This window comes from Rattus norvegicus, chromosome 17, assembly GCF_021556685.1.
Source record: "Rattus norvegicus strain SHRSP/BbbUtx chromosome 17, alternate assembly SHRSP_T2T, whole genome shotgun sequence".
Classification (NCBI taxonomy): domain Eukaryota; kingdom Metazoa; phylum Chordata; class Mammalia; order Rodentia; family Muridae; genus Rattus; species Rattus norvegicus.
In genome coordinates, this window is record NC_141550.1 from 50,640,922 (window position 1) to 50,713,010 (window position 72,089).

The 72,089-nt window shown below is 39.4% G+C and overlaps 2 pseudogenes; one reads left to right on the forward strand and one right to left on the reverse strand.

The window, feature by feature from the left end:
• Window positions 1-9,539: 9,539 nt before the first annotated feature.
• Maip1-ps1 (matrix AAA peptidase interacting protein 1, pseudogene 1) lies at window positions 9,540-11,105 on the reverse strand (annotated as a pseudogene).
• Window positions 11,106-23,534: 12,429 nt separating this feature from the next.
• On the forward strand, window positions 23,535-46,945 carry LOC148000165 (large ribosomal subunit protein uL6 pseudogene; annotated as a pseudogene).
• The last annotated feature ends 25,144 nt before the right edge of the window (window positions 46,946-72,089 follow it).

Consider the following 72,089-nt stretch of genomic DNA (forward strand, 5'->3'; position numbering starts at 1 on the left):
CCGGAAGGGGCGGCACAGGTCTTCCTGGTTGCTGCCGCTGCAGAGAGCCCGTGGGCAGCACCCCACGAGCAAACTTGAGCCTCGGGACTACAGGTAAGACCAAATTTTCTGCTGCAAGAAAGCTGCCTGGTGAACTCAAGACACAGGCCCACAGGAACAGCTGAAAACCTGTAGAGAGGAAAAACTACACGCCCGAAATCAGAACACTCTGTCCCCATAACAGACTGAAAGAGAGGAAAACAGGTCTACAGCACTCCTGACACACAGGCTTATAGGACAGTCTAGCCACTGTCAGAAATAGCAGAACAAAGTAACACTAGAGATAATCTGATGGCGAGAGGCAAGCGCAGGAACCCAAGCAACAGAAACCAAGACTACATGGCACCATCGGAGCCCAATTCTCCCATCAAAACAAACATGGAATATCCAAACACACCAGAAAAGCAAGATCTAGTTTCAAAATCATTTTTGATCATGATGCTGGAGGACTTCAAGAAAGACATGAAGAACTCCCTTAGAGAACAAGTAGAAGCCTACAGAGAGGAATCGCAAAAATGCCTGAAAGAATTCCAGGAAAACATAAATAAACAAGTAGAAGCCCATAGAGAGGAGTCACAAAAATCCCTGAAAGAATTCCAGGAAAACACAATCAAACAGTTGAAGGAATTAAAAATGGAAATAGAAGCAATCAAGAAAGAACACATGGAAACAACCCTGGATATAGAAAACCAAAAGAAGAGACAAGGAGCTGTAGATACAAGCTTCACCAACAGAATACAAGAGATGGAAGAGAGAATCTCAGGAGCAGAAGATTCCATAGAAATCATTGACTCAACTGTCAAAGATAATGTAAAGCGGAAAAAGCTACTGGTCCAAAACATACAGGAAATCCAGGACTCAATGAGAGGATCAAACCTAAGGATAATAGGTATAGAAGAGAGTGAAGACTCCCAGCTCAGAGGACCAGTAAATATCTTCAACAAAATCATAGAAGAAAACTTCCCTAACCTAAAAAAAGAGATACCCATATACATACAAGAAGCCTACAGAACTCCAAATAGATTGGACCAGAAAAGAAACACCTCCCGTCACATAATTGTCAAAATACCAAACGCACAAAATAAAGAAAGAATATTAAAAGCAGTAAGGGAAAAAGGTCAAGTAACATATAAAGGCAGACCTAACAGAATCACACCAGACTTCTCGCCAGAAACTATGAAGGCCAGAAGATCCTGGACTGATGTCATACAGACCCTAAGAGAACACAAATGCCAGCCCAGGTTACTGTATCCAGCAAAACTTTCAATTAACATTGATGGAAAAAACCAAGATATTTCATGACAAAACCAAATTTACACAATATCTTTCTACAAATCCAGCACTACAAAGGATAATAAATGGTAAAGCCCAACATAAGGAGGCAAGGTATACCCTAGAAGAAGCAAGAAACTAATCGTCTTGGCAACAAAACAAAGAGAATGAAAGCACACAAACATAACCTCACATCCAAATATGAATATAACGGGAAGCAATAATCACTATTCCTTAATATCTCTCAATATCAATGGCCTCAACTCCCCAATAAAAAGACATAGATTAACAAACTGGATACGCAACGAGGACCCTGCATTCTGCTGCCTACAGGAAACACACCTCAGAGACAAAGACAGACACTACCTCAGAGTGAAAGGCTGGAAAACAACTTTCCAAGCAAATGGTCAGAAGAAGCAAGCTGGAGTAGCCATTCTAATATCAAATAAAATCAATTTCCAACTAAAAGTCATCAAAAAAGATAAGGAAGGACACTTCATATTCATCAAAGGAAAAATCCACCAAGATGAACTCTCAATCCTAAATATCTATGCCCCAAATACAAGGGCACCTACATATGTAAAACAAACCTTACTAAAGCTCAAAACACACATTGCACCTCACACAATAATAGTGGGAGATTTCAACACCCCACTCTCATCAATGGACAGATCATGGAAACAGAAATTAAACAGTGATGTCGACAGACTAAGAGAAGTCATGAGCCAAATGGACTTAACGGATATTTATAGAACATCCTATCCTAAAGCAAAAGGATATACCTTCTTCTCAGCTCCTCATGGTACTTTCTCCAAAATTGACCATATAATTGGTCAAAAAACGGGCCTCAACAGGTACAGAAAGATAGAAATAATCCCATGCGTGCTATCGGACCACCATGGCCTAAAACTGGTCTTCAATAACAATAAGGGAAGAATGCCCACATATACGTGGAAATTGAACAATGCTCTACTCAATGATAACCTGGTCAAGGAAGAAATATAGAAAGAAATTAAAAACTTTTTAGAATTTAATGAAAATGAAGGTACAACATACCCAAACTTATGGGACACAATGAAAGCTGTGCTAAGAGGAAAACTCATAGCGCTGAGTGCCTGCAGAAAGAAACAGGAAAGAGCATATGTCAGCAGCTTGAAAGCACACCTAAAAGCTCTAGAACAAAAAGAAGCAAATACACCCAGGAGGAGTAGAAGGCAGGAAATAATCAAACTCAGAGCTGAAATCAACCAAGTAGAAACAAAAAGGACCATAGAAAGAATCAACAGAACCAAAAGTTGGTTCTTTGAGAAAATCAACAAGATAGATAAACCCTTAGCCAGACTAACGAGAGGACACAGAGAGTGCGTCCAAATTAACAAAATCAGAGATGAAACGGGAGACATAACTACAGATTCGGAGGAAATTCAAAAAATCATCAGATCTTACTATAAAAACCTATATTCAACAAAATTTGAAAATCTTCAGGAAATGGACAATTTCCTAGACAGATACCAGGTATCGAAGTTAAATCAGGAACAGATAAACCAGTTAAACAACCCCATAACTCCTAAGGAAATAGAAGCAGTCATTAAAGGTCTCCCAACCAAAAAGAGCCCAGGTCCAGACGGGTTTAGTACAGAATTCTATCAAACCTTCATAGAAGACCTCATGCCAATATTATCCAAACTATTCCACAAAATTGAAACAGATGGAGTACTACCGAATTCCTTCTACGAAGCCACAATTACTCTTATACCTAAACCACACAAAGACACAACAAAGAAAGAGAACTTCAGACCAATTTCCCTTATGAATATCGACGCAAAAATACTCAATAAAATTCTGGCAAACCGAATTCAAGAGCACATCAAAACAATCATCCACCATGATCAAGTAGGCTTCATCCCAGGCATGCAGGGATGGTTTAATATACGGAAAACCATCAACGTGATCCATTATATAAACAAACTGAAAGAACAGAACCACATGATCATTTCATTAGTTGCTGAGAAAACATTTGACAAAATTCAACACCCCTTCATGATAAAAGTTCTGGAAAGTATAGGAATTCAAGGTCCTTACCTCAACATAATAAAAGCCATATACAGCAAACCAGTAGCTAATATTAAACTAAATGGAGAGAAACTTGAAGCAATCTCACTAAAGTCAAGGACTAAACAAGGCTGCCCACTCTCTCCCTACTTATTCAATATAGTTCTTGAAGTTCTAGCCAGAGCAATCAGACAACAAAAGGAGATCAAGGGGATACAGATCGGAAAAGAAGAGGTAAAAATATTACTATTTGCAGATGACATGATAGTATATTTAAGTGATCCCAAAAGTTCCACCAGAGAACTACTAAAGCTGATAAACAACTTCAGCAAAGTGGCTGGGTATAAAATTAACTCAAATAAATCAGTTGCCTTCCTCTATACAAAAGAGAAACAAGCCGAGAAAGAAATTAGGGAAACGACACCCTTCATAGTAGACCCAAATAATATAAAGTACCTCGGTGTGACTTTAACCAAGCAAGTAAAAGATCTGTACAATAAGAACTTCAAGACACTGAGGAAAGAAATTGAAGAAGACCTCAGAAGATGGAAAGATCTCCCATGCTCATGGATTGGCAGGATTAATATAGTAAAAATGGCCATTTTACCAAAAGCAATCTACAGATTCAATGCAATCCCCATCAAAATACCAATCCAATTCTTCAAAGAGTTAGACAGAACAATTTGCAAATTCATCTGGAATAACAAAAAACCCAGGATAGCTAAAGCTATCCTCAACAATAAAAGGACTTCAGGGGGAATCACTATCCCTGAACTCAAGCAGTATTACAGAGCAATAGTGATAAAAACTGCATGGTATTAGTACAGAGACAGACAGATAGACCAATGGAATAGAATTGAAGACCCAGAAATGAACCCACACACCTATGGTCACTTGATTTTTGACAAAGGAGCCAAAACCATCAAATGGAAAAAAGATAGCATTTTCAGCAAATGGTGCTGGTTCAACTGGAGGTCAACATGTAGAAGAATGCAGATCGATCCATCCTTATCACCCTGTACAAAGCTTAAGTCCAAGTGGATCAAGGACCTCCACATCAAACCAGACACACTCAAACTAATAGAAGAAAAACTAGGGAAGCATCTGGAACACATGGGCACTGGAAAAAATTTCCTGAACAAAACACCAATGGCTTATGCTCTAAGATCAAGAATCGACAAATGGGATCTCATAAAACTGCAAAGCTTCTGTAAGGCAAAGGACACTGTGGTTAGGACAAAAAGGCAACCAACAGATTGGGAAAAGATCTTTACCAATCCTACAACAGATAGAGGCCTTATATCCAAAATATACAAAGAACTCAAGAAGTTAGACCGCAGGGAAACAAATAACCCTATTAAAAATGGGGTTCAGAGCTAAACAAAGAATTCACAGCTGAGGAATGCCGAATGGCTGAGAAACACCTAAAGAAATGTTCAACATCTTTAGTCATAAGGGAAATGCAAATCAAAACAACCCTGAGATTTCACCTCACACCAGTGAGAATGGCTAAGATCAAAAACTCAGGTGACAGCAGATGCTGGCGAGGATGTGGAGAAAGAGGAACACTCCTCCATTGTTGGTGGGATTGCAGACTGGTAAAACCATTCTGGAAATCAGTCTGGAGTTTCCTCAGAAAATTGGACATTGAACTGCCTGAGGATCCAGCTATACCTCTCTTGGGCATATACCCAAAAGATGCCTCAAGATATAAAAGAGACACGTGCTCCACTATGTTCATCGCAGCCTTATTTATAATAGCCAGAAAATGGAAAGAACCCAGATGCCTTTCAACAGAGGAATGGATACAGAAAATGTGGTACATCTACACAATGGAATATTACTCAGCTATCAAAAACAACGAGTTTATGAAATTCGTAGGCAAATGGTTGGAACTGGAAAATATCATCCTGAGTGAGCTAACCCAATCACAGAAAGACATACATGGTATGCACTCATTGATAAGTGGCTATTAGCCCAAATGCTTGAATTACCCTAGATCCCTAGAACAAACGAAACTCAAGACGGATGATCAAAATGTGAATGCTTCACTCCTTCTTTAAATGAGGAAAAAGAATACCCTTGGCAGGGAAGGGAGAGGCAAAGATTAAAACAGAGACTGAAGGAACACCCATTCAGAGCCTGCCCCACATGTGGCCCATACATATACAGCCACCCAATTAGACAAGATGGATGAAGCAAAGAAGTGCAGACCGACAGGAGCCGGATGTAGATCGCTCCTGAGAGACACAGCCAGAATACAGCAAATACAGAGGCGAATGCCAGCAGCAAACCACTGAACTGAGAATAGGTCCCCCGTTGAAGGAATCAGAGAAAGAACTGGAAGAGCTTGAAGGGGCTCGAGACCCCAAAAGTACAACAATGCCAAGCAACCAGAGCTTCCAGGGACTAAGCCACTACCTAAAGACTATACATGGACTGACCCTGGACTCTGACCCCATAGGTAGCAATGAATATCCTAGTAAGAGCACCAGTGGAAGGGGAAGCCCTGGGTCCTGCTAAGACTGAACCCCCAGTGAACTAGACTATGGGGGGAGGGCGGCAATGGGGGGAGGGTTGGGAGGGGAACACCCATAAGGAAGGGGAGGGGGGAGGGGGATGTTTGCCCGGAAACCGGGAAAGGGAATAACACTTGAAATGTATATAAGAAATACTCAAGTTAATAAAAAAAAAAAAAAAGAAAAAAAAAGAAAAGAAAAAAGAAAATCTCAGAAGATGGAAAATTTTTCCATAGAGTTAGAAAGAGCAATTTGCAAATTCATTTGGAATAACCAAAAACCCAGGATGGTGAAAACTATTCTCAACCATAAAAGAACTTCCAATGGTAATCACCATTCCAGACCTCAAGCTGTATGACAGAGCAATAGTGATAAAAAAAATACATGGTATTAGTACAGAGACAGGCAGGTAGATCAATGGAATAGAATTGAAGACCCAGAAATTAACGCACACACCTATGATCACTTGATCTTTGACAAAGGAGCTAAAACTATACAGTGGATAAAAGACAGCATTTTCAACAAATGGTGCTTGTTCAACTGGCAGTCAGCATGTAGAAGAATGAGCATCGATCCATTCTTATCTCCCTGTATACGGCTCAAGTCCAAATGGATCAAAGACCTCCACATCAAACCAAATACACTGAAACTAATAGACGAGGAAGTGAGGAATAGCCTTGAACATATAAGCGTAGGGCAAACTTTCCTAAACAGAACACCAATGGCTTATGCTCTAAGATCAAGAATTGCCAAATGGGACCTCATAAAATTGCAAAGCTTCTATAAGGCAAAGGACAATGTTAATAGGAGTTAGACCTTTCTAAAACCATTGAAAAGTGAGGCAGAAAGCCATTCCTTACAAGGATGTGGCTTATGGGACTTACGGTTTGGATTACATGGACAAAGATGCTACTCAAAGCTCAGTCTCCTGTGGATGAGTCCCATAGATCTCACATCTCTGTAATAGTGTCCAGGAGAGAAAATAGATGCAGGAACGACTGGCACATCCTTTGTCACTGATTGGGCTTTTACTTCTGATTTCTACATCCTGGATAAAACTGGGAACACATTCAAACTGTTGTCAGGATTATCTGTATAAGAGTATACTCCCCAGGCAAATACAAGACAGAAGCTGAAGGGAATATACAAATTTTGAGTGTTAGTAGCTAATTTGTGCCAAAGTGATTGCATTCAATTCTGATAAAATCCGGCAGAGAACATAGCATGCTTTCCATCTGGCAACTCAACCCTGTGCTAGTGTTCATTCTTGGGAAAAATTTCATTGGTCACAACAAATCTGTCAGTAGCAGAGATTCGGTTTGAGACTTAATTTTTCACGTGCTCTAGATTGAAAAGAAGTAATAGATTAAGTCAGTGGAAGTTGATGTTCAGTGTAGACAACCCCAGTAATCATGTAAGGATGGTTTCTTACAACTAAGGCTGTGTGCAGGACCTGTGTCTGATGCCTCATGGTCTTCCTGTCTAAGATTCTGGTATAGGAAACTCCTAATGCATCAGGCCCTGTAATTGAAAATAGTTTTTGTAAACCATTGGGAGACATCTGAACTCACTCTGTATTGGGATAATGGGAGTACTTCTGATAAATATTATTTGTAAAATATGTTAAATATTAAAATGTATCAAGAGTGTATAATGAAATATGCTTATTGTCAAATTTCCATGAAGAAAATATAATGAAGAGATCTTTTGTACTGCTAGTAAAAGTAGTATTTTACTTTTCTAACTAATTTCTTCCAAATGTTGTCTCCCCTCCTTGTCCCCCTTCCCAGAGTTCTTTGCCCCATCCCCTGTCCACTTTGCCTCTGAGAGGGTGTCTCCTTCCCAGGGCATCCTGCTACCGTGGGTCATCAAGTCTCTACAGGATTAGGCACATCCTCTCCTACTGAGGTCAGACAAGGCAGTCCTCTGCTACATAATTTCCACAGGCCTCGGACCAGCCCATGTCTGCTCTTTGGTTGGTGGCTTAGTCTGTGGGAGCTCCCAAGGGTCCAGGTTAGTTGACACTGCTTGTTTTCCTGTGGAGTTGTCATCCCCTTCAGCTCCTTCAATCTCCATTGAATTCTAGAAGCCTCACACCTCCCAGGTCTCTGAGACATTCTAGAAGTTACCCTCACCCCAACTCACCACCCCTAGCAGCTGCATTCATTTTCTTGGCTCTCTGTGTTTCTCTCCTGCCCCCTGTACCTGACCTTGCTCTTCCCTTTTCCCTCCCTCCTTTCCCACCCAGGTACCCCCTTTCCCTCTGCCTCCCATAATTTTTTATTCTTCCTTCTAAGTGGATTTAAGCATCCTCACTTGGGCCTTTCTTTCTGTTAACTTCTTAGGGTCTGTGGCATGTATCATGGGTATTCTGTACTTTTTGGCTAATATCCACTTATTAATAAGTATATACTTTGCATGTACTTTTGGGTCTAGGATATTTTCTAGGTCTGTTCGTTTACCTTTGAAATTATGAAATTGTTATCCTCATTTTAAATAGCTGAATAGTATTCCACATTTTCTGTGTCAGTTCTTCAGTTGAGGAACCTCTGGGTTATTTCCAACTTCAGGTTATTATGGATACTATGAACACAGTAGAGCACATGTGCTTTCAATATGGTGAACCATCTTCTACGTATATGCCCAGAAATAGTATAGCTGGGTCTCCAGATAGAACTATTTCGAAATTTCTACAGAACTGCAAGCTTGATTTTACGAATAGTCGCATCAATTTGCAATCCTACCAGCAATGGAGGAGTGTTCCTCTTTCACCACATCCTTGCCAACATGTGTTGTTGCTTGAAATTTTTGATCATAGTCTTTCTGATTGGTTAAGGTGGAATCTTGGGATCATTTTGATTTGCATTTGCCTGAGTACTTTTTTACTTAAAAATTTAAGCAAAGAAAAATTAAAGCAAAATAATGCAACTTACAAGCTTTTTATTCTGACAGATGTGCACAAATCTTGCCAACTATGTTTTAAATAACAGACTCCACGTAAACTTACCCTCCTAAACATGACCAGTATGTTAAAAACGAATCTTCTATTTTAAGTGATTACCATGCTGTGTTTTGAGCTCAGGGCTTTCCCATACTGTGAACCTCTTTATTGGTGAGCTGTGTCCCCCAGATTCATATACTTTCTCAGTCTCCTGAAGTAGAACATTATTTTGTCCTGTATGGCACAGGGGAAATGCTGCAATATTTAACGCAGAGTGGAACTGTTACATCAAAAATAACTTGCAGCGTATGAAAACATTTTTAAGTTAAACTATCTTTTGTAGTAATACTGAATTTAAAATGAAGTAGTTTTACTAACATCAGAATAGTAAAAGTGACTTTTTCAAAGAGTAAATACTAACTTTATGGGCATATTGGTTTTAAAAAGATTATAACCAATTAAAATAAACATGTCACCACAGGATGAAATAATGGTCAAACATATAAAAGTTTTAATTGCTGTACACATGTTTTCGGACCTTTTTTTTGTAGAAAATGCTTTATGGTATTAGGTCAGTATACTGAGTATTTCCAAATAATATAAAAGCAATCTACAGACGTAATTAAGTTAAAATCATATCATCCAGAAACTTGTCTTCCTTAGTTTTTCACAGCAATTATTAAGAGTTCACTCCCAGATTTTTTTTCCAAGAAAGATTATTCCAGTAACTTTGAATGTTCAATCCGTGCAGTGGTCTAGTCAGGCTTTACTCCGTGTGTAAATTCCCTCTGAAATTCATAACTTGCTCTAAGCAGCTGCTTAGCTTCACCTGGAACACATTGGCTCCACTTAACGACTCACTGGGGATGTGGGCACTAGTCAGACACCAAAAGCACATCAGGATGCTAATGAACTCCCTCTCTCATCACAGTATACAGAGATGTCGCCTGTTGATGGGTAGACAATTTCATCTCTGTCTGCAGCAAGTGCATTCTTATGGTTATCAGGCAATGAAGTGACTTTTTCTTTTAATACTTGCAACACCTCTTTGGCTACAAGTCCTTCCAATAGATTAAATTTACACTCTGACAGCAACGTAGATACATAAGCAAAAACCTGCTTCGCCCCTTCAGAGAACTCAGCGATACTAAACACTTTGTCGAAACAGGCCCAGATTAAGGGAGGCTTAAAATCAAGTCCCGACCCAGTTGATGGGATTAGAAAAAATTCTAGAATGATCATTCTGATTCTCTGGCATTGCTAGGGCTGCTCCTCAGTGCTGTAGCTGCAGCTGTGACTGGCAGGTAAAGAAGTGAGGGCTGGAGGATGTTCTGCCTGGCTGAGAAGGGGCCCCCGGGGACCCCAGGAACACAGGGCTGGGCTTGCCCAGGCCCAAGTGCAGCGGGGATTCAGAGCTGTGCTTGAGCCCAAGTTACAGTAGCACAGGCAGCAAAATTCAGTCAGCTTCACCTCGATGGTACTGAGAGTCTGTCCTGAGTCTGGTGGCCCAGTCAGACAGCAGCTGAGAAAGCAGGGGCAGAGGTAGGAGACAGGCTGACCTTTCACCTCTCATGTTTCCAGATTTTAACTTTGACAAAACTATACAAAGTTCAATGTTATTTACATTCAGCTTGATTGATTTTTGTCATTAATATTATTTATGATAATCATTCTTTATTCAGAAAGTTCCTAAAATTAAAATTGTCATATATCTTGAAGTCATTTCCTACTACTTGCCCTTACCACTCCCTGCAATAAATGTTTAAATGATCAAATTCTCCTGTCTGTGACTGAAAGATTGGATTATTAGAGTAGGTGCTAAGAGCAGTCCAATTGACAGAAACCTCAAGGATCTGGTCTATCAACCAAACCCTGGTAAAAAGTTCTCTTCAGCTGTATGCACACTGCATCTTGCTTCTGTGGTAGTCACTGGGAAATGAGGTGGACACAGTTGCTGAGATGGTAAAGTAAAAGGCAGTATGTAAATGTAGGGAAACGGTTCCACTCAAAACGGGATCTTCCCTACGTTAGCAACATAAACAATCTCTGATGCTTCCTTTGTTTCCAATCAGAAGAGGCTACTGGTGCTGTAAGTCTGCCTCTACTCTTCAATTCCAGGGAGCAGTAAGGAGTTATCAGGAATTTTGTGCTAGAGGTTCAGAGTTGAAAGTGCTGAAGCTGAAAGTTCTGTACCACACAGAAAGACAGCCACTACTTCATCACCACTGCTATGCTTGTGAGGACTAGTCCTTATAGGAAACAATATGGTGACACAAAGCCATCTTTGACGTGGCCTATAAATATCTTAGCATTATACTCTTAGACTTTCTGATAGTTCCCCACATAACTTGCAGATCCCAGCCCATGCAGCCCTTTGGCTTTACACAGCAGACCACATCAGCTTCAGCAATTCCAGCTCTGACCAGGCCTACTAGGTGGTGGAAAGTTCTGGTAGCATTGCAATGACAAAATACAAAGTGTGAGACGTGACAGCCTCCTGACTTTTCAGAAATACTATAATGCAGTATTTCAACTACTAGAGGCTTTCCATCCCATTAAATCCTGGACATTTTTGTTTTTGAGGCTGCTGTTAAGCCAACCAAAATCTGAGGAAAAGCATAATTCACTTATTCAATATTTGATGACAAATACTGGATGATCTTGAGCCAAGTGCTCCTAACCAAAGGGTCACATTCTCTGCCCACTACTGACAATGCTTCTCAAGTCCTCTTTCCCCTGCCAGACACCCATATGTAAAGATACTGAAAGAAACATTGAGCTTCCCCCAGAAATTATCCTTCAACTGTTTCCATGTCTCCAACGCATCCTACAGCTAGCACAGTGAGAACTAGGACACTGAGTCATAATTCCAGTGGGTTCCAGTAGCATGGGGACTTTTCTGATGCTCTGCTACAGCCTGGAGAGGGTCTGTAACATGTAAAACCAAACATCGTTACCAGGTCACTGTGGCTACACTTTAGTCTCAGCACACAGTAACTTCCCCTCAGTGTCTTCTGTAAACACCCTTGCTGAATTCCAAGGGATCCTGAGCACCTCCTACATTTCAGAAAGCCATGAGAGACCAGAGAATTGGCTTAAGGAGAACAGAACTCCTCTGTAATAATGTAGCTACACAATCATAAGTTGGTACATGGGGGAGGGTGTTCACCTCCACAGTTAGGAAGAGTCCATAATGGCTCTCCTCAGAACCATTAAATCATAGTGAAGCTGTGGTCAGAGCCTATGTTCACAGCTTATGCCCAATTTTAACAGGGGTGTCTCCGTACTTCATTATTCAAAGAGTATTGCTGAAGATTAGTTACGAATGTTTCCCATCATGTTAAAGAAAAGCTTCTCTATTAGCAGCTTACCTCATTTTCTTCAAGGAACAGCGTCTGTATGAAACATCTTTTGAAAACTTTTGTCTAATATTTTCTGCTAACATTCTATATTAAAGAACTCAACACAATAGTTAAAATTTTTCATGTTGTCTCTCTCAGCAGTGGTCTTCTTTCTGTCATTTATATTAGATTCACAAAATAAAAAGGAAGCTTTCATATTTCTATAGTCCATAAAAGTTTTTCTGGTCAGCAACTTCTAGTGGCTGTCTCAGACCAACAAGCTGGCATCAGTTACCCTTTAGCACCACCATCTATATGATGTTTTCTGAATGGCAGAACCCAACCAAACTGTCTAGTGCAGAATGGGAGGGCACAAGAGAGCAAGTGAGGCAGGGAAAACAGGAAATGACTCACTGTTTGCTAGACATCTCTTAAAAAAGTAACAGTTCTATATTTGTCTCCTTTCGTTCCCATCCAATCTCATTCTATCAGGCTTGAACTAGATGGAAACGGTTCTAATATTTGGGATATGGGCAGTAAAGTCCTTTATCTATTTTAGTGATTTGTTGTCTTAATTGTGTTTATGTGACACCACTAAGTGCGTGCGACCCTTATGACCTGATTCAGGTTGCTTAGATACTCAGGAGACATGCAAAGTGCACTTCTGTTAGTAGAATATATCCTTAAATAGAGTCTGTATTAAATACACAGAGACAATAATGTGGGGCTACCCCTGGGAAAGGTGTACTTTCTAAAGCTTGTCCAGTTCACAGGACAAAAATTGGACACCTGTTAACCTCACCCTCCACAATGCACTGACTCATTAGAGAAGTTACTAGGAACTCTGAGTTCCTTACCATGAGACACGCTTGCTCACTTGTAGGGAAGGCATCTATGGTGGCACGTTAATTCTCAGCTTTGCTCATTGTCCTAGCTCGCTTCCGGTTGCTGTGATAAACATTGCGAACAAAAGCAAACCATGGAGAAAAGGATTTATTTCATTTTACAATTCCAGGTTGATCAAGGACAGAAGTCAGGACAGGAACTCAAAGCAAGAACCTGGAACAGACATGCCTAGAACAGAAATCATGGGGGAATGCTGCCTGCTGGTTTGCTCTTTGGCTCGTACTCAGCAAGCTTCCTATACTACACAGCCCAAATCTACCTGCTCAGAAATGCTACCATCCACAGTAGCTCAACCTCCCCCAATCATCAATCATGACACTGTCTCACACAGACCCACCATAGCCAGGCTTGTCAAGGTCTGATCTTAAGTGAACTCCGATATTTCCCTCCCACATAACTCTAGATAATGTTAAGTTGATAATAAAAATGAACCAACAGACTCATTTTATCAGGTCCTTCTGACTTTAATATTCTGATTACCAATCGATTTCTGACTGGCTGTGTAATATATCTAATAGGAAGAATAATTCAGAATATCCTTTCCCTGAGTGTGATTCCTGACATAACTACACAGCTTTATTGTTTTGGTATTTAACTACTACCCTCTGTTTAGATACTATCCAAACTCATTCTATTACCTTTTGTTCTTACACTCACATATTTACTTTGTGTCCAAGAGTCTGTGTACAGACTGTGCTTGCCATGGAGTACTTTGAGTTCAAAGGACAAATTCAAGAATTAATTCTCTCCTTCCATCATGTGAGTCCTTGGGATAAGAAAGCCTGGCAGAAAGTGTCTTTCCCAGCTGAATGATCGTGTCAGTTGACCATTGGTTTTAATCTTATCCTGTTACAGTGTTTAGAGCAGGACATACCATGTTTTCCAAATACCGATCATCTGAAGTGACAGTGACAGGACTTTTAGAAAGTAAGAAGAAAAAATGTAACAGATAATATAAAATGTTTGTCTGGTTGAATGACTGGCTGGTTCTCCACCTTCCTTTTAAGTGCCAACCAGGAATGTCATAGTCTCTTATACTGCAATTCTCTACCTCTGTCACAGAGCCGGTTATCATGAGGTGGATATGCAACTGTGAGGTCCCTTGGAGAGTAAGCAGTGGGATGTAAACTGTTGCCAATGAGCAGTCATAATAATCAAAACAAAATAAAACCAAGAAATGTCTGCACAACTGAGGCCTTGACCGCTGAGAGCCCTTGTGAATCTGGAACAAGGTAATCATTCTAAATCCTCAGCATGCTCAGAACTCTCCCCTCAAGGGCAACCTCACATTGGGCTAACCTTACATAACTCGTCCCATTAATGAGACTGGTCCCCATCTTGCCTCTTCTGTCTGAATAGCACTAAAGCATTTCTTTACCTTTATGTAGCCTAGAAGTTACCTCCTGTTGGTCCTTAGTATTATATTTATGTAAGGGAGGCAAAAAACGTTTATGCTGTACTTCCCAAAGTAGAATTTCCTCTTAGGCCTGAGCACTCCAGATCTACTGTTCTAAGTTACATTGGTACCTGGCTGCTGTGTTGCTCATTCTCCTCAAGACCAATTCAGTCTTAAAGCCTACAGTAAAGCTTTTCAGTATGGGGAGAAATTTGTGTACTGTTCAATTGTTCTGTTCCCTCTATGGTTTATTCCAAAGAACACACTGAAAGTTTGATTAATTTTAAACAATCTAAAAGTTGGCCTATCACATTTGTGTCTAGATATCTACCCTGACTTATCTACAACAAAGAGGATAGGCTATATTAAAGCAAATATAGCTTGACTTTATTTTCAATCCTTTTGCCTTTGTTTTTCTTATCTTTCTTATCCTTAAGTTGCCTAGTTACACATCCTCACCCTTTGGAAAACCTAATGTCCTCATTCTACTTTCCATGACCTATCATGTGCTTCATGCTTTTATAAACTACAGCTCTAACTTTCTCATGGCTACAAATTCTAGGCATCAAAAAATGCATCATTATTGCACAGGCAAGGTTCTGGTCCAATATGAAAGGTTTCAGACTTTTCTGCAATTTTTCCCCCCAGTATTTGATGTTCCCTGTCTCAGTTCTTAAGCTGTTTTTTCAGAGTCTCAAATTACATCAAAAAAAGAACTTCATGAAGTTTACCATTTCATTTCCATCTTTCAAACTGGCCATGGCATGGAAATATTCTGAGTGAACAGGGAGAAACTCTAAGGATATAGTGGCTGTTCTCATCCTTCAGGAGAAAGTCACCTGGCCTTTACCAACTGTGCACATTTGCGTATTGAGAGGAATCATTGGACAGGTTCTTTTAAAAATAGGTAATGATCCTTTAAAGGATGGAGCCTCATTTTATAACATGTAATTTTGCTAACCACTCTGTTTAGGAAACCGGCTCACTCTGGTTTCCCAGCACCCATAACTCCTCTTGACGCAGGAGTTTGGGGCTGCGTTGGTCATGCCACTTGAGATTACTGGATCTCACAGGATGCTGCATGGCAGACACACCCCAGGGTGACTCACTGAGTGGGAAGTTTAAAAAGATGGTTTTCTTCAGTCATCAATTAGATAAACCACATTTTCCAGGAGAAAAACAGTATCTTGGAAAAGTTCTTTACAGCGCTTTCTTGGTCATGCTGTTTGGGTCTTCTCTTGTTGCAAAGGGAAGTGTGACTTTAACCTTAATTGCAATAACAAATTAGCCAGTAAAAAAAATGCCTCAATGCCTCTCTCTCTCTCTCTCTCTCTCTCTCTCTCTCTCTCTCTCTCTCTCTCTCTCTCTCTCCCTCCCTCCCTCCGTCCCTCCCTCCCTCCCTCCCTTCCACCCTCCTTCAGAAGGAGATACTTGCATTTTGACACTGATAAAATTAGTGCTTCCGTCCACTTTGCTGTGACCTCAGCACTGTGGTTTTGGCCAACCATGTGGTGGATAAGCTGTAGCTGCTGGCTTGAGCTGTTTCCAACATCCTGCTAATGCTCTCAGACATTTTCTGTCCTGCTTTCATTAGGACTGCATTGACAATACTCCTCATAAAAACCATTTGTAGTGTGAACCTTTTTGAAAAGGCAAGTTGTATTTAAGGGGTATAGCAAGAAGAATTAGGCAGCAAAGAACCATTCAGACTTGCTCTCCTTAGGTTTGGTTTTGTTTGTGTCGTTTGTTTGGATTTCTTGGAAATACTGTAGATACTTTGCACTGTCTTATAGGAGCGCTGAAGAAGGAGAGTTCACAATTCTTATCATGCGGTAGCCAGTTCACTGTATGCACACTGGCTGACACATTCTAAGAAGCTTTTCTTTAGCATGTAAACACACAAAGAATGTACAAAATCTCTCAGTGTTTGACTCACTCTTTGAGATCAACATATCCTCAGTTATTTATATGAATGCCAAATAGAAACTCCAAGCCTGAGGATCTATATGAAAAGAGTAATATAAACATCTGGATCAGAGATAAATCACTGATTCTCACCTCCTCAAGCACTCCTCTTGAGAGGGAAAGTAGACCTCCAGTGTCTGAATTCTGGGAACCCAGGAACACTCACATCCCTCTGCGGGTTTGTCTATGAGAACTTTGTCTTCATCAGAGGAAGTTTACAGTACTCAGAAGCAATACGAGCTCAATAAATTCAAATAAAAATAGTGACAAGAGAGGGGGAGCGATGCACACATAGCAATGCTGCTATATATTGTGTATAATATCTGTGTGTAATCTATGCCATAATTCATTTGGTTCTCATATTGGAAAAAGACAGCACTCTCTCTATTTCACAAATGAAAGAACTTTTACTTAGATTCAAAGTTTGCTTCACTGAGAAGCCTAGGAAGTTGTTGATCTTGGCTTTAAGATGTGAACCCTTAAATCTTAAATAATGCTGCTTCAACCAAGTTATATTTTATCTCTGGGATTAGATATTAGACCACTTGTTTCCACTTTAATTTCATTAGGTTCTCTTTGAAAGTGATTCTCAGAAGAATGGTGGGAAAAAAGACTCCGGGGAGATAAGTCTGTGGTCTTCATGGTGGTGCTTTGATTCCTTGTCATAGCCACTGGCTTCACCACTGTCTGCCCTGGGGTTTACAAGTTGGAAGCTGAAGTGATAATATAGTTCTTTGAGATATAGCTGAATAAATCACCCAAAACTTTCCATAGGCCTTGCTTTCTTAGATATCGTAGGAACCATCCACTCTTCGAGGAGGAGGGATTTACAGGAAACCTGGCCTATGCGTCAATTGCCTTCCCAGAGTAATTCAAACAAATCTGTAATGTAGTAGGACAATTTCTTGGAGGACATCCACTGGAAAGCACAGACTTCTGTAGTGGGGGCTCATGAGCAGACCCAGAGCTGAAAGTGGGCATCACCAAGCTGTGTTTTAAAAAGCTCTGCAGTGATAGAGAACACAGCTGAGCAAAGGCTGGTGTTGATACACATCCTCTATAAGTACAGAGGGTTCCACAGATCTCCTAACAAGGCTGGTCTTTTACTCCTAAGCAACTTATCCTATCTGTCACTTTGTGTTTAAACTTCCCTTTCTTTTAAACAGGTGTCAGAAGTTACTTTTGTAAGCCAAAGTTGAGAAGTTTACTAGGAATGTTTAATCAGAATCATCATATTATGTTCAGAATAATAGATAGATTTGGAGAAGTCAGTGATTGCTAAAATGTAGGTAAAAATTAGAGCCACATTAGATCATAAAGGTACTAACTTATTAATGGACTAATCTATTCATGAACTCAGCATGACAGGGCATTAGAAATAGCATCTTCTTGGAGGAAGTCACTGAAATCATGTCTTTGAAAGACAAGCTTGATCTTGTCCCTGGCTTTTTCTTAGTCTCTTTGTTTCCTGGCTGCCATCAAGTGAGCAAATTTGCTTCATTATAACTTTCCATCAAGGTATGATACTTCACCACAAGCTCCTAAACAATTGGGCCTGGCAGCACAGACCTTTGAGACCATGAGCCACATTCCTCATTTATGTTTTTACATGTGATTCTTTTTACTGAAACGAGAAAAAAAACCTTTCACTAATTGGTAGAATCACAGAAATTATAAAAAAATAACTAAGGTATTTTAACAGTTAAAACAGTTTAGATAGCCACCACTCAATATTTATCTCAAAGAAACTTGGAAGTCAAAACCCTAAGTGACTTAAGAGCTTTGAGTAGTTCAGGCCACTCACTCACTAGGTATGTTCCCTTATCAGGCATTTGAAGCTGAACTTTCCCTTCTGTAATTGCCTACATACTATGGTTCAGTCTATTTGCATCATCTGTAAAACATTGCCTTTCTTTTCACATTAATTAGCAAGTTGATTCTCTCTCTCTCTCTCTCTCTCTCTCAATCTCTCTCTCTCAATCTCTCTCTCTCAATTTCTCTCTCTCAACCTCTCTCTCTCTCTCTCTCTGTGTGTGTGTGTGTGTGTGTGTGTGTCTGTCTGTCTGTCTGTCTGTCTGTCTGTCTGTCTGTCTGTATTTCTTGGGGAAGCACGCAGAGTTCAAAGGACAATCTTAAGGAGTTGATTCTCTCCTTCCACCATGTGGATTTCAGGGATCAAACTCAGGTTGTGACACTTGGTGCACCTTTATGTAGACTTTGATTTTTCAAAACCTACTTTAATTATAGTTCTTTAACATGTCAACCCCCTTCTAGCCCACCACCCACCAAAGTAGTGGAAAAGAAAAGTTAATAGGGAACAGGGATTGTGGGCCTGTTTAGAAATAAGTCTTTGGGGCGATTCCAATCTTTATTTTCGGCAGACCACTCCTCTAGCAAAACACCAACACAAGTCAGCAGCTGAAGTCTAGTCCAGTCAGCAATCAGCACTCATGAATCAGCAATGGCAATTCTGGCGGTTCTGGAAGTTTGATCCAGAAGAAACTGCCGATCAGCCTGAGCCAGCAGAAGTGACAAGAAAGCACCAGAATATCATGAGTTCTTTGGTGAGTTGCTCTATAAGAAGTCATGGTGAATGAAGATCAGCACTGCAATGTAAGATGAAACAAGACCAGGGAGGAAGAGCACGGTGATTTAATGCCACTGCCTGTGGAGACACAGTTATACTCTTCAAAACATCACTCGTCCTCTCACGAGTCTGCATATCACCTAGCAAAACATATCACCTGTGTCTGTTTCAGCAAGATCTTCTTTTACCTGTCTTCCCTGGGAAAACATCATATGACATAACTGAGTTTCCAAAGAAACCAGAAATTTCCACTTCACCTTTATGTGCTATCATCTTGATGGCCTAGATTTCTCCCCCATGTGTTTCCTACTACAGACTTTTCTCCCTATCCACTTCCCACTCCAACTTTCAGTTCCATCCAGGTGGGTAGTCCTGGAAAATTTCTCATTGAAGACCATTTAGACCAAGTCATTAAAGTTACCTATTTGGCTGTATCTAGAACCTGGACTAGAAACTAGAGAATCTTCCTTAACTGTCTTTAAAAAACTTGTTTGTACCCTATGTACACCCATTTTACATAATCTTGTATATTGTGATTTCCTTCTTTAATACAAAGACCCAGAATAGAGTAACTACAAATCTCTACTCATATTCATTAAAAAGAAAAACCATGTTCTGATCAGAGAGACATTGAAGTTGCCAAATTTAAAAATCATTATGCTTTTGTCATACTAAATACATGCTACTTACTCCCCTGAGATTGCTAATTCTGTTTCTATTTCATTAGTTCAGCATACCAAAAACTAGCATGACATAGTCTGTCACAAATTATCTTGAGAACATTTTGCTTGTTTGCTTTTTAACTTGATCTTTGTTCTTTCTCTAGCTCTGGCCAGCCTCAAACTCAGTCCTGAGAGGTGTGGTCCAAGTTTTCTACCACTGTGTTCAGACAGGCTCCTGGAAGTTTTAGTTTCTAGGTTTATCTATACAGAGCCTCTGGCAATCAACAATTATAATTTTAAAAGTTCTTGCCAAAGGTTTCTAGCCAGCCACTTGCACCTCGGTTTTGAGTGCAATGTCTTTTTTCTTTTGAACAGGTGTTTGGAGCAGAAATTTGCTTTGGGGAAGATCTAAGAAGAATGTTGAGTGTTGTGTTCTTGTTACAAGAGTGACAACTTTCAAATTCATTACATGTAGGCTGGACACTGAAATCAGAATAGCAGATCCCAGCAAAATCAAGTGTCAATGGGAGAATTGACAGAGCCTCAGCATGAAGAGCATGGGCCGGCATTGAGGTAACCTCATCTGGAAGGACACATCAGAGGACAATGCAGGGAAAGAAAGGCATATACAGGCATGTCTGAGTGACTGGAGACTGATCGGAAGAAGGATTAACATCACACACTTTGCCACCAAGGAAACTTATCTTCTCAATACCCTTGTTTTGCAACTCCAGATTTAAGCATAAATTGGTAAAGTATTACTGTGCTACTTGCTGATAGTTCATGACATAGTTTCTCGTGAGATGCCAGTGATCCTGCCTTGAAAACAAACATTCCGTTCTCCAGCCTCTATCTGTAGAAATGCAGAAGCATTTTCCTTCTCACAGACAGTAATGCTGGTATGATTTGGTAACTGTGGTGATTCACCTGCTAGCCCTTCATGGTCTTAAAATATTTAGTGGGATGCATACTTTTTCCGAGTAAAGATGATTCAAAGTCCACAGAAAAGTTTCCACAAAGAAAACATCAAACCCAGACAATTTTATTCTACACATTTGTACTGGCTAGTTTTGTGTGTCAACTCGAGCTATCACACAAAAGGAGCCCCAGTGTGAAAATGCCTTCATGAGACCAAGCTGTAAGGCATTTTTCTCAATTAGTGGTCAGGGTGGGAGGACCCAGCCCATTGTGGGCGGTGCCATCCCTGGGCTGGTGGTCTTGGGTTCTATAAGAAAGCAATCTGAACAAGCCAGGGAAAGCAAACCAGTAAGGAACATCCCTTCATGGCCTCTGCATCAGCTCCTGCTTCCTGACCTGCTTGAGTTCCAGTCCTGACTTCCTTTGGTGATGAAACAGCAACGTGAAAGTGTAAGCTGAATAAACCCTCTCCTCCCCAACCTGCTTCTTGGTCATGATGTTTGTGCAGGAATAGAAACCCTGACTAAGACAACACTCAAGGAAAAATGAGGCATAACTATGCTCTTGCAAAAAGGCAGACTACTAGTAATTAAGTCAAATATTAAGAATATATACTTAATAACACATCAATAGTAATAAATAATGAATCAGATAAGTTTTTCTAAGATTGTAATGATGGATCAATAAAACAAAAGTCAGTTAATCATTTTGACAGTTTCAAGGCAGGCGCTTTTGGTGACAACTAAAACTGCAATAATGCGATAGAATAAGTAGGTCAGGGAGAACTTGTCAGTGACTATGACTTTTAAACTGAAATTTTTAAAAATATTTATACATGTGTAGTTTTTACTGAATGTATTCTCCCTCATACCCACTTCTAGATTTCATAATTTGCCTCATGAAGGTTATGTATAAGTTTTGATAGGATGATTCTAGTAATCTAAAATAATAAAGAAAACTAAGTTGTTACTAAAAGGACTCTATTTTCCTATATCAGTCAAAGAGTTAATTAATTTTCAATAAAACGCCCAAATGTATGTAGGGAGAATGTGGTTAAAAGTTCTTGGAACTGGATTCTGAAGGCTCTGGTTCAAGTCGTTCAGAGCCTAATTTGGATAAGGGACAGTTTGTCTTGCTTTCATTTGAAAATACGTCTCTACATTTCACTATTCAATCTTGAAATCTCCAAGAAGCAATCAGCATGTTCTTAGAATTGCTCTTGGATGCTTGGAACAATCAATGGCACCATCAAGTAAAATAAAAAGTTCAGAATTCCATGACTGGAAAGGAGAAAGGAATGGAAAAGTTCAGAGAATTAGGCATTCCAGAGTGGATATACTGTGGAAGGCTGGGCTAAAGCTATCAGTTAAAAATCTCTACTATAAAGAAGAGTCATAGGGGTTGGGGATTTAGCTCGGTGGTAGAGCGCTTGCCTACCAAGCGCAAGGCCCTGGGTTCGGTCCCCAGCTCCAAAAAAAAGAAAAAAGAAGAAAAAAAAAAAGAAAAAAGAAGAGTCACATAGGTACTCACTGTATTAGAATAATGGGTTCTCATGAAATATGCACCAGCATTACTAAGATTCTTGCTTTGCTAAGACTGGAGTTTTCACTACAGAAACATCTCCAAACAGTAGAGACCAAGAGGCTGGCTTAGTCACACAAATCTAGGTAGGCATTTGCATCACAATAAACAATGGCCTAGAGAGGCAACCACGAGTAGCAAAGATGTTTATTAGAGTGTAATAATATCTATAGTGGTCCAGGAAATGGAAGCTTTTTTTACCCAAACCTATCGAGCATAAGCAGAGATGGAATTGAGGACCCTACGACATCACAGCACACAGTTGTCATTTCCATAAATGTCTGCAATGGATTTTAAGTCTTTGCCAATGGGAAAGTGGAAAACCCAAGGATATTGAGGACTGCTGGGCAAAAAGACTGAGTTGGCTTTTAATGCAGAGATTCAAAGTGACAAATGGTTAGAGTAGGAGCATATAGCAGCAGGGTAATAAAAATGCTTCTGTCCAAACCAAATGCAAGGTCCAATGAATCAAAGCAGAGGCTATTTTTTCTCACCTTGGATTTAAAATTGTATACTGGGTAATTCGTATAACTTTTTTCTTGTTCATTTAATCTGAAGAAAAACATTGATACCAGCAGGGAAGATACAAAAATGCTAAATACAAAATAAACTGAAGTACATAACCAGTTGACCTCAACCATCCAATCCACCGACTCACTAAGTACCAGTGTAATGACCTCAAGAATGAATTCATCTTGAAACCAAAGCTCTGAGTCCAAAACACTGATCTGGTTCCTGCAGCTACAAGATGGCCAACCTCACAGCAATAGAACCTTTCCTGAGCCTGCAGTTTGCATATTCCCCAAGAACAATTAGCAATTATTCTTGGCAATTAGTGCAAAGAGGATTTTATGGAACATAAACAGGTTGAATTGCAGGACTGAAAGGGTAGGGAATGCTTCACTCTATTGGGAAGACAGAATTTAACTGAGCTGAAGCTATAGCCATTGGTCAGTCCCTGAAGAACCCCTGTGATAGAGAAAAGCTGACAATGCAAAGGGATAATGTATTGTCACCCCAGAGCACCAGGAAGACCCAGGATTTCAGTTATAGTTTACAGGCAAGGAAAAATAAGTTTGGCCTATAGATGAACCACTGGATCATCTTTTGACATACACTTACCCAATTGATACAATAAAACAAACAAACAAACAAAAAGCAACTTCAGGAACAATGTTCTGGGTGGCATGGTAGTCAGAGTCTTAGAACATGAAAACCCAAGGTACTACAGTGAAGAGGTAGGGACATTCATAATCAATCAGTTCATGAATGTGGATCTTTTACGAATGAGATAACATGCCTACACAAAAATACAAAAAAGAACTTGCCTATCTTTTTTCCTGTAACTTGAAAAAATGATGAAATCAGTCATCTATAATTCAGAAAGAAAGCGTTCACTGGGAACCTTACGTCAGTATCGTCTAAGTCTCCATAAGTGTGAAGTAAATTTCTGCTTTGTAGTCATCCAGTTGATGGCATTTTTCCTGTACCAACTCAAACCAAGACACCCACTTCAGCATTCATTTTCCAAGTTGTCGGAAGTGCTAACCCCTGACAGTTGATCAAATGAGAAGTGTTTCTGGCTGATACAACCTGCTTTATCCACTGTTGTGTTCCGTTTTAGAAAGAGTTCACATTTAACCGTTGATGAATGGGCGTTAAAATGTCTAGACCCTTAAACTCAATTTAGAACAACACTGAGGAGCCCTTCCTGGCCCAGCAGTCACAATGGTATCTGACATAGCACATCTATCCCAGTTCTTCTATTTTTCTTTTCTCATGTGGTTCACCTCTCTCTCTCTCTCTCTCTCTCTCTCTCTCTCTCTCTCTCTCTCTCTCTCTCTCTCTCTCTCTCTCCTTCTTCTTTCCAAGTGAAAATACATTTATTGTTCTTCCTTTGACTCTAGTACAGATTCATGTTGTAATATGTAACTCTCAGGTATTTTGCTGACAGTCTTTTCAGTTTAAGGAACATGGGGAGATGCCTTGTGGGGCAGTTTGCAAACCTGAGCATTTCTTTTTTTTTCTTTTTTCATTTGTTTGTTTATTTATTTATGGAAATTTTTTTATTAACTTGAGTATTTCTTATCTACATTTCGAGTGTTATTCCCTTTCCCGGTTTCCGGGCCAACATCCCCCAACCCCTCCCCCTGCCCTTCTTTATGGGTGTTCCCCTCCCCATCCTCCCCCCATTGCCGCCCTCCCCCCAACAATCTAGTTCACTGGGGGTTCAGTCTTAGCAGGACCCAGGGGTTCCCCTTACACTGGTGATCTTACTAGGATATTCAATGCTACCTAAGAGGTCAGAGTCCAGGGTCAGTCCATGTATAGTCTTTAGGTAGTAGCTTAGTCCCTGGAAACTCTGGTTGCTTGGCATTGTTGTTCATATGGGGTCTCAAGCCCCTTTAAGCTTTCCAGTTCTTTCTCTGATTCCTTCAACGGGGGTCCTGTTCTCAGTTCAGTGGTTTGCTGCTGGCATTCGCCTATGTATTTGCTGTATTCTGGCTGTGTCTCTCAGGAGAGATCTACATCTGGTTCCTGTCGGCCTGCACTTCTTTGCTTCATCCATCTTGTCTAATTGGGTGACTGTATATGTATGGGCCACATGTGGGGCAGGCTCTGAATGGGTGTTCCTTCTGTGTCTGTTTTAATCTTTGCCTCTCTTTTCCCTGCCAAGGGTATTCTTGTTGCCCTTTTAAAGAAGGAGTGGAGTATTCACATTTTGATCATCCCTCTTGAGTTTCATGTGTTCTAGGCATCTAGGGTAATTCAAGCATTTGGGCTAATAGCCACTTATCAATGAGTGCATACCATGTGTGTTTTTCTGTGATTGGGTTACCTCACTCAGGATGGTTTTTTCCAGTTCCATCCATTTGCCTACGAATTTCATAAAGTCATTGTTTTTGAGAGGTGAGTAATATTCCATTGTGTAGATGTACCACATTTTCTGTATCCATTCCTCTGTTGAAGGGCATCTGGGTTCTTTCCAGCTTCTGGCTATTATAAATAAGGCTGCTATGAACATAGTGGAGCACGTGTCTTTTTTATATGTTGGGGCATCTTTTGGGTATATGCCCAAGAAAGGTATAGCTGGATCCTCAGACAGTTCAATGTCCAATTTAAACCTGAGCATTTCTAACATTGCACAGTTCATCTGCATGGTTTGTACATTGCATTTCCTTTCTACCGTTTTTTACTTGTCTTTTGTTTTGTTTTTATTGGATAGTTTATTTATGTACATTTCAAATGTTATCCCCTTTCCCGGATTCCCCTCCACAACCCCCATCACATCCCCACTCCCCGGCTTCTATAAGGGTGTTCCCCACCCACCCACTTCTGCTTCACCATGTCTCACTTTTCTTTTTTATTTTTTATTGGATATTTTTAATTTACATTTCAAATGTTATCCCCTCTCCAAGTTTCCCTTTCCATAACTCCCCTGTCCCATCACCCCTCCCCCTGCTTCTAGGAGGGTATGTATTCTCGACCGAACCCCTTCCCGCCTCCCCAACCTCATATTCCTCTACACTGGAGGGGAGTCCAGCCTTGGCAAGACCAAGGGCTTCTCCTCCCAGTGGTACTCAGGCCATCCTCTGCTACATATGCAGGTAGAGCCATAGATCTGTCCTTGTGTAATTTTTCGATGGTGGTTTAGTTCCTGGGAGTTCTGATTGGTTGATATTGTTGTTCTTATGGGGTTGCAAATCCCTTCAGGTTCTTCAATCCTCTCTCTAACTCCTCCGATGGGGACGCCATTCTCATTTCCATGGTAGGCTGCGAGCATTCACCTCTATATTTGTCATGGTCTGGCAGAGCCTCTTCAGGAGACAGCTCTATCAAGTTCCTGTCAGCATGCACTTCTTGGCATCAGCAATATTGTCTGGGTTCAGTGGCTGTATGTATATGCGCTGGATCCCCAAGTGGGGCAGGCTTTGAATGGCCATTCCTATAGTCTCTGCTCCAAACTTTGACTCCATACCCCCTCATATGAATATCTTAGTTCCCCCATCTAAGAAGGACTGAAGCATCCACATTTTGGTCCTCCTTCTTCTTGAGCTTCATGTGGTATCTGAATTGTATCTTTGGTAATTCAAGTTTTAGGCTAGTATCCACTTCTCAGTGAGTGCATACCATGTATGGTTTTTGTGATTGTGTTACCCCACTCAGAATGATATTTTCTAGTTCCATCCATTTGCCTATGAATTTCATGAAGTCATTGTTTTTGATAGCTGAGTAGATGTACCACATTTTCTGTATCCATTCCTCTGTTGAAGGGCATCTGGGTTCTTTCCAGCTTCTAGTTATTATAAATAAGGCTGCTATGAACATAGTGGAGCATGCGTCCTTGATATACATTGGAGCATCTTTTGGGTATATGCACAGGAGTGGTATGGCTGGGTCATCAGGTAGTAGTATGTCAAATTTTTCTGAGGAACTGCCAGTCTGATTTCCAGAGTGGTTGTACCAGCTTGCAATCACATCAACAATGGGGGAGTGTTCCTCTTTCTCCACATCCTTGCAAGCATCTGCTGTCACCTGAATTTTTGATCTTAGCCATTCTGACTGGAGTGAGGAAGAATCTCGGGGTTGTTTTGATTCGCATTTCCCTGATGACTAAAGATGTTGAGCATTTCTTTAGGTGCTTCTCAGCCATTTGATATTCCTCAGCTGAGAATTCTTTGTTTATCTCTCTACCCCATTTTTTAATAGGATTATTTGATTCTCTAGAATCTAACTGCTTGAGTTCTTTGTATATATTGGATATTATCCCTCTATCAGATATAGGATTGGAAAAATCGTTTCCCAATCTGTTGTTTGCCATGTTGTCCTAATGCCAGTGCCCTTTGCCTTACAGAAGCTTTGCAATTTTATGAGGTTCCATTTGTCGATTCTTGATCTTATAGCATAAGCCATTGATGTTCTGTTCAGGATATTTTCCTCAGTGCCCATGTGTTCGAGGCTCTTCCTTACTTTCTTTTCTATTAGCTTGAGTGTATCTGGTTTTATGTGGTAGTCCTTGATCCACCTGGACTTGAGCTTTGTACAGGGAGATAAGAATGGATCGATTTGCATTCTTCTACATGCTGACCTCCAGTTGAACCAGCACCATTTGTTGAAAATGCTGTCTTTTTTCCACTAGATGGTTTTAGCTCCGTTGTCAAAAATAAAGTGATCAGAGGTGTTTGGGTTCATTTCTGGGTCTTCAATTCTATTCCATTGATCAACCTTCCTGTCTCTATACCAATACCATATAGTTTTTTATCATTATTGCTATGTAATACAGCTTGAGATCAGAAATTCTGGTTTCCCCAGAAGTTCTTTTCTTATTGAGGATAGTTTTCACCATCCTGGGTTTTTTGTTATTGCAAATGAATGTGAAAATTGCTCTTTCTAACTCTATGAAGAATTGAGTTGGAATTTTGATGAGCATTGCACTGAAATTGCAGATTCCTTTTAGCAAGATGGCCATTTTACAATATTAATCATGCCATTCCATGAGCATGGGAGATCTTTCCATCTTCTGAGATCTTCTTCTGTTTCTTTCTTCAGAGACTTGAAGTTCTTGTCATACTGATCTTTCATTTGCATGGTTAGAGTGACACTGAGGTATTTTATGTTATTTGTGACTATTTATTGTGAAGGGTGTTGTTTCCCTAATTTCTTTCTCAGCCTGTCTCACTTTTCAATGACAAGGGCATGCACTCCTCTACATGAGCTGATATGGATTCCTCAGAGTTAGCAAAACACAAGAAATTCTGCATGACATCAAGTAGATGTCTCTTTCCTTTGTCTTTCGGAGCATTACATTCCTACAAACAGCAGGGAAAGTGGCAATGCTTTCTCTTCTTCAAGGGCACCTTTTTTTTGCATAAGCACTGAAGTCAATGGCTTTGAATGACACACTGGTAAGTGTCACCCTATTCTAATGCTAAAAAATTTTCCTTTGTCAAATCTGTCTGCTTTTAACCCTAGTCACCTTAGTCACTGTGACCAGAATTATGTAAACTTTCTAAATAGTCTAAATGTTCTAAAAATACAGTAAAGCACAAGCCTCCACACCAACCAAGTTACAATATGATGTCTGACCGAAACCCACAAAATGAGAATATGATGGGAAAGTCATTTATCAAAGTGGCAGTGACCATAACCAGCTCCGATCACTGTCTGAAACCAAAACAACTGAATGGATGGTATTCAAAGCCATTCCCTCATCCCTGGGGAGCTATTTTACCCATGTATTCCCACAGATGCTTTTCAAATTAATCTTACATTTTTAGTTCAATAATTAAAGGTATCCCTTGAGCTATTTCCAAATTCTAGCTCTGTTTTCAGACTCTTACTTGAACTATAAAATGGGCTGTGAAAACATGTATTTATTACCACCACCTAAAGTAAACCCCTGAGTATTTTAAATCCTAAGTGAATGTCTTCAGGGAGGAAAATACAACAAACACAGGAAATGGCATTGTCCATTGTTTGTATTTGCTCATAGTGGCAAACATAATATTCATAAACCACTCTTTTTACATGTTTTACTAGGGCTCATGAGTTCATGGACATTCCAACTATTGCTCCCTCTGCTCTCTCTTTCTTACCTTCCCATCCTATAGCTCTGGTTATCAGAGGTGACACTACCATGACTTTAAATATTTACTAAAATAGAGAAATGTATTTTCCCTTTTGTTTCCATTTGCTTTTTGTAAATGTAGGAAAAACGAGTTACAGACTTGTACCAACAATACTGTCCTTATTATATTTAAAGTATTCACTATGAGCAATATGCTATGTGTGTGTTACCTTTGACTTGTAATTGAGGACTTAATGTGAACTTAAATTCCACAGAAGAAATAAAACCCTCATGTGTGTTGAGGATTCTGCAGACCATCCGGAAGATTAGAACATGGCAGCTATAGAGAGAGTAGATGTTGCAGAGCAAGAACCATACTCAATTTTGAGCACTCCCTCCATAACCATGCATTGCCAACCTCAAGTTTTGTCTTGGAATATTAGGTAAAAGTTTTGGAATCCATTAACTTAGCAGAGTACCAGTACCACTAAACAAAAGCTGAGAAAGTCAGCAGACAGCATAGAAACCCATAGCAAAGCCCCAACCAGGCTGCAGGAACCCACCTGCTGGCATTCCCACCAATGTATTTGGCAAGTGTATTGACTTGTGAGTTATACTGTGACTACAAAAATGCATTTAACCTCCTCCACAGTGAAACAAATCATTTAGGACGATCTAATCCATGTCCCAGGTCATTTATTTGCCTTACAATGAACTATCTCTATTTCACACTGATCAAGAGATATTTTGTGTTTTCATTAGCTAACATTCAAGGATTCTTGACATAGCAAACTCATTCCACTGTAAGAGACTGTTTAGTGCTCACATCTGTGAAGCAAACGCAAACAGTACTTTAAATTACAAGATCTAAATCTCCAAAATAGCACTGTACTCGTCAATTAGAAATAAGTTCACATTAGTAAGGAGACTAGCAAGTTAAATTTATAGGTAAGAAAGGTGGTACAGGCATTGCCACTTTAGAAATAGGATATAAGAGTCTGGGGGTGCCAACCTCATACCTTCAGGATTAACATTCCACAGCATGCCCATAATATATTCACCATAATAACTTAAAGGAGAATCCACTCCGGACCTTGATGTCACTGTTGTTGCATCTCTTTTGTAACAACTTTAGGGTCAGAGAGTGGGTGTAGCATGAAATAATAAAAAATGGATTTACCATTCCACACTATGCTGTGCACTGGTGGGCCACATGGCACCAGTGAGGTGTTCTCATCTTGACAGAATCTCTGACCCTTTGTTCTCAAAATGTTTCTACCTGACTCACTATGTTCCCAGGCTGGGTTTCTGCCATGCCAACCCCATGCAATGACTGCCTATCTCGCAGTTAGCTGTCACAAATCCCTGTGCCCCAGTGAAATCAAAAGTCTACAGGCTTGTAATTTATCAATCAGATTTGTATCAGTAAATTCTTACCTCACAAAATGTTCACACAATAAACTCAGAGGCAATTGATATTGATATAAACTGCCCATCTAGATAAGACAAATTGTCCTATAATTATCTATCCCTTATAAGATAATCATATGAAAGCACTTGAAATATATTGTTGATCTTCCTACTTGCAGACAGCTTAAGAAATTGTCTGATAAAGAGGAAAGAATAAGTTGATTGGCCAAGAGAACCTTGTAATGCTAGAACTTTGTTCCCTGCTATGCTGTTTGTGGTAACTGTTAAGGTAACACATAACAGGGACCAACCATACACATTGGACCTATATTCCTAATCCTCCACTTAACATAGGAGTAAGTTGAGGAGATATGAATACCCCTGTGATAGTTAATGGATTTTCTTGGCTACCTAGTCCTTATCATCACTGAGGACCTGCTAAAACCTATGGAGGAGGGTAAGGACATCAAAACTTATACTCTGGGAGTGCAAGAGAATTCCTATTTGTATGGTGTGATGGTCAGTATATGCAGGGAGTGGCACTGTTAGGAGGTATGGCCTTCTTGGAATAGGTGTATCACTATGGTCATGGGCTTAAGACCCTCACTCTAGCTGCCTGGAAGTAAGTCTTCCACTAGCAGCCTTCAGATGAAGATGTAAAACTCTCATCTCTTCCTGCACCATGTCTGCCTGGATGCTGCTATACTCATTACGTGATGATAATGGACTGAACCTCTCAACCTGTAAGTGAGCCCCAATTAAATGTTGTCCTTTATAAGAATTGCCTTGGTCATGGTGTCTGTTCACAGCAGTTAAACCCTAATTAAGACATATGGGTAATGGAACTCAATGTTTAAATACAACTTTCCAAAGTGTGGTTATCTATAGTTAATACTACCCAGGATTTTCATAATAAATTTTGTATGCTTTATGCATCTGGCTTTAAGAGAAAGAGATTTTGTGAGATGTGGGTTACCAACAAGGAATCTAGCTGGATATATTGTCAACAATATAAAAGTGAGAACCCTCCATGCTTGCTAATGTCTCCCACTGAGAAGTCTTTGATTGGAGCTGTTATAGGTTCCAGAAAAATATTCTCACCAAGAATTGAGATAGCAGTGGTATAATTTAAATGAAACTGTGGAAATTAGTTTTATTGTTTATGAACTTATTGAATGACATGGAGTTGGAATGTCAAAGCCTCTCTTGAAATTTTACAATTCAGTAAACTAATTTGTGGAAATTAGCAAGTGCCTTTTGCCCCTTTAAAGCATGGAAAGGAAAAGTAAACATTAATGATAGTAAGTCCTACTTTGTGTACAAAGTATACAGTAAGTATGCTTTGTCTTTTAGTTTAAATTAAAGTCAATCGTTTGCAGTGTGTGTACCTATTTGTTACTGAAAAGGTCTGTATAGTGGCACCCTAATAATTATAGTATCATTTGTGAACTCTGTATTCTTCATACTTATGTTAATACTAATATGTCTTTAGCTATAACTTCTGAAATTTGTACATCCTTAGAGCAAGTCCAGCAGTCTGGACACTGGTGAAGGTGTCAAGGTCATAGCAAGACTCAACCTGTGATGATTCTAGTACAGAAGCTCCTTGAAAGAATATTAAGAAGTACTCATTGGATGGTTGGACTGATTGTTGCTGTAATTCTGGGAATAATTGCATTAACTGTCACTGCTGCTACAGCTGGACTGGCATTTCATAAAGACATTAAAACTGCCGGTTAATTAGAGACTGGCATAGGCATTCTACAGAACTTTAGACTCTACAGAAAAGAACATATAGTGAGACAGTGAAATAGCTGATTTGAGACAAGCTGTAATTCTAATGGGACATTGGTTAGAAATATTGAGGGAGTAAATAAAATTAAAATGTCATTAAAATGTTAAAAAAAATAAGATAATCATAGCTACCTGTGCTATTTAAAATCACATGGATCTGGGTCAAACGTCTCCTCCTTCATCTACCTTTCTTCTCCCCTCTCTATCTTCTCTGTCCCATCTCTAAAATTCTCAGCCTGCCTTTCTCTTTCACTGATCAATCACAGGCCTTGCCTTATCTTGTGCCTGCCCTCACCTGCATATAAACATTACCCCACATTTCCTCTCTTTTTGTCCAGTTAAAAGACTCTTTCCTCTCAAATATAAACTGAGCATAACTATTACCATTCTGTAATTTATAAAGTATAAAAATGCCTAACACCAAGTTCATCATTTTTTTTCAATTAAATAGAACACATTGTTACTTATCCTAACTTAAGCAAGGCTTAAATTCTGTATGTTATAGCCTGGGTAGCTTGTATGCTATCTGAAAACTAACCAATTAAATATGCTTTCTCAATGTTAAACAGACTACACAGGCTATGAGGCTATAACTAGTCTTCAACCCCATTAGAAATCTGAAAAAAATCAATATTATCTGAAAATATAGGAAACCTAACACAGTTTCCAGAACTGAGACAAGTTGTAGAGACAGCTGCCTACCTATACAGCCCCTGTAGGTCAGGTAGTTGGGGTGTCAGTCTTCAGTCTTCTGGCCCAGGATCATCTGGCAGACCTTTGTAATAAAGAATTTTGAAGGACGAATTACCCTGACTTGGCAAAGATTATTAGCTGACTATTCCGCATGGTGTGTCCTTTTTCTTGATGGTATTTTGTTTGTAAATGAAATAGGCAATGTCTGCCCACTGGCTACCTTGCTGTGATGTATAACTTCACCTGAAGGTGGATGCTTAGTTTCTTCTTTGAATCCTTGAAAGGAGAACCATTAGGAGCACATATGTCTCAACAAATGATAGGTAATGTCAAATGTCACATTCTGTGCATTTCTGGCATTTTTGAAAACTATCTATGTAAAGTAATCTGAATTAGTGTCTGTTATCTACTGTCATTTATATTCTACTACTATTTATATTCTAAATAAAATATCTAGCAAGCACCCCTAGCAATTAACTCTGAGCCAAGAATTTGCTATCTGGCCCTTGCTTAATCATCTAAAGACAGTTTGTAATGGCATTAATAGAAGGATCAAATCTAACCTTCTACTTTTAAAATTTTGTAACAATAGAGGAAAACCTGATTCTCAATCAAAACAAATTCTGTACCAAAGTAAGAAATTATAGATTCAACTTAGTAATGATTATAAGGATTTCTACCAAATGAGAGATTATGGCTGTATAATAAATTTTAGCTAATTCTTCCCTCTTCAATTTTGACCATTTCTAATTTCTCCAGAAAGACAACCCTAGAATAACCACCTCCACCCTCCCAAAGTTTTGTGAACTAGGTCAACAATTCTTCATAATTTCTTCAAGCTGTACATAGGCATCGAGAGGGGGGTAGGGGAAATGGGAGAGTTGCTTGGACTTAAGAAGGCCACATCAACAATTTTTGTTCAATTGAATCAGGAGTTCAAGCAGGTCACTTCCGCACATCTGATGATGAGACTGACCAAAGCTGTACACTCTGTAATATATAAATCTCAAAACAAACTTTCGTATCATCAAGATATGTGTATGGACTGTATAGGTCCATGTCGGGAATACAGACTGGTTAAGATAAAATTCTGTTCCTTTTTGGTTTTATTCTCTTGAATCTAGATCTTCTGGGGATCTCCCTCTATCAAATCTGATCTATATAGCTGTGGAATCTAATCACCATTTCTAAAAACTCAAAGACAAAACCTTTCCCCCAAATCAACATATCCTTTAGTCGGCAACCAGAAAAGCTTGTATCTTGCATTCTCACCCAAAGAAATAATATAACCACAAAATTCAAAATCACACCCATTTTGAAAATTAAAACAATCCAAAGAAAATGAAATAAACTAAAATCCTATATGAGCCTATTCTTAGGCTTTTTCTAGTCTGTCATGTTAGGAAATTAACCCAAAATTTTCATGGAGCCCACGAACAAAGAATATGAGTTTCCTGTAGAATTCAGTATACCATCTATCTGTTATGCTCTCAACCTGGAGCCACAAAATTCTCTTTTTCCTATCTTAGTTCCAAACTGCGGGCAAAATTTCCCATGTGATTCAGAAAAACTCTGTATATAAATCTATTCCAAAAGCAAATAAACCAGTCTTTGAATTAAATCATACTCTAATCAACATCTTGGGTTTTTTTTTTTTTATCTTTATTAACTTGAGTATTTCTATTTTACATTTCGATTGTTATTGCCTTTCCCGGTTTCCGGGCCAACATCCCCCTAGCCCCTCCCACTCCCCTTCTATATGGCTGTTCCCCTCCCAACCCCCCCCATTACCGCCCTCCCCGCAACAATCATGTCCACTGGGGGTTCAGTCTTAGCAGGACCAAGGGCTTCCCCTTCCACTGGTGCTCTTACTAGGCTATTCATTGCTACCTATGAGGTTGGAGCCCAGGGTATAGTCTTTGGGTAGTGACTTAGTCCCTGGAAGCTCTGGTTGGTTGGCATTGTTGTTCATATGGGGTCTCCAGTCCTTTCTCTGATTCCTTCAACGGGGGTCCCGTTCTCAGTTCAGTGGTTTGCTGCTGGCATTCGCCTATGTATTTGCTGTATTCTGGCTGTGTCTCTCAGGAGAGATCTACATCTGGTTCCTGTCGGCCTGCCCTACTTTGCTTCATCCATCTTGTCTAATTGGGTGACTGTATATGTATGGGCCACATGTGGGGCAGTCTCTGAATGGGTGTTCCTTCTGCCTCTGTTTTAATCTTTGCCTCTCTATTCCCTGCCAAGGGTATTCTTGTTCCCCTTTTAAAGAAGGAGTGAAGCATTCGCATTTTGGTCATCCCTCTTGAGTTTCATGTGTTCTGTGCATCTATGGAAATTCAAGCATTTGGGCTAATATCCACTTATCAATGAGTGCATACCATGTGTGTTTTTCTGTGATTGGGTTACCTCACTCAGGATGATATTTTCCAGTTCCCTCCATTTGCCTACGAATTTCATAAAGTCATTGCTTTTGAGAGGTGAGTAATATTCAATTGTGTAGATGTACCACATTTTCTGTATCCATTCCTCTGTTGAAGGGCATCTGGGTTCTTTCCACCTTCTGGCTATTATAAATAAGGCTGCTATGAACATAGTGGAGCATGTGTCTTTGTTATATGTTAGGGCATCTTTTGGGTATATGTCCAAGACAGGTATAGCGGGTCCTCAGATAGTTCAATGTCCAACAACCCATAACTCTTAACAAAATAGAAGCAGTCATTAAAGGTCTCCCAACCAAAAAGAGCCCAGGTCCAGACGGGTTTAGTGCAGAGACCTATCAGACCTTCATAGAAGACCTCATACCAATACTATCCAAACTATTCCACAAAATTGAAACAGATGGAGCACTACTGAATTCCTTCTATGAAGCCACAATTACTCTTATACCTAAACCACACAAAGACCCAACAAAGAAAGAGAACTTCAGACCCATTTCCCTTATGAATATTGATGCAAATATACTCAATAAAATTCTGGCAAACCGAATCCAAGAGCACATCAAAACAGTCATCCACCATGAACAAGTAGGCTTCATCCCAGGCATGCAGGGATGGTTTAATAGACAGAAAACCATCAACGTGATCCATTATATAAACAAACTGAAAGAACAAAATCACATGGTCATTTCATTAGATGCTGAGAAAGCATTTGACAAAATTCAACGCCCCTTCATGATAAAAGTCCTGGAAAGAATAGGAATTCAAGGCCCATACCTAAACATAGTAAAAGCCATATACAGCAAACCAGTCACTAACATTAAACTAAATGGAGATTAACTTGAAGCAATCTCACTAAAATCAGGGACTACACAAGGCTGCCCACTCTCTCCCTACTTATTCAATATAGTTCTTGAAGTTCTAGGCACAGCAATCAGACGAAAAAAGGAGATCAAGGGGATACAGATTGGAAAAGAAGAAGTCAAAATATCACTATTTGCAGATGATATGATAGTATATTTAAGTGATCCCAAAAGTTCCACTAGAGAACTACTAAAACTGATAAACAACTTCAGCAAAGTGTCTGGATATAAAATTAATTCAAATAAATCAGTAGCCTTCCTCTACACAAAAGAGAAACAAGCCGAGAAAGAAATTAGGGAAACGACACCCTTCATAATAGTCCCAAATAGTATTAAATACCTTGGTATGACTTTAACCAAGCAAGTAACAGATCGGTACAATAAGAACTTCAAGACACTGAAGAAAGCAATTGAAGAAGACCTCAGAAGATGGAAAGATCTCCCATGCTCATGGATTGCCAGGATTAATATAGTAAAAATGACCATCTTACCAAAAGCGATCTACAGATTCAATGCAATCCCCATCAAAATACCAATCCAATTCTTCAAAGAGTTAGACAGAACAATTTGTAAATTCATCTGGAATAACAAAAAACCCAGGATAGCTAAAACTATCCTCAACAATAAAAGGACTTCAGGGAGAATCACTATCCCTGAACTCAAGCAGTATTACAGAGCAATAGTGATAAAAACTGCATGGTATTGGTACAGAGACAGACAGATAGACCAATGGAACAGAATTGAAGACCCTGAAATGAACACACACACCTATGATCACTTGATTTTTGACAAAGGAGCCAAAACCATCAAATGGAAAATGGATAGCATTTTCAGCAAATGGTGCTGGTTCAACTGGAGGTCAGCATGTAGAAGAATGCATATCGATCCATGCTTATCACCCTGAACAAAGCTTAAGTCCAAGTGGATCAAGGACCTCCACATCAAACCAGATACACTCAAACTAATAGAAGAAAAAGTGGGGAACCATCTCAAACACATGGGCACTGGAGAAAATTTCCTGAACAAAACACCAATGGCTTATGCTCTAAGATCAAGGATCGACAAATGGGATTTCATAAAATTGCAAAGCTTCTGTAAGGCAAAGGACACTGTGGTTAGGACAAAACAGCAACCTGCAGATTGAGAAAAGATCTTTACCAATCCTACAACTGATAGAGGGCTTATATCCAAAATATACAAAGAACTCAAAAAGTTAGACCACAGGGAGACAAATAACCCTATTAAAAAATGGAGTTCAGAGTTAAACAAAGAAATCACAGCTGAGGAATGCCGAATGGCTGAGAAACACCTAAAGAAATGTTCAACATCTTTAGTCATAAAGGAAATGCAAATCAAAACAACCCTGAGATTTCACCTCACACCAGTGAGAATGGCTAAGATCAAAAACTCAGGTGACAGCAAATGCTGGGGAGGATGTGGAGAAAGAAGAACACTCCTCCATTGTTGGTGGGATTGCAGACTGATACAACCATTCTTGTAATCAACATCTCTTAAGGAAACATTCGCTAGCTCTCTGCTGTGTAATTATCCATCACTTATAAGACATTCCTCGATACCTGTGACCATTTAAAGCCACACAGATCTAGGTCGTCCTCTTCCTTCATCTTCCTTTCTTCTCCCCTCTTGGTCCTCTCTGTCCCATCTCTCTCATCCCACCTTTCTTTTTCACTGTCCAATCACAGACCTTGCTTTATCGTGCACCTGCCCTCACCTACATATGGATATTAACCCCCAAGTGGGAACTTCAGGCTTAGAGAAAGAGTTAGATTTTTATCAGTTGCTTGCTGATAAATGAACTCGTGAAAAACTCACTTTCAAAATGAAATATGCCTGTGAGGTTTGGAAGTTGGAAGGAGACATTATTTCCATATCTCTCAGTTTTATATATATATATATATATATATATATATATATATATATATATATAGAGAGAGAGAGAGAGAGAGAGAGAGAGAGAGAGAGTGAGAGAGAGCTATAGATAGAGAGTGAGAGAGAGGAATGGACACAGAGAGAGATAAACAAAGAGAGGTAAAGTAACGGGCACTGGGTAGTCTAAGAACTGCCTGCATGCTGAAAAACCTGAGAACTAGGCAGCAGCTCAGTCCACAGAGCTGGTTGCCTCAGTAGCCACAATCAAGCCAAGGATCAAGATTCACCATCACTCCCTCCTATCTCCACCTACTGAGGGCCACTTAGTAACTAACTGCCTCTGAAGAGTTTTCACTAACAACTGACAGAAATCCTGAAAGTGATCAGTATTCACACATATTGATGGCATAGGTATGGTTAAAGAAATATGAAATGCAAATAACTTGCAGTGGTTTGCGAATCCACTAGTAATAGCTATTAAAATTAGATGTTTTCATATATTTCAGCTCAACAGCTGAACGTCTGGAACTCTGTTCTGTGGGTATCAGAATACAAAAATACATTAGAGGAAATACACAACTATATTGAAGTTTTGATTTAAATGGCACAAAATAAGGTAAAGACTAAGTGAGAAATGGTTAAAAATACTGTTTATGACGTGCTACACACCATGACAGCTCTTATTCAAGAACATCGCTGTATGAAAGGGGTGACAGTGTTCCACCCTGTGTTGTGACTTAGAATACTTAATAGTCTACTGTTGCAGAGCCAGTGATGACCAAGTATGTGTGATGTGGGTAGATACACTGTATTTACAGAAAGTGCGAGAAGTCAAAACAAGAATAAGAAAGGCACAGTGAGCTAAGATATAAAAGTTGTCAAAGACTATCACTAAACAATCTGTGGGATACAGTTCTATGACATGACATGTGCATTTGGAACCAGGCCTAAACTATAAATGTAACCTATGCTACTGACTTAAAAGGGGTATCTTTTCAAGAACCAACATATGAGACCTCATAAAACTGCAAAGCTTCTGTAAAGCAAAGGACACTGTCATTAGGACAAAATGGCAACCAACAAATTGGGAAAAGATCCTTACTAATCCTACATGTGATAGAGGTCTAATATCCAAAATATACAAAGAACTCAAGAAGTTAGACTCCAGAGAGCCAAATAACCCTATTAAAAAATGGGATACAGAGCTAAACAAAGAATTCTCAGCTGAGGAATGTCAAATGGCTGAGAAGCACCTAAAGAAATGTTCAACATCCTTAGTCATCAGGGAAATGCAAATCAAAACAACCCTGAGATTCTACCTCACACCAGTTATAATGCCTAAGATCAAAAAATCAGGTGACAGCAGATGCTTGCAAGGATGTAGAGAAAGAGGAACACTCCTCCATTGTTGATGGGATTGCCAGCCGGTATAACCACTCTGGAAATCAATCTGGAGGTTCCTCAGAAAATTGGACATTGAACTGCCTGAGGTCTGAGCTACACTACTCCTGGACATATACCCAAAGGTACTCCAACATATAACAAGGACACATGCTCCACTATGTTCAGATCAACCTTATTTATAATAGCCAGAAACTGGAAAGAACGCAGATGCCCTTCAACAGAGGAAGGGATACAGAAAATGTTGTATATCTATACAATGGAGTACTACTCAGCTATCAAAAACAATGACTTCATGAAATTCATAGGCAAATCGATTGAACTAGAAAATATCATCTAGAGTGAGATAACCCAATCACAGAAAAACACACATGGTATGCACTCACTGATAAGTAGATATTAGCCCAAAAGCCCGAATTACCCAAGATAAAATCCACAGACCACATCAAGCTCAAGAAGAAGGATGAACAAATTGTGGATGCTTCAGTCCTTCTTAAAAGGGAGAACAAAAATATTTATAGGAGGGGCTATGAGACAAAGTTTGGAGCAGGAACTGAAGGGATAGCCATTCAGAACCTGTCCCACCTGGGTATACAGCCCATTTATATACAGCTACCAAAACTAGATAATATTGATGAAGTCAAGAAATGCATGCTGACAGGAGCCTGATATAGCCATCCCTGAAAGGCTCAGCCAGAGCATGTCAAATACAGAGGAAATTGCTAGCAACAAACCATTGAAATGAGAATGGGTTCCCCATTGGAGGAATTAGAGAAAGGATTGAAGGAGCTGAAGGGGCTTTCAACCCCATAAGAACAACAATACCAACCAACCAGAGCTCCCAGGGACTCAACCACTACCCAAAGAATACACATAGACACACCCATGGCTCCAGCTGCATATGTAGCAGAGGATGGCCTTGTTGGGCACCACTGGGAGGAGAAGCCTTTGGTCCTGCCAAGGCCGGACACCCCAGTGTAAGAGAATGTCAGGGTGGTTGGGTAAGGCCCTTATAGAAGAAGGCAAGGGGGATGGGAAGGGGGCTTATGGCTGGAAACTGGTAAAGGGAATAACATTTGAAATGTAAATAAAAATATCCAATAATAAATAAATAATAAATAAACAAACAAACAAACAAACAACAAACAAATAAATAAAATACTAGGTAAGCAATTGGTTGCTTTTCCCATAGTACCCTTCTGTATTTTGCAAATATATTTTGGACCAAAGAGGATTTAGGTTTTTTGGAAGGTAACAATAAATTTTTTCCTCTGGTTAAAAAAAGGGGGGGTATCTTTTACCTTCTCACTGTTCCCAAAGGTTCCATGCAATAAAACCTCAGCTTTCCTGCTTACCATAAGCTACTGGAAGCAAGAATTAATGGAGTGTCAGGTACCATTGACTACAGCTCTTGCCCCAGAAAGGGTCGAGTAGATGATCAACACTTTGAGTTTGATCTCTTTGCGTTTGAGACCAGCCTGGTCCATATAGCAAGTTCCAGGCTTATCAGGGCTACATAGTCCCACTATCTGTAGGAAACCAAAAGCAACCACAAAAGTATCCCCCAACGACTTCTCTTTCTTTCTGCCTTTCTCTGTGGACACACAACTTCTTTCTTCTGCCAAAACTAGTCTTGGCCATCTGCTCCAATGTGGCACAACTTCTCAAACTGAGTGGAGTAAACCTCTTTTCTCTTCAAGTTTCCTGACGGGTATTTTCTTACACTGATGAAAAACTAATATCTAAGAAATGAAATAATGTCTAATCTTACAAATCTCTCTGGGATAAAGGGAACAAACCTCATGTCTATAAACATGTATATAGTATAGATTAAATTTGTACCAGCAAACATAAGAGTATGGATGTAAAACATTATTATGTCTTATTTTACATGTTGTCTCATTACTTTTTTCACTCTATCATTTGTGGATTTTTAAAAGTTTAATATAATCTTGGTTTGGTTTGTTGCTGGTGTCTTTAATCCCTCTACAAAAAAAAATCTTTATGCATTTAAACATCATGAAGTATTTTCTTTATTCCTCCCTCAGATAATCTAGGGTAGCAAGTCTTCTCTTCTTGTGTTTAATTTGGTTTGAATCAATTTTTATACATGGTAAAAGATACATATATAATTTTATTTTCCTACACATATAAAAATGTTCACTAAAACTAAGGATTATATTAAGAAGACTTATCAAAATCCACTTGATCGTAAGCCAACTAAAATATGCTTTTCTTTTTTCATTTTTTATTGATTATATTATTTATTTCATATGTTATTCCCCTTCCCAGTTTCCCCTCCATAAATCCACATCCCCTCCCACCTGTACGAGGGTGCTCCCCCACCTGCCCACCAAATCCTGTCTCAGCATCCCAGCATTCCTGTATCCTGGGTCATCTAGCCTCTACAGGACCAAGGACTCCCCTCCCAATGATTCCAGACAACACAATCCCCTGCTACATATTCAGCTAGAGCCATGGGTTCCCCCCTCCAACCCCCTGCCACGTGTACTCTTTGGTTGGTGGTTTAGTCTCTGAGAGCTTTGGGGGGTCGGGTTGGTTGATATTCTTGTTCTTCCTATGGGATTGCAAACCCCTTCAGCTCCTACAGTCCTTGTCCTAACTTCTCCATTGGGGTCCCCATACTCTGTCTGATGTTTGGCTGTGTACATCTGCATCTATATTAGTCTGGTTTAAAGGGGGAGTTTGAGTTGCAGATCCATGGAAGGGTGAGCAGTGCTGTTCCCAGGAGAAATGGGTTATTGGAAAGATTATAGTGCCAGGCACAGAGTGGAGGGAAGTTAAACAAAACTTTTTGTGTGTTTTATTTGATGATGATTTCTATTTTTTTTGTTTGTTTGTTTTCTGTTTTTGCTGTTCTTGTTGTTGTTTGATTTTTGGTTTTTTACTGGAGTTACAGTGCAGTTAAGCAAAATATGAAGCTACAGAGAAATGGGGCTCTGTGATTTAGAGATAACTACCTGAGAATTTAGCCCCAACAGGACTCTGATGTGGGAGGGGGAGGGTGGGTATGCTAAAGCTGAAAAGCAAGTTAATCCCTTCCTGTCTCTTGCATTTTTCCCTTTAAGCCTACTGTGACATTTGAAGAATCTACTCCTAGAAAAATATCATTTCAATAAAAACAATTAATTATAGAAATTGCCTCTTAGTTCTGATTTCTTTTGATCATTCCTGTGTAAACAGGAAAGTCATGAGTCCTATAAGCTTAGGAAAGTCAATTCAGCTTCATTCTGTGCAGTGTCAACATTCTTCCTCCTTGCTGCAGTTAACATCAAATGTCTGACCACAAGAAAGATAAACTTGCCCTTACTTAGTAACTGCATTTAGAGCATAGATCTCATCTCAGAAGATGCACGGTAGAATTTTCACACACACCGGCACATACACACACACACACACACACACACACACACACACACATTAAATGTGTAAAAATACAAATAACTGCTTGTGATCCATTCATTTGGTCATGAAAACGGTCTGAGAAGAGAATCAGTGGGAAGAGAGGAGCGAGTGTTGTTATTAGAATTCAGCTCATGTGTTCATGCTGACTTCACAATTCATAAAAAGAAATTTCACACAAATAAAGTCCAACCTCAAATATTTTTCTTCCAACCTCAGGTTCTTCGAATTACAAGCTAAATATTAATTCTAGTCAACTGAATAATACAACAGACCAAACATGTTATAATTTGCCGAAATTTCAAATGATTTAGGAAAATTCACCCAGCCTTCCCCTCATATCCCAAGCAATTTTTATATCCACACCATTCAATGTATGATCATTAGCCACTTTCTAAATACTTCAAAATGTCAAGTCAAATCTCAGTTCTCTAAGGGTAAAAGCCCAATCTATTTGCACTAAAAATAACAAGAAGGAGGAAACTATTCAGAGCTGACTTCTAAAGTTATCACAAAAGCAGTGTAAATAGTGATCCTATTTCCCATTGGCTGAAAGATCAAGACAACATTTTCTCAAGTGAACAAGCATTTGAATGTCAATTTGTTTTTTCGGTGAATTAAAAACTTACTGTATGCTAATAGCCAATATATGAAACAGCCTTGACCCATCAAAGAATAAATTGAAGGTTAAAATTAACCCATCGATTTTTTTACATTGCAATACTATTTGTCCTTTAGAAACAGGAAGTCCTGCCATTTGTGATTACCTGGTGCCAAAGGGAGTAATATAGACACAGGAAGACAAATATTGCATGATATGCTTCTTGTGGGATGTTAAAAGTAGTTGAACTTGGAACAAAATGAATTTTTCAAAGATGTTAGAGGGGTAAGAGGAGAGATTGGGTCAAAGATACCTTTAACTATAAAATGAATGAGTCTATGATGGTTTGCATGAGAAATGTCTCCCATAGGCTCAGTTAATTGAACAAGTGGTGCCCAGTTGGTGATACTGTTTGGAGAAGTGATGTAGCCTAGCTGGAGGAAGTGCATCACTGGGCATAGGCTTTGAGAAGCCATAGCTTCAGTCTACTCCCAGATTACTCTCACCATCTCATATCTGTTGCTGAAGATGCGATCTGTCAAGTTCTGTTCCTACCAGAATGCCTGCCACTTGGTGTTATGCTTTCTAACATACTTTTATGGAAGCTATCCTTCGAAACTATAAACCCAAATAAATTCTTTCTTGCATAAGTACCTTTTGGTTATGGTGCTTTGTAGCAGCACCAAAAAAAAAAATTAACACATTTTACCTATTGCTAAGTTTGTCTAATAATGATGTATTTTAAATTTGAAATTATCTCAACAAGTATATCTTAATGCTCTGCTTTGTCATCAAAATTTTTATTCTTTGATAATTTATTTATACAATAAATTCATTTATCTATTACTCTCTCCCTTCCACCCTCTCTTACTTCCCTTCCACTTTTACCAGGCCTCTCCCATCTTTACAAATCTCTTTCCTACATTCATTACTTTTTGTTTTGTTTGTGTCCCACAAATTAAGGATCATTTATTTTCTATTTAAGCCACAGGGTCATTTATGTTTCTCTGGACTTAGAACACTTCTATTTATCATAGACAGACATGTTTACTAGTGAGTATGTAACTGGATACTATGCCTCTCCATTTCCTGGTATCTGTTATCCATAAATTAGCAGTAAGTGGCATTGACTTGTTCTTTCCCTATCCATGGCTCACTATTAGGTGGATACAAGTTGTGTGGTGTGTGTGCCAGTAGGCACAGTATTACAATACTCAACATGATTCCCTGATGTAAAGCAGGCCTCAGATCCAATAAGGAATTTATTGGTTGCACCACTATTACACCAATAGGCATATCTTACCTGATGGGTTAGTATTACATTTCATAGAGTTTCCAACCTGATAAGATCATAATTTTATTCTCATGCCCCCTCACAGCCCATATCATACCTTATGTGCTAGACAATAAGGCAGAAGATTTGAGCTTGGTTACAGCTTAATTTCTCTATATCTTAAATTCAAGGTTTATGGTGTTTTCAACCAAAGGGCTTAGTTATCCACCACAACTAGCTATGTGGCCATATTGAGGGCGGCTTTCCCCCATAATCAATAATTCACATAGCAATATGACACATGTGAGACAGATCAATTACATCTCTGATGGGCATTGGCTAGCCTTTTGGTGTGTCTTTCTTTCTTTTACATTTTTAAATTGAGCTACCAGACAGTAGATTTTGATATACCAACCTTGTTTTGATTAATCCTACCTCCACCTATCTCACTTCCCCATTCTCTAACTCCTCTCTCTGTTAAAATCTTTATCCCCCATGATTTCTCTCTCCATCTCGATTTCACTTGTATACTACTGTCCCTCTTCCCATAATGTAACCTTCTCCTTGAGTTCTCTCTCTCTCCCTCTCTCTCTCTGTCTCTCTCTCTCTCTCTCTCTCTCTCTCTCTCTCTCTCTCTCCCTCTCTCTCTCCTGCCCATAACTTTCAGGTGATGATAATTATCTTGATTTTTTGAATCACTAGTCAATATTTACTTATATAGAAACATCATGTTATGCATTAAATATATGCATCATTTCTCAATGTAGAATAGAATATTTGGAGATCAACAAGTAATTAATTCACTGGATCAATACAATATGGTTGTACTCTAGGTAGGTGATTCTATTCAATACACTTTCAGTTAAGAGTTAATTCATTTCCAAATAGAAGCTCAATTATTATCTCTCGAGTTTGACTAGCTTTGATTTTATAATCTTGTTGCAACTCTACACTGTACTGAGAAATTAATGATAATATATACATTGTTTAGACAAAGAGAGAAAAAGAATGGGGGTAGAATTATATTGGTCATCACCAAAATCACCATAGCACATCACTCAATGTATGATGAGAAAGGTCTCCGATTTCTCACTTCTCTTTTCTTTGGTGAGAATGAATTTCCACTTAGCATTTAGTTACTGTGCTTTATTTGATCGTATGGATATTACATTTTCTAAATAACCTTATCAAGAAATGACTTTTGGACACATGTTTTCAACCATTACCAGAAACAGGTACATATTATCTCTAAATGTCTTTTATTAAAAGTCTTATGCAATTCTTTTCCTTGTCTATAAAACAAAGAAATTATTTCTAGATTTTAATTCTTAATTGAGAGCTTGACAGTTGTTTCCAGAGGCATCCGTCAAATGGGAGTGAAACCATAAGCATTTTGATGCATGTTCACCAAGAGAGCACAGACCATTTCCTTGTGCCTGGGGAAGTGTGGTGTGATGGAAGGACTGAAAGAAATTTGGAGGAGAAAATGAAACTAGCTCATGTGGAATGACAGGCTGCTTTATTGAGGTGGTTTGTACCACTATCTATTTTAAGATTGACACCTTTAGGATGATTCCAGTGCTGCTGTTATTCTAACTGAAGTGACTGGCTCCAGCCAGTTCATCTTCATCATGGTCTTGCCAACATCTGGAGTAAAGAGCATAGAGACATAGTGTAAATAGCAAGATTTCCTGAAACCGAGTCTGCACTGTAAGTTTAGCAGTGAATGTGAGGGGTGGGGGATTTTATGTATCCAAAGACAGTGTAGCTGGATGGTAAGGTAGTTTCCAGTTTTAAGTTTGTGGAGGGCTCTCTTTGCCCCATCTACTGTGAGAACGAAGACCATTCTCAGCAGACTGTCAACATTCCGGAAAATGTCGACATCAGTCTGAAAGGGCGCACAGTCATTGTGAAGGGCCCCAGGGAACTCTGCGAAGGGACTTCAATCACATCAATGTAGAGCTGAGTCTTCTTGGAAAGAAAAAGAAAAGGCTCCGTGTTGACAAGTGGTGGGGTAACGGAAAGGAACTGGCCACTGTCAGAACCATCTGCAGTCGTGTTCAGAACATGATCAAGGGTATGACACTGGGCTTCCATTACAAGATGAGGTCTGTGTATGCTCACTTCCCTATCAATGTCGTTACTCAGGAGAATGGGTCTTTGGTTGAAATCCAAAATTTCTTGGATGAAAAATACATCCGCAGGGTTCGGATGAGTACAGGTGTGGTGGCTTATTCTGTCTCTCAAGCCCAGAAGGATGAACTAATCCTTGAAGGAAATGATATTGAACTTGTTTCAAATTCAGCGGCTCTGATTAAGCAAGCCAGTTAAACAGTTAAAAACAAAAATATCAGAAAGTTTTTGGATGGCATCTATGTTTCTGAGAAGGGAACTGTGCAGCAGGCCGATGAATGAGACCTCAGTTTCCTAGTTCCAGAAACAAGATCCTGATCACCAGTACAATTTTGGCTCTTTGGGGACAATAAAAGACTTACATATTGGGAAAAAAAAGTTTGCGGAGGACTTCCATACAGATTACGATAGTGACTATACTAATATTTCTACGTGCAGCAGAAATTTCTTTTCCTTCCCTTTTCATCCTTCACCCCTCTATTTCCTTCCTTTTCCTTTTTTCTTTCTACTTTTCTTACCCCCTCCCCCCACCTGTATGAGCAAAAGTGCATGCGTGTGTGTGTGTGTGTGTGTGTGTGTGTGTGTGTGTGTGTGTGTTTGAAAACTTATGGTAATCTTTTCTCTCCTTGTCCTATGTGGGACCCGTGGATTGAACTCAGGTTATCAGGTTTAGCAGCAAGCACTTTTACCCACTAAGCCATCTCACAATCCCACTTTTAAGGTTTCTTTATTTATATATTTGCAAACATTGCTATCTCTAATTTCTTTTTTTCTTTTATTGGATATTTTTATTTACATTTTAAATGTTATCCCCTTCCCTAGTTTCCCCTCCAGAAGTCAGATATCCCATATCCCCTCCTCCTGCTTCTATGAGGGTGTTCCCTCACCACCCACCCACTTTCTCCCATCTCCTGCCCTACACTGGGACATTGGTCCTTAACAGGACCAAGGGCCTCTACTCCCATTAATGCCCAACAAGGTCATCCTTTGCTACAAATGTGGCTGGAGCCATAGGTTCATCCCTGTGTATTCTTGGGAGAGTGGTTTAGTCCCTGGGAGCTCTGGGGGGGGGGGATCTGGTTGATTGATATAGTTGTTCTTCCTATGGGATTTCAAACCCTTTCAACTCCTTCAGTCCTTTCTCTAACTCCTCCATTGGAGACCAAGTTCTGAGTTCAATGGTTGCCTGCAAGCATCTGCCTCTGTATTTGTCAGACTCTGGCAGAGCCTCTCAGGAGACAGCTATATCAGGCTCCTGTCAACATGCACTTCTTGGCATCCGCAATATTGTCTGGGTTTGGTGTCTGTATATGGAATGGATCCCCAGGTAGGGCAGTCTCTGGATGGCCTTTCCCTCAGTCTCTGTTCCATGCTTTGTCTCCATATTTCTTCCTGTGAGGATTTTTGTTCCTCTTCTCAGAAGTTCTGAAGCATCTACACTTTGGTCTTCCTTCTTCTTGAGCTTCATATAGTCTGTGAATTGTATCTTGGATATTCTGAGTTTTGGGACTAATATCCGCTTATCAGCGAGTGCATACTATGTGTGTGTTCTTTTGTGATTGGGTTATCTCACAAAAAAAATGATATTTTCTAGTTCCATCCATTTGCCCAAGAATTTCATGTACTCATTGTTTTTAAGTAGCTGAATAGTATACCAGCATGTAGAAGAATGCAAATCGATCCATTCTTATCACCTTGTACAAAGCTCAAGTCCAAGTGGATCAAGAAACTCCACATAAAACCAGATATACTGAAACTAGTATAAGAGAAAATGGGTAAGAGTCTCAAACACATGGGCACAGGAGAAATTTTTCTGAACAGAACACCAATGGTTTAAGCATAAGCCATGAGATCAAAAATCGATAAATGGGACCTCATAACATTGCAAGGCTTGTGTAAGGCAAAGGACACTGTCAATAGGACAAACAGCAACAGATTGGGATAAGATCTTTATCAATCCTACATCCAATAGAGGGCTAGTATCTAATATATACAAAGAACTCAAGAAGGTAGACTCCAGAAAATCAAAGAACCCAATTAAAAAATGTGCTACATCTATCTGCATATGTAGCAGAGGATGACCTTGTCGGGCATGAATGGGAAGAGAGGCCCTTAGTCCTGTCAAGGCTCCATGACCCAGTGTAGGGGAATGTCAGGGCAAGGAGGTGGGAGGAAGTAGGTAGGAGCAACCTCATAGAAGAAGGGGGAAGGGGATGGGACAGTGGGTTTCTGGAGGGGAAACCAAGAAGGTGATAACATTTAAAATGTGAATAAAAAAAATCCAAAGAAAAAATGGGCTGCAAAGCTAAGCAAAAAATTCTCAACTGAGGAACATTGAACAGCCGAGAAGCACCTAAAGAAATGCTCAACATCCTTAGTCATCAGGAAAATGCAAATCAAAACAACCCTGAGACTTCACCTCACTCTAGTCAGGATGGCTAAGATCAAAACCTCAGGTGACAACAGATGCTGGCAAGGATATGGAGAAAGAGGAACACTCTTCCATTGTTGGTGGGATGGCAAGCTGGTACAACCACTCTGGAAATCAGTCTGGTGGTTCCTCAGAAAAGGGAACATAGTATTACCTAAGGACCCAGCTATACCACTCCTGGGCATATACCCAAAAGATGCCCCAACATATAACAAAGGCTATTTCTAACTTCTAAGCTTCTCACGAATAAAAGTACTGCAGAAACACTGGCAATAGTAACTTTAAAAAGATCATATATTGACCATCTAATATTCTCTTTCAAACTTTTAATTAATATTTTATGAAAATCAAACTAGAAAGAGGCAACATGGTCCGGAGACTAAACTGTTTATTTTGAACAAATAATTGAAGACTTAAAGTAGTAAAAGAGAATCTTTTGTCTTACAAATAAAGCAGTCAGTACACAGAGAGTGGGTTTTATATCATCTTTGAGTCACATCCTCTTTCAAAGCCACCATCTTACAGAATGTCAAAACTTTTTCAGAAAAAAGAGGTTGGGCAGGTGTACTCAACTCAATTTTGAATACATCTTCTTCACAAATTTTCCCTGTGGCAGCAATATTTTAAAACCTTTGAAACAAAAAAATCATGACTAAGATAAAGAACACACACACACACACACACACACACACACACACACACACACACACGTGACATAGCTCTGTTGATGTTTATTACCAACTACTATTTGATTCCGTAACCTGGGAGAAAGTGAGGAAGAGAGTGGAAAGCTTAGCTCTGATAGTTCCATAGAGAAGAGGAATTAGGAAACTTAGAGAAAACAAAGCTTCGCTTAGGAATGAATTATAAATAACACCCAGGACTATTGAGTAAACTGTACTTTGGAAAATTCACATCAGCTCAGAGGCAGTAATAAATTTCATCTAATGTTTTTATTTGGTCACTTAAGAAAATAAGAAAGCAGAGTTTTTTTTGAAAAAAAAACTGCTTCCAATTCACCTGTCTGTCACTCACATCCACTCTTGTAATACAGTTCAGAAAATTTTGCTTCTAAAAGCTAGTCTGTTAATAACCAACCTTCTAGAAGTCTGTTTCTCTCTTATGGACAATACAGGAAGAAGAAGGAGCATACATAAGATGAGTCTGCAAGAGGAAACATCTAAATGTTTAGATAGGTACCCTAGAATATCCAAGTATAAAAATAACTTTCCTAAAAATAATGTAAGTCATATCACATGACTGGAATATAGAGAAAGAACCCTGACAAAGGCAGAGAAAATGCTTCTTCATGAAAGATGGCAAGAAACTTCCTTTGACATAAAAAGAAAACATCTAAGTAACTTGAAAATGCTCCAAGATTTTAATAGCAACACTTTCTACCTTCTGGAATGAAGCAAATAAAACCTAATCCACATATATCCATGTCTTTTTTTAAATCTAGATAAGTTGTTAAAGAATAAAATCAAATTCATATTAACAGTCAATTATACCCAAGGTATCAGATGATAAAAATGACCAGTGCCACATCAAGTCAACATCACAGAGTGAACATTGGCACAGTTTGCTGTAGCAATAGCCAGTATACAATGACACACAGGACAATCCTAATGTATATACCACCCTACATGTGCACAGAGTGAGCGGTGTATAGGAAGAAATGGGAACAGAAAATAGACTTCCTGAAGGTGTCTTGTTTTATAAGGCTGACTTTAAAACATAAACATGCTTTATAAGGCAAAAATTTGATAATTAAAATGGGAAATTATAGTTTAGTATCAAAAATTATAAATGTATAAATTGAATTATAGTATGTATATATACATATACATATATATGGTAATATAATATATATGATTAGATTTTTCAAAACCTACTCTCTTTGACCCCACTTCTAGCTCACCATCAAAGGTAAGGGAGAAAATATGGTAAATAGGACAAAGGGGTGTGGACCTGTTTAGAAATAATTCATTGGGGCAATTCCAAACTCTGTTGTCAGGATACCAGCAGTCCAGTTCAGTAGAGTCAGGATACCAACAGTACAGTTCACCAAGCATGAATCAGCTCCTGCAGCACGTCCAGCAGAAACAGCCAGGTCTCCACTGAATTGGCACAAGTCAGCAAGAGCAACCAGAATCAGGAGGAATGCCAGGTCTCTGCTGCTATACTTTTCTCAATGAAGTGAAGATCAACGAAGTAGCAAGACTAGCAAAATTTTGCAGGGCGAGCAATGCAAACGCCCTGTCACCCTGTCCCTGTCTGTTGAGCCTTACTTATAGTCTTTCCAAACATCTCGCCTGCTTCAGCAAAACATCACATGAGTCGGCATCATGTGACACAACCAGAAATTTCCACTTCAATATATTTGATATATAATGTACCATATGACAAAATATAATATATGTATATGTGTGTGCAAAATCCTAGGCAGGCTTTTCCTAAGCAGCCCTGGCTGTTCTATAATTCATTATTTAACCCAGGACTGTCTGTCACCAAAATCTGCCTGCTTTTGCCTCACACCTGTACCACTATGCTCAGAATCTAAAGATATTTTTAAATTTATATCTCTCATATGTCCTAAAGAAAAAAACTGATGCAAGGAAGATTTTAAAATTGTAATAATGTCAGTTTGTTAGTGATGACAGTTTGTTATTTAACAAATGTATCTATAGTGTATACTCATTTCATATCATACCTCCAACCTCCTGTGCCCCTCTTTGGGGAGAGAGGATATACAGTGTTGAGGATGGAATCCAGGCCTTTGCATACTAAGACCAAACTCTGCTCTTAGCCCCAAAGAAAGATTCTTTGCGCAGGGAAAGGGAATGTAGATATGAGAGAGAACAAAGAACTAGACATGTGGTACACTTGAACTTGAAATATTGCTGTCAGTTGCTTCATCTCAAGGATCACACGAGGATTGGCATGCCCATTGGGTCAGCAATCAGAATCAGTGTTGGAGGAAGGTGCAGACCATAACTAAGTCCAACTCTTGGACAGAAAAAAAAAGTAAGACCATCATCGAAGCTCAACACTCTCGATAACAAGAAAGCTAAGAAGGATTACATGCGTTATGTCAAAGATCGGGAGATTCTGGAAAGGAGGGGGGTGGCTGTAAGGAACTGGGCTGGGAAGAGGATAGAGCAGAGTGTGAGGGAAGGGAGTACTAAGGATAAAAGGACTCAGCCAAAAAAGGGAGCCTGGCAGATGCGGACAGATGTGGGCAGAGCAAGATGGGGACAGGAATCAACCAAAATAAAATGTGTTGTTAAATCCCATATATAATCCTATTATTTTCTAACTTTAAAATGGGGTCTAGGGGATCCAGGAAACAGTTCATCAGGTCAAAGCACTTACTGTCATGGCTACCTGAGTTTAATCTCTGGGATTCCCCAGCCATACCCCCACATGCAAATAAATGCAATATCAGTAAGAAGGAAAGTGCCAGATACTAACCTACATAAAATTAATTTAAATTCGTAAGTTCATAATGATACTTCACAAAAATGTCAACTCTTGGATAATTCTAGTGAACCAACTATTTATTTTTTTTTATCAACTTGAGTATTTCTTATATACATTTCGAGTGTTATTCCCTTTCCCGGTTTCCGGGCAAACATTCCCCTCCCCCCTCCCCTTCTTATGGGTGTTCCCCTCCCGATCCAACCCCCATTGCCGCCCTCCCCCCAACAGTCTAGTTCACTGGGGGTTCAGTCTTAGCAGGACCAAGGGCTTCCCCTTCCACTGGTGATCTTACTAGGATATTCATTGCTACCTATGAGGTCAGAGTCCAGGGTCAGTCCATGTTTAGTCTTTCCAACTACTTATTTTTAAACCCCATTAACAGTAGAATCTCTTGGCAACTATATTTTAATTATAATATTTTTTCAGTAAACTATTAAAATATAAACAGTATATTTGCAATGACACCTTCTGTAACCCGGGGTGACTTGTGGCTGGAAGGACTGGGCACTGATCACTGACAATGCCAAAGAGGAGGAGAGCCAGATAGCTAGTGTCTGGTGGGAAGAGCTAAACTTCTCTGAAGGAGTCATCTCAGCAAAATCAAACCTGGACCTGACTGAGTCTCCAGAGCCTTTGCTCATTCACAGAGATCAAAGGAAGTGGTCAGCAGGACAAGCACTGAATTCCTTTAGCCAATGAACTACAAAGATGAAAGACAAGTGGAAGGGGAAAGCAATAGAGCAAGAGACATTGATGCTGTGTGTTAATGGTTACACTCAGCTGTACTTAGATCTGGATTCAAATAAACTATAAAAAAAGACATTAGAACCATAGTTGGAAATTTTATCTGTCTGAAAATTGAATGACATTCAGTAATTATTATGAAACTATAATATTATGACTTTATAAAAAAGATGAGTCTTGTCTCCGGTTATTTTTTGAAATATTTATTAATAAAATATAGTTGACCATCTGTTTCTGTGTCCCATGGGTTCACTCAAATTTAAAAAAGATACTTAAAATAACTTTCGTCTGTAGACACTTTTCTTATGGTGATTCCATAAATGATACAGCATAATGACTATATGATATTGCATTAGCCTAAGTATCATGCAGCATGTCCAGGTGATTTCAACTTACTGGATGATATGTGTGTCATATGTAAATACTTTTTCATTTTATGGAAAGGTCTGAGTGCCTGAGGATTTGGGCATCCATGAAGGACACCTAAGGATGTTTGTAGAAAACTACCTGGAATTTGCTGCAAAATAATTTGGAAAAGTTTTGATGCAACTTTATTAAAACATAAGTTTGCTGAAGTTAAATAATGGCACATGTAGAATTTATTATACCGTACTTTATATACAAATACTATATACATATGAGCAATTACAAACATACATATATTCAAGTAATTTATTTTACTATATTCTCCATTAGGAGACATTTCCCTTCACGTGTCTGTGAAAGGAAGCTAAAGCTCATTTAAGATGACAAAGGGGTTAACAAAGCTTGCCACTGATACATCTGGGGAGCATTAGCTATATAAAGGACAAGCCAGCATGAAAAGGTAACAGGAAGAAGCTACTGAGTATTTTCTGGTCAGGTCTTGAGGTCATCTGAATTGAGACATTGCGGTTTGCAGTCTAGCAAGGGACACATATCATTTCAGTGCTTTGATGCAAACCCCAACACAAGAGTTCCTCTGGCTTGGAATTGTATCAAAGCTGAGCAGATTTCTTTATTGAATTGAAAATGCTTTGCACTATAACACCTTTTGGAGAAGAATGGACAGGAATTGGTTGTATGGGTCACTAAAGGCATCAAACTTTCGGACTTTTCAAGCTGTATGAACTCATATTGGGCATACAAATGCATTCAGTGGTGCCTAGATTTAAGCAAGTTCACCAGGACCCACTGTATCTGTTATGCAGTAGCTCTATAGAATGTGTAGAAGCTACCGTTGAGGTCTGGTGTTACAGTTCCATGGAAGAAGAAACCTTGAAAGAAAGATTGTCCAAAAGCCTTGGATCTTCTATTTCTGAGCTTGGTGAGTGGGACAGTCTCTGTTCTCTAGGTCCCTCATCGGTAAAACATCCCTGGAGTGAATCTAGAGGATCATGTCTAAGGCACCTGTCTTGCCTAGCCATCTGATGATCTGGAAACACCTTTGTTCTTATGATCAGTGCCTTTTATCCCTTGCACTTTGGGTTATGAATGTCTTTGAGTATTAACTGCTTATACACACCCGCCACTAAGTTATCTTCTATGTTACTAAGTTACCCACCTAAAAATACCCCAGGAGCAAGCCTACATTATCAGAATAATCTTCCTCTAATGGTAAAGCAATCTTTATAAATTCTTATTAGCTTTCGTTCTTTATAATTATGATAATGAGTACTGAAAGAGATGTGACTATTTTCTGGAATATGCCATTAGAGAGAACCAAAATCTGTCTTAACCCTATTCAGCACTGTGGCCATTCATATTTTGAAGAAATAGTAGAGGAGTGGCATTTCTTCCTGGCCCCTTGACTTCTGCAGTTAAAATCATCAGGAAGTAAATTAAATGTTCACATTTATGAACTTACAAATGTACACACACCTCATAGTGTGCTTGCTATGAAGTGTGTGCTTAGCTAGTCATCCCATCTTTGTATGGAGATGATCAGTTCATGCAATTTTTCCTCTTACCAGCTAGACTACTCATATGAAATTACTGAAACCTTTTTTCATGTATTACATATGCCTGCCTTGTGGAATTGTGCTGAGAAATGCTTCAAATAAATGCATGCTTGTTTGTGCTCTTAAAAAAAGAGCAAACTTGTAGAAGAATTTTTTTTCTTTCTCAAGCAGTCCATTTTCTTATCCTGACTGTAATAAGAGGTTATTCATATCTGAAAAAGCTTTATTCAAACTCCACCATGAGGGGAGGTACTGCACTTATATTAAGAGCCAGCAAGTGTTCCCCTTCTATTCATCTGGGGCTCAAATGGAAGTTTCTAAAACACAGCAAGAGAAGTGGTAGTTTAGTTGGTATCTAGACCATTCTGCAATGATGTACCTGCTTTCATTTCATAGACTAGAGTGGGTGCTGAGAAATATTACACATATTCTTACTTAGTATCATTGTTGTACATGCAATTCAAACTCACTGAAAAAAATTACAAATAGTTCTGAAGTAAGATGGAAAAATATTGTCTAAATCACCATTATCTATAAACAATCCATGCTCTAAATATTCGTGTATCTCCATGCAGAATTTTTTAAAATAGGAATAAATTTTTAAAATGTGGTCAGTCCTGTGTTAATTTTTCACTTGATACTCTTAGATGTTTTGAAAAAGATTTTGCATAGATCTGCATTAAGAACTATGAAAATACAGCATCCTGCTTTGCACAGGATTCTACTCAGTAGAGCCGGACTTGAGTAGGGATCCTAATAATGAAACGTGATAGATGAAAATCGAGGGCAGAATCTCAGTATGCTGCAAATTCCATTTCCTAACTTTGAGTCTTGTGTCCCTTCAAAGGAATGCTTTATTCTCTCTCCATGGCAGACTTTTTCTATGTGAGCATATTTGTGGGGAAAGCCGCAGAATTTGGATGCAGTAGGAGCTCTGTTTACAATTGCCTTCGCCTGGGCTTTCTTTTCAGGTGTAAAATGCTTTATTGTGCATCTTACCTGAATATTGGTCAAGGCACATACAAACATGAGAGAAGGCATGTGAATCATTTGAATCGTTGCCCTTTGGGTGCTGCTGGAATGTTTTTTGTGTGTGTGTTTAAGTGTATGAATCCACATGACTAGCTGTTTAAGACAGCCTTGGGCAGTCAAATTTTTGACTCAGCTAGGATTCAGTTTTTACAAGGATAATATTACCATATACTGGGTCACTATTTTTTAATATGAATTTTGATCTAACAAATACTGTAATGAGCCTTCTTTCTAAGCTTGCAGTATTTTATTTTTAGTCTATCAAAGTAAGTCACCTCTGATGGAGACGAAGGGGATAAAATGCTCTGTTTCAAGATCAGAGTCACTTTAAATTTATGGTTTCTCTGATTATAAATGAGAAGTACACCTGGGTGAGCAGAACTTTGTAATTTTTTGTGACTAACTGTAGGGGAAACACTTATACAGAAAAGGTTTAGTCAGTTTCTCTGTAGTTTATGCACTCTGATGTCCCCAGAATCCCTGCTACACATGCTGGTGTGACCTGCTTCAAGAAGCCAATTCAAAAGTATTCCACACACGAGGACTCAGCTTGTGGTCGAACTGGAATGGTGTCAACTCTCCAGTAGAGCTTCCATTCAAATTGGCATCTCCACATTTGGCACGGGTTTGTCTGTATTTGATAAAAAATAAACCACACAAAACCAAGAAAGGAAGTAGTTTCACAGAATCCCAAAGCACATAAAATATTAGAATATATGGAAATCAGGGGAGTTAACCCAAATGTATAGCAAACATGACCGGAGTCCATGCCAACGTAAGAAGAAAGAGGCAAACTGCTGAGAAGAATGTTATCTTCTACACAAAGATACATTTCCAAGCCTCTGTGTTAACAGAGCACGACTAAGCTTAGGTAGTTTGACCAACTGTTTATCATGCATGTTAGTTATGCTGGAATTGCTGTCTCTGTCTCTCTGTCTCTGCCTCTGTCTCTCTCTGTCTCTGTCTCTGTGTGCCTATTTGTCTATCTGTCTGTCTGCCTGTCTGTCTGTCTTTATCTCTATCTCTAGCTGAAAATTAATTGCTGCTGGGTCATAGCACCAGGGAGGGTTGAAAGAAAAAACATAGCAACCACAAAACCCAAATCAGTACTCCTTCTAAACTCAATCTACTATCCATCCTGGGCAATCTTGGTTTTAAAGGCATGGTTTATTTGGTTATCAGAATCTATATCTACCTGGGCATGGCTATTTAGACTTATTTGGCATGGGAGGGTTGATTAATGAGATCAGGTGAGTCTATGAGCAGACATTGTAGCAGAGAACCCATGCTCTAGCTGGAATAGGTCGAGGAGAAGGTTGGGATGGAGCAGTCTTGATGAGGTTCATTTGGAGGTGGAAGGCTGTGCCAGTGTAGATAGTGTCACAGGTTCCTGACTGAGGGCATTGGGAGATCAACCAGAATCAAGAACATATTGAATTCATTAGTGAAAGAAACTCACAGTGGGAGAAATCTGGCTAGCTACAGTTCTGGAAACTGCGGGCCCTATAATTTGGTGGCTTAACATCATCCTAGAATTTGCTACTAGTGTAGAGGATGCCAGTTTTGTCATTGGTACACAGTACCATGTCAGGCCAAGAAGTGAAGAAGCTGCAGGATAAGTGATGGAGAAACAGAAGGCAGACTGAATCATGAATGAAGAAATTTGAAACTGAGAAACAATCCATGTCAGCCTCTTAAAGTATATAATGATTTGAAGTACTGAATCCAATCAGGACCTTAGTAAGTCAAGCTTTAGTCAAGCTTGGACCCAACTTTGAATGCAGAAAATTGCCTGCACCTTCCAGTGAAAAGACTTTAGGCTTAGGCAACAATACTCCAGATTCTTATCAGTATTATGTACACTGAAAGTTTATCAGGGGAGAAATGGCAGAACATCAAGAGGGTTGGAGAGAGAGCAATCAAATCAATGATGCAGGTTGGGAACTAGACACCAGCACCTTTCAGCCATGGAGAATGGGTCATTTTACACAGTGAGAACAGACTCAATAGGGTCTTCAGGAATCTTTTTTTAAAACAGTCTTTGGGAGGCCACAGCATGCCACAGACAGAAAACCAAGGTGGAGCCCAATTACTCTCAAATAATCAGTGTGGGAGCTTGAACTCATACACCCTGAGCACATCTGTAGCTTCCGTTCAGTGAGAGGTCCTTGTGTTTAATTTAATTCTTTTATTTACTTATTTATATTATATCTACCCACTGCCCTCCTCCCAAACAGCCCCTTTCACAATCCTTCTCCCATCCCCCCTTTTCTTCTGAAGGTTGGAGTCACCCTATGTATCCCTCCTATTCTAGCACTTGAAGTCTTTTATGCTAGGCACTTCCTCTCCCACTGAGGCCAGACAAAGCAGGCCAGCTAGTAGAACATATCCCTGCATACAGGCAACAGCTTTAGGGAGAGCCTCCATTACAGTTGTTGAGGACCCACATGATGGTCAATCTACACATCTGCTACATATGTGCAGGGAGACCTAAGTCCAGCCCATATATGTTCTTTGGTTGGAGTTCAGACTCTAAGAGCCCCAAGGGATTTTCATGTTGGACTTCACACCACTGCTTTTTCTTCAGTTCTCATCCAGCAAGGTGATGTTTTCTTTTCTGAATATCATGCCAAAAACTATTTTTTACTAAAAATGACCCATGTCCCTATCGTGTATTCTACTCTGAAAGTGTATTAAATTAGTTGAGATTCTACCATTTGAACATAATGTTTTAAAGTTATTTCTTTTCCCTTTTGAGATTAAATATAATTATTATACTTCCTTATTTCCTTTTCTCCCTCTAAACCCTCCCAATAGTCCTTATTGATCTCTTTCAAATTCATGGCCTCATTTTTATGGTTGTTGTTGTTGTGTGTGTGTGTGTACATACATATACATACACATACACATAGATATACATATATATTCTTTTTTTTATTAACTTGAGTATTTCTTATATACATTTCGAGTGTTATTCCCTTTCCCGGTTTCCGGGCAAACATCCCCCTCCCCCCTCCCCTTCCTTATGGGTGTTCCCTTCCCAACCCTCCCACCATTACCGCCCTCCCCCCATAGACTAGTTCACTGGGGGTTCAGTCTTAGCAGGACCCAGGGCTTCCCCTTCCACTGGTGCTCTTACTAGGATATTCATTGCTACCTATGGGGTCAGAGTCCAGGGTCAGTCCTTGTATAGTCTTTAGGTAGTGGCTTAGTCTCTGGAAGCTCTGGTTGCTTGGCATTGTTGTACTTTTGGGGTCTCGAGCCCCTTCAAGCTCTTCCAGTTCGTTCTCTGATTCCTTCAATAGGGGACCTATTCTCAGTTCAGTGGTTTGCTGCTGGCATTCGCCTCTGTATTTGCTGTATTCTGGCTGTGTCTCTCAGGAGCGATCTACATCCGGCTCCTGTCGGTCTGCACTTCTTTGCTTCATCCATCTTGTCTAATTGGGTGGCTGTATATGTATGGGCCACATGTGGGGCAGGCTCTGAATGGGTGTTCCTTCAGTCTCTGTTTTAATCTTTGCCTCTCCCTTCCCTGCCAAGGGTATTCTTTTTCCTCATTTAAAGAAGGAGTGAAGCATTCACATTTTGATCATCTGTCTTGAGTTTCGTTTGTTCTAGGGATCTAGGGTAATTCAAGCATTTGGGCTAATAGCCACTTATCAATGAGTGCATACCATGTATGTCTTTCTGTGATTGGGTTAGCTCACTCAGGATGATATTTTCCAGTTCCAACCATTTGCCTACGAATTTCATAAACTCGTTGTTTTTGATAGCTGAGTAATATTCCATTGTGTAGATGTACCACATTTTCTGTATCCATTCCTCTGTTGAAGGGCATCTGGGTTCTTTCCATTTTCTGGCTATTATAAATAAGGCTGCGATGAACATAGTGGAGCACGTGTCTCTTTTATATGTTGAGGCATCTTTTGGGTATATGCCCAAGAGAGGTATAGCTGGATCCTCAGGCAGTTCAATGTCCAATTTTCTGAGGAACCTCCAGACTGATTTCCAGAATGGTTTTACCAGTCTGCAACCCCACCAACAATGGAGGAGTGTTCCTCTTTCTCCACATCCTCGCCAGCATCTGCTGTCACCTGAGTTTTTGATCTTAGCCAATCGCACTGGTGTGAGGTGAAATCTCAGGGTTGTTTTGATTTGCATTTCCCTTATGACTAAAGATGTTGAACATTTCTTTAGGTGTTTCTCAGCCATTCGGCATTCCTCAGCTGTGAATTCTTTGTTTAGCTCTGAACCCCATTTTTTAATAGGGTTATTTGTTTCCCTGTGGTCTAACTTCTTGAGTTCTTTGTATATTTTGGATATAAGGCCTCTATCCGTTGTAGGATTGGTAAAGATCTTTTCCCAATCTGTTGGTTGCCGTTTTGTCCTAACCACAGTGTCCTTTGCCTTACAGAAGCTTTGCAGTTTTATGAGATCCCATTTGTCGATTCTTGATCTTAGAGCATAAGCCATTGGTGTTTTGTTCAGGAAATTTTTTCCAGTGCCCATGTGTTCCAGATGCTTCCCTAGTTTTTCTTCTATTAGTTTGAGTGTGTCTGGTTTGATGTGGAGGTCCTTGATCCACTTGGACTTAAGCTTTGTACAGGGTGATAAGGATGGATCGATCTGCATTTTTCTACATGTTGACCTCCAGTTGAACCAGCACCATTTGCTGAAAATGCTATCTTTTTTCCATTGGATGGTTTTGGCTCCTTTGTCAAAAATCAAGTGACCATAGGTGTGTGGGTTCATTTCTGGGTCTTCAATTCTATTCCATTGGTCTATCTGTCTGTCTCTGTACCAATACCATGCAGTTTTTATCACTATTGCTCTGTAATACTGCTTGAGTTCAGGGATAGTGATTCCCCCTGAAGTCCTTTTATTGTTGAGGATAGCTTTAGCTATCCTGGGTTTTTTGTTATTCCAGATGAATTTGCAAATTGTTCTGTCTAACTCTTTGAAGAATTGGATTGGTATTTTGATGGGGATTGCATTGAATCTGTAGATTGCTTTTGGTAAAATGGCCATTTTTACTATATTAATCCTGCCAATCCATGAGCATGGGAGATCTTTCCATCTTCTGAGGTCTTCTTCAATTTCTTTCCTCAGTGTCTTGAAGTTCTTATTGTACAGATCTTTTACTTGCTTGGTTAAAGTCACACCGAGGTACTTTATATTATTTGGGTCTATTATGAAGGGTGTCGTTTCCCTAATTTCTTTCTCGGCTTGTTTCTCTTTTGTATAGAGGAAGGCAACTGATTTATTTGAGTTAATTTTATACCCAGCCACTTTGCTGAAGTTGTTTATCAGCTTTAGTAGTTCTCTGGTGGAACTTTTGGGATCACTTAAATATACTATCATGTCATCTGCAAATAGTGATATTTTGACCTCTTCTTTTCCGATCTGTATCCCTTTGATCTCCTTTTGTTGTCTGATTGCTCTGGCTAGAACTTCAAGAACTATATTGAATAAGTAGGGAGAGAGTAGGCAGCCTTGTCTAGTCCCTGATTTTAGTGGGATTGCTTCAAGTTTCTCTCCATTTAGTTTAATGTTAGCAACTGGTTTGCTGTATATGGCTTTTACTATGTTTAGGTATGGGCCTTGAATTCCTATTCTTTCCAGGACTTTTATCATGAAGGGGTGTTGAATTTTGTCAAATGCTTTCTCAGCATCTAATGAAATGATCATGTGGTTCTGTTCTTTCAGTTTGTTTATATAATGGATCACGTTGATGGTTTTCCGTATATTAAACCATCCCTGCATGCCTGGGATGAAGCCTACTTGATCATGGTGGATGATTGTTTTGATGTGCTCTTGAATTCGGTTTGCCAGAATTTTATTGAGTATTTTTGCGTCGACATTCATAAGGGAAATTGGTCTGAAGTTCTCTTTCTTTGTTGTGTCTTTGTGTGGTTTAGGTATAAGAGTAATTGTGGCTTCGTAGAAGGAATTCGGTAGTGCTCCATCTGTTTCAATTTTGTGGAATAGTTTGGATAATATTGGTATGAGGTCTTCTATGAAGGTTTGATAGAATTCTGCACTAAACCCGTCTGGACCTGGGCTCTTTTTGGTTGGGAGACCTTTAATGACTGCTTCTATTTCCTTAGGAGTTATGGGGTTGTTTAACTGGTTTATCTGTTCCTGATTTAACTTCGATACCTGGTATCTGTCTAGGAAATTGTCCATTTCCTGAAGATTTTCAAATTTTGTTGAATATAGGTTTTTATAGTAAGATCTGATGATTTTTTGAATTTCCTCCGAATCTGTAGTTATGTCTCCCGTTTCATCTCTGATTTTGTTAATTTGGACGCACTCTCTGTGTCCTCTCGTTAGTCTGGCTAAGGGTTTATCTATTTTGTTGATTTTCTCAAAGAACCAACTTTTGGTTCTGTTGATTCTTTCTATGGTCCTTTTTGTTTCTACTTGGTTGATTTCAGCTCTGAGTTTGATTATTTCCTGCCTTCTACTCCTCCTGGGTGTATTTGCTTCTTTTTGTTCTAGAGCTTTTAGGTGTGCTGTCAAGCTGCTGACATATGCTCTTTCCTGTTTCTTTCTGCAGGCACTCAGCGCTATGAGTTTTCCTCTTAGCACAGCTTTCATTGTGTCCCATAAGTTTGAGTATGTTGTATCTTCATTTTCATTAAATTCTAAAAAGTTTTTAATTTCTTTCTTTATTTCTTCCTTGACCAGGTTATCATTGAGTAGAGCATTGTTCAATTTCCACGTATATGTGGGCATTCTTCCCTTATTGTTATTGAAGACCAGTTTTAGGCCGTGGTGGTCCGATAGCACGCATGGGATTATTTCTATCTTTCTGTACCTGTTGAGGCCCGTTTTTTGACCAATTATATGGTCAATTTTGGAGAAAGTACCATGAGGAGCTGAGAAGAAGGTATATCCTTTTGCTTTAGGATAGAATGTTCTATAAATATCCGTTAAGTCCATTTGGCTCATGACTTCTCTTAGTCTGTCGACATCACTGTTTAATTTCTGTTTCCATGATCTGTCCATTGATGAGAGTGGGGTGTTGAAATCTCCCACTATTATTGTGTGAGGTGCAATGTGTGTTTTGAGCTTTAGTAAGGTTTCTTTTACGTATGTAGGTGCCCTTGTATTTGGGGCATAGATATTTAGGATTGAGAGTTCATCTTGGTTGATTTTTCCTTTGATGAATATGAAGTGTCCTTCCTTATCTTTTTTGATGACTTTTAATTGAAAATTGATTTTATTTGATATTAGAATGGCTACTCCAGCTTGCTTCTTCTGACCATTTGCTTGGAAAGTTGTTTTCCAGCCTTTCACTCTGAGATAGTGTCTGTCTTTGTCTCTGAGGTGTGTTTCCTGTAGGCAGCAGAATGCAGGGTCCTCGTTGCGTATCCAGTTTGTTAATCTATGTCTTTTTATTGGGGAGTTGAGGCCATTGATATTGAGAGATATTAAGGAATAGTGATTATTGCTTCCCGTTATATTCATATTTGGATGTGAGGTTATGTTTGTGTGCTTTCATTCTCTTTGTTTTGTTGCCAAGACGATTAGTTTCTTGCTTCTTCTAGGGTATAGCTTGCCTCCTTATGTTGGGCTTTACCATTTATTATCCTTTGTAGTGCTGGATTTGTAGAAACATATTGTGTAAATTTGGTTTTGTCATGGAATATCTTGGTCTCTCCATCAATGTTAATTGAGAGTTTTGCAGGATACAGTAACCTGGGCTGGCATTTGTGTTCTCTTAGGGTCTGTATGACATCAGTCCAGGATCTTCTGGCCTTCATAGTTTCTGGCGAGAAGTCTGGTGTGATTCTGATAGGTCTGCCTTTATATGTTACTTGACCTTTTTCCCTTACTGCTTTTAATATTCTTTCTTTATTTTGTGCGTTTGGTGTTTTGACAATTATGTGACGGGAGGTGTTTCTTTTCTGGTCCAATCTATTTGGAGTTCTGTAGGCTTCTTGTATGTCTATGGGTATCTCTTTTTTTAGGTTAGGGAAGTTTTCTTCTATGATTTTGTTGAAGATATTTACTGGTCCTTTGAGCTGGGAGTCTTCACTCTCTTCTATACCTATTATCCTTAGGTTTGATCTTCTCATTGAGTCCTGGATTTCCTGTATGTTTTGGACCAGTAGCTTTTTCCGCTTTACATTATCTTTGACAGTTGAGTCAATGATTTCTATGGAATCTTCTGCTCCTGAGATTCTCTCTTCCATCTCTTGTATTCTGTTGGTGAAGCTTGTATCTACAGCTCCTTGTCTCTTCTTTTGGTTTTCTATATCCAGGGTTGTTTCCATGTGTTCTTTCTTGATTGCTTCTATTTCCATTTTTAATTCCTTCAACTGTTTGATTGTGTTTTCCTGGAATTCTTTCAGGGATTTTTGTGTCTCCTCTCTATGGGCTTCTACTTGTTTATGTATGTTTTCCTGGAATTCTTTCAGGGATTTTTGTGTCTCCTCTCTATGGGCTTCTACTTGTTTATTTATGTTTTCCTGGAATTCTTTCAGGGATTTTTGTGATTCTTTCAGGCATTTTTGCGATTCCTCCCTGTAGGCTTCTACTTGTTCTCTAAGGGAGTTCTTCATGTCTTTCTTGAAGTCCTCCAGCATCATGATCAAAAATGATTTTGGAACTAGATCTTGCTTTTCTGGTGTGTTTGGATATTCCATGTTTGTTTTGATGGGAGAATTGGGCTCCGATGGTGCCATGTAGTCTTGGTTTCTGTTGCTTGGGTTCCTGCGCTTGCCTCTCGCCATCAGATTATCTCTAGTGTTACTTTGTTCTGCTATTTCTGACAGTGGCTAGACTGTCCTATAAGCCTGTGTGTCAGGAGTGCTGTAGACCTGTTTTCCTCTCTTTCAGTCAGTTATGGGGACAGAGTGTTCTGCTTTCTGGCGTGTAGTTTTTCCTCTCTACAGGTCTTCAGCTGTTCCTGTGGGCCTGTTTCTTGAGTTCACCAGGCAGCTTTCTTGCAGCAGAAAATTTGGTCTTACCTGTGGTCCCGAGGCTCAGGTTCGCTCGTGGGGTGCTGCCCACGGGCTCTCTGCAGCGGCAGCAACCAGGAAGACCTGTGCCGCCCCTTCCGGGAGCTTCAGTGCACCAGGGTTCCAGATGGTCTTTGGCTTTTTCCTCTGGCGTCCGAGATGTGTGTGCAGGGAGCAGTCTCTTCTGGTTTCCCAGGCTTGTCTGCCTCTCTGAAGGTTTAGCTCTCCCTCCCACGGGATTTGGGTGCAGAGAACTGTTTATCCGGTCTGTTTCCTTCAGGGTCCGGCGGTGTCTCTGGCAGGGGTCCTGCCGCTCCTGGGCCCTCCCCCACTGGAGCCCAGAGGCCTTATACAGTTTCCTCTTGGGCCAGGGATGTGGGCAGGGGTGAGCAGTGTTGGTGGTCTCTTCTGCTCTGCAGCCTCAGGAGTGCCCACCTGACCAGGGGGTTGGGTCTCTCTCTCACGGGGTCTGGGAGCAGAGAGCTGCTGCCACATATATATTCTTAATTTGGGTTCATCACTTGGTATTATATAACCAATTGTTGTGTTCTTTCCAGAATGCTGTCTTTTCACTCTTAGCATTCCTTAAATTCCTTAATTGCCTGTATAACTGTCAAATGTTCCCATTCTGTGGGCTTTCTTTCCACCCAAATTATTGTTTCTTTAGGCATGTAGAAGCCTTTATTCTTATTAAGTCCACTTATCTGTTGTTGGTCAGTGTCTGAAGTATATACTGTCTTCAGTAAGAGAGTCTTACTTTCAATTTTTGCCATCAAAGGACAAAAACATTAATTTTTAGGAGAGACTTGGCATCTCCAGGACCAGAACTTGAAAGCTGTTTCCATGCCCAGCACTGGAATTTGTTAGATAGTCTCTATGACTTTTGACTTTTGTGTGTGTGTGTGGGGGGGGTCACTGTTATCCCAAGTAGTGTAACTTTATTTAAAAATAATGTGTGTATGTCATTTTAAACATAAATTATGATTTCCTGAGGTTTTCTCAAGCATCCTTAGTGTTATTTAATCTTCATATCTCCTCCCCTCTCTCTGTTTTCCTCCCTCCCTTCCCATGATAAGTTTCCTCCACTCCAGTTTCACCCCCATTTAGTTCTTTATAGTACCTGTGCCTCATTAGTCCTGGTTTGTCACTGTCACTTCATGTTTTTAATATCAATGATTTTTTTCTTAAACTTTGTGTATGGAATTGTTGCTCCCCATATTTAAAGTTGTGGATTACATATTTTTCTAGGAAAAGAAAGACGACTTGTCCAAGTTCTCCCTAAGACTAAAAACATTTTTCTTCACAGTCACATGTATTTCTTTTACTAATTTTTGAAAATATTGAACGTACAACATATTTTAACCACATACACCCAATATACCTCCTGCCCTCTCCCCTGTGTCCCCCACATTTCCTTTCTTCAAAATTCATATCCACCAATCTTAGTTTTATTGATAATTGTTCTTGTTAGGCTGCTCTAGAGTAACAGAACTTATGGGTAGTCTTTATATAGTAAAAGAATTGGTTGATGACTTATAGTCTGTAGTCCAACTCCCCAACAATGATCACCAGCAGCTATGATGAAGTCCAAGGATCTAGCAGTGGCTCAGTCCTACAAAGACAGGCAGACAGGTGGAAAAAGAGAGACTCTTCCTTCTTCCAATGTCCTTATGTAAATCTCCAGCAGAAGGTGTGTCCCAGATTAAAGGTGTGTACCACCATGCCTGGGTCTGGGACTTGCTTTGTCCCAGGTGACCTTGAACTCAGAGATCTCCTTGCCTTAAGTTCCTGGGATTCATAGTCACTTCTCCTCAAGATCTCCATACCAAGATCCAGGTCAGAAACTTGTATCTCCCAGCCTCAAGGTTAGGATCAAAGGTGAGCCTTCCAATTCTGGACTGTAGCTCATTTCAGATATAGTCAAGTTGACAACCAAGTATAACCACTACAATAATCGGGAATCCAAGTAATCCACTGAACACGAAAATAAGCCGGCAGCCATGCCCTCAGTGGAGAGTGGCTCTCTCTTCTTCAGCAACCATCCTTTGCCAATAATTATGGGACCTCTGGGAACCATTTCCCATCTAGTCATTTTTTTTACTAGCTTTATATTGTGCAGTGAAGTTTTGTGAAGATAACCAGTTGTTGTGATGTTGTGTGTGTAGCAGCCATGTCATATCTAGAAGTTGGCATGTGTGATGGCTGATCTTGGTTGTCAACTTGACTACTCTTTAATGAACTAAGTCCAAGTGGCTGGGTACATCTGTGTAAGAATTCTTTCTTGAATGAATATTTTAAGTGGAAGATCTACCTTGCGTTTGGGCCATACCTTTTCCTGGCAACCTAAATAAAGTGCATGAAAGAAGTTAGCACTTGATCCTTGCCTGCTTGTATTTGCTCTTTCTAGCAAGTTCTTTCCTTCATTGGCATTAGTAGTAGTGAATCCTATATTGAAGACCAGCTGAGACATCCAGCCTTGATGGCTGAACAACTTGTAGATTCTTGAATTTTCTTTGGTAGATAGCCATTGTTGGACTAGCTGGATCACAGCCTGTTAGCTACTGGTGCAATCATAGAATGAATAAGTAATAGATTATATATGAGGCCTGCTCAACAGAAGGATTTCCTGGCAGCCACTGTAAACCTCATCAAAATTTAATGATATCATAGGTCCTAGATGGTAACATGCCTATAATTATGTTAAATTATTATCTTGTGGGACTTCTATCCAAATACTGATACCCATTGATGTGCTCTCAATGTTGGCTAGAGAAGGCTCTTTTGATGTGGGTAATGGTTAAAATGAAGACTTAGGCCAGGTCAAAGTACCAAAGGTATGTAACGGTGAATGTCCAGCTATGGATATGTCGTCTGTATAAATCTCTTCCATCAAAGGAACATCTAAGAATGGGCGGAAAGAATATTAGAACTGACTGATGCGGAGGAAAGCTGTGCAACACCAACTTCTGTACTTTTTCAGTGATATTTTTCCTGGGGAACTGTCTCACAATATCCCACCATAGCATAGCTAACAGACCACAAAAGTTAGAAATCTAGAGTGTGCTGCAGCAGCTCAACAGGTTGGAGAGTGTCCTTCCAGGTGACCCAGCTGGGCTAAGCCCCTTCCAGAAAGCAGCTTCTCCCAGACAGCTTCAGCTTATCTGAGAATGACCCTCAGAAGCCTTTCTGTTTATATGCCTGCAGAATCTGGTCAGCTTCGGAGACCTGTAGTGGCTACTTTGAGTTATTTATTTCAATCTTAACAGAGCTCTCCTACAGGGCAGAATGTTTCATCTCCCACTAGAACATTCTGTTGCTCCACCTCCTTGGAAACATCCTGTCCTAAATAGCCTGATGTTTTGCTTTACTTTTATACCTTATGTCTTAACAAGTTTTCCTGCAGGATGAAAGGCATTAGCCTGGGAGGAAACTGCTAGCAACTGAACTTCATCTTCTGAGAACTGCCTGTTCATTTCTTCAGTGGTTTACTAGTTGGGTTGTGTGATCCCTTGATATTTAGGCTTTGAGTTTTGTACATTCTAGGTATCAATTCTTCATCGTAGTAGAAGAAAACTAATTTTTTCCCCTATTCTGTAGGTACCTCTTCACCCAGTTGTTTCCTTTGTTATGGAGATTTTCAATTCCACATGAAACTACCTATCAGTTCTTGGCACTACATCCTGAATGTCTGCTGGCCTTTGTCTTCTCACAGTTTCAGAATTTCAAGTTTATGTTTTTAACCAGATATTCTTCTCCATCATCTAGCCTATTCAATTGTTTGGTGTTTCCATGGTGTCCCACTTTTCCTCTATGTTCTTTTGGTGTTTTAGGAAGAATTTCAAATTCCTTATTTACTTTGTCTATATCCTTTATTTTGAGTCCTGATATTCTCCCTTCTGCTTGATTCATTCTACACGAAAGACTTTCTCTTTAGTTTTCTAATTGGGTTATTGGGGTTTTCATGCCCGTCTTCATGTCAAGTTGGGTCCTCTCTAGCATTTCTATTGCCTGAGTTTCATTTTCAAATCCTGGGAAAACTTTACTATTTCCATCAACTTTGTGTTTTCTTGTGCATCAATCGAGCATTTATTCTCTTAATTGTATTGACCTGCTTCTCTTCTTTAAACTCCTTGAATTATTTGATGAAAATGATGGTGGTTCTTTTCAATTCTGTGACCTTGGGTTCAGCGAGGTAATTCTCCTTGGCAATCATATCTAGCACTAGTAGGTTCTGCAGCATGGACACTGCCTTGATCTTTCTCGTCGTTTGTACTTTTGCAGCAATTTTTGGATGTGTGACTTTTTTTAAGTTCATTGTCTGATGAGAGCAAAACATGTTGAGGCAGAATAGAAGATGTGCAGTCAGAGTTGGACCTAGCAGTTAGGATTATTTATATAGAATGAATTTGGGTGAACACAGGTGATGGCCTGGTGTGCAGAATATGTATCATTTTTCAAGCTTGGGATGTGGGGATAGATCCAGCTACACCCTAGAGGAGGATATGAACAACATTTTTAAAAACTTCTACAGCTCAAAATGTTTTTCTAAAGAAGAGTTTCATTTTAGAAGGTAGAATTTTCTATTTTCACAAATTTAATTTATATAATGAAACAAAGATATTCTGAATTAAAAACTACAACCCAGGAGATAATATGTTCATTTGACTATACTTCTACCATTGAGAATCTTAGCATTTGCTTCTAAATCTAGACAAATCAGTGATCTCTTCTCATCAATACCACTTACACAATGAGCTTCAACTGAACTTCAGTTTCTACACACAGACTCAAAAGCAAGGTCCCCGCATAGAGAAGTACATGTAGTTTCTCTCTACATGTACTTCTTTTCTCTGTACCTTTGAACTTCAATCAGTACTCTATCCTATGAGATCAGATTGGAACAGCTTTATTGTAAAATGTCAGCTCTTTCTATTTCTAAGTTACAATGGGTAAGTTCTAGCTTCTTTGACCAATTTTCAATGAACATTAACTTATTTCCCCATTGGTGTCCCAAGATTAGTATGTTGTCCTTGGGCTACATTACATTGAGTTTTGTTTCTGGTACATTAACTTTCTCACCCTGGCTTTGTTTTTTGGTTTTTGTTTTGTTTTGTTTAATTGAAAGCATTGTTTTTGTTTTGTCTGTATGGATATTTTGCCTGCATGTATATTTGGTACCACAGGAAGGTCTGGTGCTCAGGGAAGCCAAATGAAGACATTGGATCCCTTGAAGCTGGAAAAGAAACCCAGGTCCTCTGGAAGAGCAGCCACTGCTCTTAACCACTGAATTATCACTCCAAACCTTCATCTGGTTTTTTTTTTACAGGAGTATAGATTTCAATGTTTTGTAAAGATGGATATGCCTGAATTTTTCCATCCATTATATTTTATGACACACAACCTAGGTTTGCATTTCTTTAATTTCTCTTAATGCCCTGTGGTGTCTTTATAAAAAACCCAGAACCATTGCATTAAGATTTGTTCTGGGTTACCAGCTGCATTATAAAGTCAGTTTTACATTTCATTTCTAACAGTTTCTGATATATATATATATATATATATATATATATATATATATATATATATATAAATGAACTGTTCCCCATAGGGTCTCACTATGTACTCTAAGCTGGCTGAAAATTGGAGATGTTCTTTCTACATCCTCCAAGGACCTAGGGCATGAACAACTAGGCCTGCTTGAACTACTAGCTTTTGAGTATTGATCTTATACACAGAATGATATTCTGCTATATTCATGGATCAATCAGTACCTTGCTCAGCCATCATTAGAGACACTTTCTCCTACAATAAATGGGAATAAATACAGATACCCACAGCCAGACATGACAGAGACAGAATGACCCTGGAACGTATCTCTAAATGGGATATCTCCATCGAACTCCTCCCCTTCGGGCCCAGGATAACCCCGAGAAGAGATGGAGTGAAAGAGCCAAAGGGGATGGGAGACACTAAGAAAACAAGGCCCTCTACATCCGCATGAGTAAAGCTTATCTGAACTCACAGAGACCGAGTCAACATACACAAGACCTGCATGGGTCTGCACAAAGTCCTCTGTGCATATAGTACGGCTCCTAGTTTAGGGTTTTTATGGAGTTCCTGCACGTGAGAACAAGTAGGTCTCTCATTCTTCTGCCTTCTCATGGACACTTTTCTTCTGTTGGTTTGCTCCTCAATGTGACAGTTCTTGTTTTTTATCTTAGATTTTATTTTATTATATCCTATTATTATGTTAGAAGCCTGTTTGTTGTCTAATGAGAAACAGAAAGGAGATGGATCCGGATGAGAGGGAAGGTGGAGAGGAACTAAGAGAAGAGGGAGGAGAAACTGTAATCAGGATATATTACATGAGAAAAACATCTATTTTTAAAAGTTGAAAAAAATAAACATTTTAAATCTTTCTATTTTCTCACGGTTTGCCATGTGAATACTTTTCACATAAAAACACATGAACAGAAGCCACTAGAAATTAGCTTTTATTTCTCAATTCTAAGTCTCATTCTTTTCCCTTCCTTTTGGTAGCATTAACATAATGATTATTTCACTATGAACTCGAGCATACATTAAATAAGCAGGATAACAACCTTCTCTCATTGCCAGTTTTGAAGAGAACAATTTTCTTGCTAAGCATTTGTGATATTTGCTGAAATAATTTTAATTTTCATATAGATATTTTATTAGGTTATGAAAAATTATTCTAAAATAGTTTATTATAATAATAGGGGTTTAATCACTGTTGTAGAATTTCATGATATTTATCCTCTACATCTGATAATCTTTTCATGGATTTACCCATCATTCTGATTCTG